The following is a 72,089-nucleotide window of genomic DNA, read 5'->3' as shown; positions in this document are numbered from 1 at the left end:
AATAGTGTAAATAGCCTCAAACAAATGTGTTTTTTAATATAAGCTTTTTCTTTCAAGAACGTCATGAACTTTAATATTACTACGAAGACAATTGGCTCAAAATTAAGTAGAAAATGTGTTACGAGACGGTAACAGTACCTGTCCTATCTCTTGGGAAAGCGTTTAGAACTATGGGTCATTTTGTGTTTCTGAGATGACATTTTTTTTTTGTTTTAGCAACTGTTGTATGCAATTTTAGCGCTGTCTTGAAATCATATTTTAAACTAAAGAATATAACAATAATTTGAATTTCGACGTCTTTACTTGTATCATTTTGTTTCTCGCCATCACGAGGTGCGATAGGACCCTACTCGTTGGGTTTCTTGACTCCTTTTTAGTAATGGCTCTTGTCCCCCGAATCGACTTTTTTTACACCCGACCTTCTTGACTTTATACAATCCTCTTCAGACAATATCATCCACCACACCACTAACTTCTACGAGCCTCCTCTTGGGCAATGGCGTGTATGTGTGTGTATGAGTTTAAGGTTGTGTGTGTATGTGTAGACAAGTGTGTAGGATATGACTCTGGAAGGACCGGAGGTGTCGGGTGGACAGTGCTGCTGCCGGAGGTTCAGGACCAGAGGAATGTTCCCTTACAGCGCCGGTGGACAACTTGCTAGCGGAGGACCCGGTTCAAAAATCAAAGGAGCATCAGCTGCGTTGGAGTGAGAGTAATTAGGAATTCGTCGATAGCTAAACAAAGATCTAAACTTAATTATTGCAAATCAGAGTATGAGCATTCAGGTTCATTTATGTCGAAGTTTAAATTGTTTTATTGAATTAAAAGTTCTTTATTTCTGAATGTTAGCCTTAAGGTAGATAATAGGACACCTGGTAACAGAAGACTTGGGGTACAGGTGATCAGTTCCCATTTCCGCTCACAGGGCCGACGAGAGGCTATGCCAGCCTAGTTGAAAAGTAGAGGTTCGTCCCTTCAGAAGGCCTAGCTAGAAATCAGAGTAGTACAAAATTTACAAGTTTCAAACAGAGGGGGGGGGGGTGATCAAGCTTTCAAGAGCGCTTCCTCGGCTCTCGGCGGTTCTTCCTCTGCATAATGTGAATATTAATGTGGGATATTATAACTTTAGAAAAATGTATGAACAATTGCAATTATTATTTTCTATAGTCAATTTATCAATTTATTTTTAGTTTCTTTTTTAATTAATTAATTATTATTATTATTATTATTATTATAAGCACTGATTTACCATGTATATTATTTCTCAAAGGTGTGCCCCCCTTCAAGGGAACACCATAAAACACCTTTTAACACACGCACACCAAAGTAAACGCCACAAAAGCTTTAAAATTCCAATAGTCAGAGGTGGATTAATCAATTTAATGTCCAGTCCCTGACTGAAAGTATACTGCGAAGTAAGAGTCGGAAGCGGAATGATTTTAGGGCAAAGGCGTCAAACTCAAAGTTTCTAAAATTTCAGGAGTCAGTCATCTTCCCACCAACTCCGCAGCCCTTTTTTTTTAAATTTTAATGAGGCCACCTATCGAGCTTTAGTTTAATTAATTTGAAAGAAAACTTCAATAGTTATTGATTGAAACCTTTGATGTTTCTTCCAACATGCAAAATAGTTGGGTAATTTGGAGTGTTTGATTTTTTCCTTGAACTTTGCTCAGGAATCATATGACCAGGCAAATAAATGAAATATAAGGCAAATAAATGAATTTAGTAAAATAAAATCAAAACAACAAACTCTTATCACGTAGTCATCAAATATACGCTATATAGAACTTTATAAAAGCCTTGTAAAGTGGTATTTCAAGAATAAATCAGGAAATGGAAATGTAGTTTAAATTTAACTGTGACCGAACTCGCACAATTTACTCCTCCAGCAAAGTGGAATAATGCAGCTTCCAATCTTCTGCTGCATTACTCTAACAATGACAAAGCATACATCCTATGAGATCATGATTTTGTTCTTTTATTTCTTTTGAGGTTTTTTTTCAAAAGAAAATACGACTTTCTAATGTTTGTTTTCTTAGGAGATAACAATTTCAAACCATTGCGTAAGGGAGATCCAACGTTTTTTAAGAAAAGGGAATTCCATTCTTGGTTTATCTATATTTGTTGTAGAGACCGCTCTTAGAGACAATCTTGTAAAATATATTTTGACAAATTATGAATGTTTCTGGAATAAGCATTTATTTTACCGTATCTGGAACCATCTTTATAACATATTTATGTTACGAAAATAAATAGAGAAAGTAATATTTTTTTAAGTCAAATGAAAACTTTTGACTAGTTTAGACTAGTTAAAGATTAAATTTTACTATTTCTTTCAGTTCTTTTAAAACTACTGTAGTAAATTTTGCGGTGAAATTTGCTGCTTTTATTAGAGTTTTAATGGTGAAGCAAAATGTTTTTTTTATTTTTATGGAAGTTAAGTGAGAATAAAACGTGAGTAAGTGAAAGAAAGATTCTGTTTGAAACGAGTGCAAACTTTGATAAAACATAGGGGTTATAGTTTAGTAATATATCTCTAAAAAAAGCAAGATAACAGGGCTTTCAAACATTGATTTGTGTGTGTTTTGTTCCAACTATTACTTAATTTTTATTATTTTTGCTTGCAGTTCTATCTAATTTCTATTACTTTCAGCTTTATTATCAGGCTTTGATAAGGTAGTTTTCTATGGACTCCAGATTAAACGTTTCCACGTGCATCCCTTTGTATAGACATCCGGTTTGCTTCGCCAACAGGCTACGCGATAGTTATTGGTCTTGTGTCAATTGTAGAATTCTTTCCTTTCATTTACAGGTAGAAATAAATGCATTGAAGACCACACAGCCTATTAGCAGAGCTATTTCATAGATCTCATTACTTCTGTGCGCTTAAAAGGAGTTACTAACTACACTGCCGTGGACAGTAACTTTAAATTTTTCATTTATTTTTTTGCATTTTTGTCATCTATTGTACGTTAGCTGTATTGTACAAGCTTGCTTATTTGGTCTTCGCTGAAAAAAACGGCGCGAATAAAAGTCTCACTCCAACATTTTCCTAATACTAGTATTGAATCCAACACACATTCCTACAAATATCTCGAAAATTCATTTCTGCACCTTTTTACCTGTCCACGGCAGTATAAGTCATATGGTCTATATTTTCATCGTTGTTTTTTGGAAGCACATACTCTAATCATTTATGGAGAGAAAGGTGCCACTCATGTTAAGCAGAACTAATCAGAGATCGAATGTGTTACTAAGCATAGTTCCTAAATAAAATGTTTTCACCTGTACACTACTTTTGTATTCTTCTGACGATTCGTACAGTACAACATCAAAAATCCAAACGTCAAAAGTTCAAATTCAGACTTTTAAAGTTTTATTACATCATCACAAATAAGAGTTCATTTTTAGTAATTTCTGTTAAAAAATTAACTACATGCTGTAGCATTATGTACCGCATTGTATGACATGTATATTGTATAGCCATTTTGTTTTATTAATTGGCATACTATTTTGCTGAACGGTATTTGGTTAATTTCGAAAATCTGAACAATTTTAAAATCCGAACTACCGATGGCCCCAATTAGTTCAGATTTTTGAGGTTCTACTCTATTAAGTCTATCGAAATAAGGAAAAACATTCACCCTAAATTTTAAAACATGGAGTTCAATCACACAGTCTTAATATACACTGCAAATAATCAAACACTTTTTGAACACTATTTGCACACGTACACTTGTCCCCTTTTTTCGAACACTTTTTCCGGTCAGTTTTTAAAACACTTTTAGAAACACTGTTCGGAACATGTACATCCTTTTTAGCGCACTTTTTAGAAATTTCATGGATAGTGTAAAAGAATGGTTTTTGAACACTTGCGCTAAACATTTTGTGGTACACGTTTTAGTAGTTTTTAGGGTATGTTTCGGAACAATTACCGATCACTAATATCCTCCGGAATGTGTGCTACCCAAGTATAAAAGAAGCTTATAAAAAGAAAAAAACGCTCACTAAATTCATTTTTGTTGAGACTGCAGGCTTGATGATGGGTTTAGGCTTTTAGTGAATATGTTAATTAATCTGCATTATTAGTATGAACATTTGAAATCTAATGCCATCTCAAAACCAATTGAATAGTTTACAGCAACATGACAAACGAGCAAAAAAAGTAGCAGGAAATTGTAGTACAAAATCATATTTACTACAGAAACGACAACTAAATTTGAAATATAAATTTCCATAAGTAAGTTTTCAAAGCCAATCAATAATGTAAAAAGTAATAAAAAATGTGTCAAAAGTAAATGGTTATATAAATTAATTAAAAAAAATAATTCCTCAAGAACAAAAACTTTTTATTACTGTCTATAAATCTAATTTGTTTACGTTCCTATTACTTAGCTACTCAGTGGTCTACTGCTCGGTTTATGATCTTTGACCATTAAATGAGTGTTCTTTTCTACCATGAAAATGCAATGAAATTCTTTAATAACTAATCATTTCTGTGAAACTTCACCGCAAAGATGGAATTACCAATTAGTTAGTATTTAGTTTTTCTTCCTTGTGCAAAGTACAGGAGTAAATGCATTGAATTAAAAAAGAAAAAACAATTTCATTTGCGTTAGGCCAAAAAATTCCATTTAACTCATTCCCAGATGTATGTTTAGTGTTTTCGACCCGTCTGCAAGTGCATATGAATGTACGGGCAATCAAAATGCCCATTTTTGATAATTACTGAATTCACTATCACGAGTTTTCTCGTGACGTTAGTAAGTACGTATGTATCAGAGGTGAACTCGTAAATGTTCCAGTACCAGAAACGCTAATGATAAATGATTGAATAACGATTTTTGGCCAGTTTTATGTGGAAGCAGAATTATTTTTCTTGAAAAGTAACGGCGTTCCAGTAAGACCAAGCACGAATTCACCCCTGGTTTTAATGTATCTCGCATAACTGAGAAACTGTATGCCGTAATAAGTTAAAATTTTATATGTAGACTGATTGGAGTCTGGTTGTGCATCTCCGTTTTTGGTGTGTACAGAGATTCCAAAAGAAGCGTTTACCCTTTTTCTTTTTTTGAGCCAAATCGGTGTAGTTTTCAATGAAGACTAAGAAGCATATTTTTCTCGATTATGTTCGATTCAATAGAATTTTATCTACCAGTCACGTAGCGAGACATTTTCTTTTACGTGGAGTAAAGGAAATTTCTGGCTTCACTTTTGGTTAATAGAATTCGTTCGAATCGAATGATCAATTATGTTAGGTTGAATGTGCCCCTGAATCGATGTTATGAATGGACGCCCACTTGGTGAACACTTGAGGGACAAATATTTCACTAGGTACTGTTTCAAAATTGTTATTTCAGTATGATTTTTTTTGGAAAAATTACTTCTGGAATAAAATTTTGATAAAATCCGATTATTAGGTTGATCAAAAGTTATTAAACGTAACTTGCTTTTTTTTTAATGGCACATTCAACTCGATTGTGTTCAATTCGATGGAATGCTATCTATCAGCAGCATAGTGAGAAATTTCAACTGGATGAGGCAACGCAAATTTTTGGCTGTGCTATTGGTAGATACAATCTTATTCTATTGGATCGAATTATGTTTGAGTTGAATGGGTCACTTCAACTTAAAAAATTTCAATTGTACTTGAATTTTTTCAATAGTGCGATTTTCTTTAAACAAAAACACGAGTTCGCAGAAATTCCCGGTCAAACTCACTTAGTTATACTTTGAAATAAAGAGCGCTGTTTAAAAAGTTAAATTGTCTCAAGGAAGAAATAAGTTCCCTAATGCAGCTAAAAATTGAAACACGTATTTAATTTACATTTTAAACTGATGCACTTAGAACCTCTGAACTCCTATTTTGCAGTTTACTATACACATCTTGTCGTAAAACAAAATATTTTTAAAATTAACCTAATTGACATAAATACACATTTTAAAATTTACATCACATTGCTGAAAGTAGTATTGCGGAATCCTCATCGTCTTTGGGCAAAAGTTTAATTAATTGAGTGTTGGTCAACTTTGACTTATTTTGTTTCAGTCGAACGTTTAATTAAATTTAGTGTGGTAGGTTCATTGCTTCAAAGCTTTTCAAAATATGAAAAAAATGAATTTCAGTTTCAAATGTCTGGAAATTTAAATACAAACGACGTCAAGAAAAAGTCTTACATAACTCGAGCTTGAACAGAAGTATGTTCATTTCTTTTCAATAAAAGGAAATCTTAAAACGCATCTGCAGAAATCGTTTACAGTTTCACTACTTAACAGTCATTTAACTCAATATTTTTTAATTAATTTATTTGACACATGTACAGATTTTAAAATTTACATCACATTGCTCGACAGTTGTATTGCAAAGTCCTCGTTTTTACATGCAAGTCGATTCTATTTTATAAATTGAATTTTTATGGAATTTTACAAGATATTTTTTACATTTATAAACTTTATCAGTTGAACACAAATAATATATGTTCCCTCTAACGCTAAATTCTCTTGGATAATATTTTTTCTAGAATTAGACCTCTCCCCCCCTCTTCCCTTCCCTTTTATCATGAAATATAGCTGAAATGTTTTTAAGATATCAGTTTTTTTTTTTTTTTAATTTACGGTGAGATTCTCCGAGTCTCCTCCCTCTAACGTTTTCAAGATCAGCTTAAAAACTATACTTTTAAAATTTAATTTTGAAACATTGAGGTTGGATATCCCCTTAAGTCCTTAAAAATGTTCTTAATTCTTCACCTCTGAATCGTTTTCGGAGAGGATCATTCATGGAAACTCTTACCCTTATAGTTTACTAAAGACCAATCTAAAATTGCAATTTTAAAACTCCAGTTTAATTCATTTTTCTAGACCCCCCCCCCCCCTTCGTTTTCTCACCTTTACATCACCCAAAGACAGCTTAAAAGTTATTTTCAAAACATCAGCTTCAACAAATATCTCGGGAAGGTATCCCTACACTAGGGTGTCCCAAAAAAATGAAAGTCGTTTTTTTAAACGCATACCCACTTATTCTTTTCCTTTTATATCAAAACCGTTGTAAAAAAAGTTTCATGCAATTTGAAGCACGGTAACCCGTGCCGACTTGCGCCTAAAGACCTAAACGTGTAAATAGCAAGTGTATTCATAAGCAAGCGAACGCTGGCGACGTGATACTTTGCAAAGCTCAAAACGGCTGTAAATAGTGCACAGAAAACAAATGAAAACAGAAAAACATATGTTGGGGGGGGGGGGGGGGCTTATCCGTAGCAATTTGCAAATCGTCAAACATGTCATTAGGAATACATTTCGGTCAGCGAGCGCAGTATAGTCCTTCCATAGGGAACGAAACATGGCAGTGGAATTGCAAAGTTTGAAAAAAAAAAAACATATTCTTAATAGGAGTCGTAAAACAGCAAACTACGGGCTTGAAACCTCCCTCTAACGGACAAGTTCTGTCGGTTTTGTTTTATAACATTCGAGAAGTAAATTTAACCATCAGTGAAAGTGCAAATCTCGCTATTCAGGAATGCATCATCTTTTGGGAAAAGGCACGCATTTCCACCAAATCGTTGCCAAATTGTGTGAATAAACTTAAAAACCTGTATCAAATTCGGAGAGACTTACAAAAAAATTCAGTGAAACTGCAAGCAGTATTCAGGCAGCGCCAACAAGAATTTTAGAGTAATTTAAACAATTTATTCAATATTGCACATGCTGATGCACTTCGGTTAATCAAAATAGAGGAAGATGGGATTTTCTTCCAACTCCAAAGAGAGCCCGGCCGACGTGGTCACTTCAAGTGGAGTGGATAAAAAAACTGGCCGAGAAAGAGGAAATGGCTTGACTTTGAGCTGTCAAAGAAGAAAACAGGCGCATTAAATATGATTCCACTTCAACATCCTCGGAATTGTATGAACCTGAACAAGAAGATTCCTCTTCGAGCTTTAATGAAAATATTAATTCAGAAAATTTCCCTGAAACATATAAATCAGTACCTGGAACAAGTATATTGGAACCCGGAACTAGTATTTTATAAGCTGTAACAAGTATATTAGAACCTGAAACAAGTATTCCAGAACCTGGAACAAGTATTCCAGAACCTGTAACAAATATTATCAGAACCTAGAACAAGTAAATATGTAACTAGGAGCGATTTTATTATTCCAAAGTCAGTTGCTGCATTGGACAGGTGTCCAAGTATACGAGATTATGTGTTTATTCTTGAAGCTACTATTGACGCATTTGGTTGTAACATTGATGAATTTCCCATAGGTAAATCTTTAATTCAAAAAATTCGAACCCAAAAGCGGAAGGAGCACGAGGAAACTATAAAAATTGGTTTTCAGTATGAGGTACCATCTGTAGTGAATTTACCTTGGGATATAAAACTGTTGCCTGCTTTGAGTGCTCAAAAATCAAAAGAAGATCGCTCATATATAGTTATTTTATATGGATGTGACGGAACAACTCATTGCTGAGTCTAAACTGGATAATTCTACAGGAGAAGAACAAACTCAGGCTGTTTGAAAGGCAGTTTTAGATTGGAATCTCGAAGACAAAGATAAAACTCTCTGTTGTGATACTACACCTTCCAGAACAGGTCCTTTAAGTGGTTCTTGCGCTATTCTTGAGCAAAAATTTGATAGAGAAATGCTTTCCTTTGCTTGCCACCATCATATATATAAACTGATCTATCCCACTAAAATACAGTACTATGGAGGAGCTGCGGAGTTGTTCCGAACTGTACCTTAACTTGGAAATTTACTTGACTTTTACCGTGCTGAACTTACTAATATTACGATCAGGGATAACTATCAAGAATTGATAGAACTGCCTATAATATTTTTAGGTGCTGATACAGAAAACGAATTTAAAATAAGACCATCGGGAGCCATGCACAAAGCTCGATGGATGGCTCAAGCGATTTACTCCCTAAAACTATTATATTTAGTTCACAACTTAATCTAGATACGAAGGAAAATGAAGTATTGTTTGATGTCTGCTTGTTTGTAGTGACAATATACGTGAAACCATGGCTTCAATGCATTTTAGCAGTCAATGCACCCAACAAAGATTTGTGCTTTTTGATAAAAGTGTACGAAAATGTAGACCCAATTATCTCAAAAGCTGCTTTACAAAAATTCATCCAGTTTTTATGGTATGGTCAATAATATTTCATTCCTTGATGAGAAAAAGACTGTCTCAATGCTTAGTGCAGTAAACGATGCAGCTGAAAGAGCGGTAAAAATGATGCAGGACTTTCATGGTTTGCTAACAGCTAATGAGGAACAAAAACAATATGTGTTACGTTGCGTTCAAGAGCAACGGAATCTCTATCCTGACTGCAAAAAGCAAACATTGAATTAAAAAAATGTGCAGTAATGTTTCTTTTAGTTTAATATTGTTGTAAATATCTGCTTTAAATAAATTGATGCCGCGTGTATAAGGAATTATGCAGTTAGCAATTTTTCCACTGTAGTCGCCGTACAGGATTTCAGGTTCAACTTTGACCTCAAGTCGGCACGGGTTCCCGTTATTTTATTGCAATGAAACTTTTTTCTCATGTTTCTGAGGTGAAATGGAAAAAATTTGGAGGGTATGCGTATTCGATTTCACAATTTTTTTTTCGCCATTATATCTTGGGACACCCTACTCTACACCTTTGACCGAAAATTAAATATATGGCCTAAAATTGCGTTATTAAAGCTAAATTTAGAACTTTTTAATTTATAGCCCTGAAAATTCCGAGCATTCCAGTCTGTGGCTCCCTGAATCTCTCTTTTATAGTGTTAAATAGTTTGCATGAAATATATGTATAATATTGAACTATTTCTTTAATATCTGCAACAGAACTTTTACTTATCCAATAACTACACGTTTTTTGTCAAAATTTTCATCATATGTTATTTAATTTTAGTTCATCAAGTTGTACATTTTTCTTTAATAGGACACGGTCATTTTTTCAAAATATAACAATTTTTATTAACGTGTCAAACAGCAAAGTGAAAAATTGATTTAAATAAGGCTAAAAAAGGTAACTTCATCAGAATTATCTTCTAAACCAGTGGTTTTAAACCTTTTGTTTCCCAGTCCTATTTTTGAACAATTCCAGGCCCGATATATGTACTGAGATACACATACATTTATACAAGCCTATATAAGCTTTAGTAGTTTCAAAAATCAGATCAACATAGCTGATATAACGTTTTGCATACACGAGTATTTCGAGCTCAGAGTAGAAATTCAAACATCATTTTTTTTTTGCTTTACTATGCATTTGTGTTAAATTTAAATTATGAGACTCCAATTTCATAAATTTACAAAGTGTAATAAATAACAATAAAGGTTAGGGATCCTTGTTCTAAGTTCTAAGCATAATCGATGGTCAAACATCTGGATTACAATTGTGAGATTTTTAAATTTAGTTAGTTACATTCTTCTACAACTTAAACAGTATGATGAATAAAAGTTTATTTAAAACAAAATGGGAATGCTCAGAGATGAACAAGTGCTTAATGTACAAATGCTAACGCATAATGTACACAAAATATGGAGCTCAACGATATGCAAGTGCTAAGTCAATTTTCAAATGTTTAAGCATAATGTAATGAATAGTAATAGAAATAAGTAACTTGCATTAAATTATTCCAAACCAGATCGAAACAGTTACAGATGAAAATTCTGAAATCGACAACAATGTTTACTAATACTTTCTGCGTAGCTTCGCAGAATTTGGCACACGTGATGAAATATGTCACAATTTCGTAGCACAAAGTTCTTTCAATTAAGTTTATGAGCGAGGGTATTGAAAAAATGTAACAAAATTTACAGTAAAAATAACGTCATTTAATTTAATAGTGTATACATACAGTATATAGTACAACCAACCAATCTCCATCTAGCCATTCTCATTGCAGCAAAGAAAGCGGAGCTTATTCAAAACACTTCATAACGCACATTCACATATCAGGATCACTTTTTCTGAAACAAAATGTCCCAAATTGTGCAGGTATATTTGCAGTGTACTTAACTACTATTATCAGTCGCACCTACTTAGTTATAAATTTTGCTAAGAAAAAAGTTATTGCTATACAGTGAAATTTCTGTATAACGATACTGTCTATAACAATAAACCTGTCTAAAACGATATTTTCCATGGTCCCAAGCAAAATGTCAGCATGAATAATCAAACTGTCTATAACGATAACCTGTCTATAACAATATTTTTTCAAGTCCCAACAGTATCGTTGTAGACAGGTTTTACTGTATATGTAATCCAACGGACACAGTTATCGTTTCTGTTTCTCGTCATTACGCAATCAGCAGATTTTTGTCAGTTACAAACTGATTTTAAATTTCAGGCTAAACGTCATCCAAAGGAGTGATTTATTTAAAAACAAGTACGAATGCAGAAGAGTAATTCCATCCATGCAAACGTTGTAAAAAATTAATGTAGATCTTAGCAGTTGTCGATTTGTAGTTCAATAATTTCAGATAAATCGGAAGTAATTGGAAATTGATACAATACATATGCCACTTCATCCTTCATTAGTCGATTGAGCTAAAGCCTCATACGCTAATGGTCTGGTTAAAGTACGGGAAAAGATTTTAACATTTTTTTAAAACTTCAATTTAAAAATTAAGACTTATAAACGTGATTTTAAAAAAGAGCATTACTTCTCTAAATGTTTCTGAAGGGAAAAAAACTGTCTTTTATTTTTAACTAGTGGTAACCGCCCGGTTTTGCCCGTAATAGAAAATTAAAAGGTCTTTTAGCTCGCCTGTATATTTACAAAAAAATGTATTAGAAACATTAACTGATGATAAAGTGTTATCAACAAGCAGTTTCTAATTACCAAGCAACAGAAACAAACAGAAACCATATAACAAAAGTTATCACAGAAAAATTTCTGTGATAACTTTTGTTGATGTCAAAACTACCTTACCTTACCTTATTTTACAGTAAGTTTCGTTTCTACAAGGATCTCTGTAGGAAGTTATTTATTGTTCTTAAAACCTAATTTATGTTCATAACAAGACTATACTGTCTTTCTTTGTTAAAACTGCTGAAAAACATAGTTAAGACTTGAATTTTCACTTGTTCATTTTTTTTCTTAGTTTTTATGAATCATCTGGAGAACCATACAAAGTCTGGAGCCAATTCAATCATAAATGAGCAAGATTCTAGGTTAGGAACCTCAGGGTGGTCTTATTTAGTGCACTTACCTTAGATAATAGAGATGGACTGGGGTGCCGTGAGAATGTTCTAATTTTTCAAAGGGTGCCGCGAGTCGAAAAAGTTTGAGAACCCCCCCTTCTCCTGTTTTAGCTAAATAAAAGAAAAAGGAGAATAAAACTTACGTCAACTTTTACTACTTGAAACCTATAAGTATATATTAAAATAACAACAATAGTATAGATACTATTGTTCATTGTAGTAGTTTCTCTAAACATGTTCTAGTAATTCAAATTTTAATTTAAGGTACATGTCTCTCAACGATCTAGAAGACACTATTGAATATCGAAACATTGACAGCAGAAATAACACAATTAAAAGAAAACGGCATAAGAGAAAATCAAGGTTTTACGCAATATAACTTTTGACTGATTTACTTTTAAATATTAATAATGCGCAGAAAATTTAGGATTATGTGTATTTAATGATATGGTTTTGTAGCCTAAATTGATAAAACACAACTTGAAGTTAGAAATTTGTTTTTCTAAATTAAGACATTTTAGTGATAAGCCAATATTGATTACATTGTTTATACTATACACCTTCTCGCACCCTTTATGTAAGTTAACCTTTCTAGTTTAGCGGCAATAAAGAACATGTAATTTATGTTTTAAATCAATAAACTGTAAATTGTTTCGAAACTTTTGTTATGTGTATATTTTGTTTCCTGGGTGCGATATGTTCGTGTTCGTCCTGCTAAAGTAGACATAAGAGTAAACAATCAGTTATTCAGGTTGCAATAGAAGTGTAGCACTAATTCGTTTATAGGGGCTAACTGGGACCAAAGACAATTCGTAGAATTAAAAATCTGAGATGTATGGATAATAGGAGAACTAAATCTTTAAATTAGCCAACTTATTAGTCATTACGATAAAAAAATATGTTTTCTTTCAAAGTCACATTTGCTTACAAAGCATTAAACAAATGTTGAAATAATTTTTCACATACGCTCTTGACAAATAATTGGTTCTCTTTTGTTTCAAACACCTGTGGAGTTTAAAAATGAAATAAGGTCACACATATGTTTTATCGTTCGTAAGTTCAGCTGGAAGGGGCCGGGGCAGACGCTCTAAGTATGCCATGATATTTCTTAGATTACCACAATTACCAGATTGTACTTTACTTTTGCGAAGAGGTTGAAGAATTTATTTTTTAATGGGTTTGAACAAATTTGAGTCAAGTATTTCCTAAATTTAAATTGCAGTAATTAAATCCAATAACATTTTTCCTACTCAGCTCAAAATAGTTTTTATTGTGTATACTCACTACATAGATTTCATTCAAGTTTAACAGACAAATTTACCAAATAAAATTCTTCAATTGTGCCAAGGAAAAAAAAATCATTGCAATTACACTTTAAAATTTATTTTGAAAGACATTGCTTAATTACTTGAGCTCTAAATGAATCTTTTGTCCATTTATAATCATTTTGATCTGAGTCTTCTGTAATAAGGCAAAAGTTTCATATTTGACTATACCGGTAGTAATATAACAAAAAAAGAAAAGAAAAAAGACGGCAAGAAAACATTTTGAATTTAGAAAGTCTTTAACAGCTCCATCTTCCAGACTACTGGAAAAAGTGATTGTCAAAATAAAGTAAAAGTAATTACTTGTATGACAATATTAACATTTTTGAGCCTTCAACTAACCGAAAATGCACATTAGAAATGGTTAGAAAATTAGGTTTTAAAGATTTTTATGCGGAACGTGAAAATACACTTTTAACTTTATTATGTTGCCTTAGTCTCGGGAAAAAGGATAAAATAAAATAAAACATTCGTGGCAAAAAGGCATTTATTTTTGCGAGGAATGAATAAAAAATAATTCCCTCATGATTTTGCAAAGGTGAAACAGAAAACTTTTCGAATATTTCAGACCGTCTTGACACAGGATTAAATTACTTCTCAGTTTTCTAAAAAGAATTTCTTTAAAAAAGCTTTTCGTACTGAATTAATTTATGGGAGCTTTACTTACAAACAAAATTACAAATAAGCGTACATAAAAAAGGCATCTATCTGTCTAGGTATGTATCTATTTCTCTTTCTCCGCACACATGCACGCCCGCAAACACACACACACACACACACACACACACACATATATATATATATATACAGTGAAATCCCGTTAAAACGAACTTCAAAGAACTTCAAATTGTGTTCGTTCAAACGGATACTTCGTTGTATTGGTATTCGTTGTAACGGAATTTCACTGTATATAATAGAAACATGTCAAGTTTTATAAATAGTACTGGTGCTCATTATCCTTACAGGTTTTCTCTATGTGAATCCATGGTCACACCCGATTCATCAATAACTCAGTTGCTGCCTCACTCAACTCAACATGGTATAAGATAAATAAATACCTTTGTGCTGAATAGTAAAGTCAAAACAAACAACGTAAGTAGAAGCACAAATTTGTAAATTACAGCAGACACGTGTTTCGGCGTTACAGGGAACGCCTTTTTCAATGCAAAAAATAATGAGCTTATGGATGAAAAGACATCCGACAAAAGCCAAGAACAGATAAGCATGCAGCTTAAAAGATAAAAACAGCGGATTAGCCAAACACCAATGACAAAGTTATAAACCGATCAGGAACCAATAGGAATGCAAGTAAAGGCCAGGAGCTTTCTCTTAGGTACGAACCCAGAAAGAAAGAATTCAATTGGACAAGGATTAAGCCGAAGCTTAAACAAAAAGAAAAGAAATTGTCAGTAACCGTGAACCGCAAGAAAGGAAAAGCAGAATGGAAAACCATGAAATAAAATAAACAGAAACAAAAAATATTCGAAAAAAGGAAAAATAAAGATAAATAGAAGAAAATTGGGGGGGGGGTTGTCAATCAAGACAAAAAGGTAAAAGTAAACAAAGGAAGATAGATAAAAATGAGTGGGAAAAAAGGGGAGTATTAAAGATATGGGAGCCAAATGTTAGAAAAATATGGAACTGAACTAAGATCGTTAACTAAGTTAGAACTGTTCCTCAAAATATGAAAGGATTCCCAAAAGTCAAGATCTGATGAATTGGGGCATTATCCAAAAATGCCCCAATTCATCAGATCTTGACTTTTGGGAATCCTTTCATATTTTGAGGAACAGTTCTAACTTAGTTAACGATCTTAGTTCAGTTCCATATTTTTCTAACATTTGGCTCCCATATCTTTAATACTCCCCTTTTTTCCCACTCATTTTTATCTATCTTCCTTTGTTTATTTTTACCTTTTTGTCTTGATTGACAACCCCCCCCCCCAATTTTCTTCTATTTATCTTTATTTTTCCTTTTTTCGAATATTTTTTGTTTCTGTTTATTTTATTTCATGGTTTTCCATTCTGCTTTTCCTTTCTTGCGGTTCACGGTTACTGACAATTTCTTTTCTTTTTGTTTAAGCTTCGACTTAATCCTTGTCCAATTGAATTCTTTCTTTCTGGGTTCGTACCTAAGAGAAAGCTCCTGGCCTTTACTTGCATTCCTATTGGATCCTGATCGGTTTATAACTTTCATTGGTGTTTGGCTAATCCGCTGTTTTTATCTTTTAAGCTGCATGCTTATCTGTTCTTGGCTTTTGTCGGATGTCTTTTCATCCATAAGCTCATTATTTTTTGCATTGAAAAAGGCGTTCCCTGTAACGCCGAAACACGTGTCTGCTGTAATTTACAAATTTGTGCTTCTACTTACGTTGTTTGTTTTGACTCAACATGGTATAGTCCGACAGCGAACAAATGACCTCTGTCAATTATTTGAGCACACGAGTCCATTCCTTATAAGAGGTAGAGAAGGAAAAGAGAACGCGTGGCATATTTTGTAGTTGCGAAAATATTTTGGCGAAATGAAAAAAAAAAAAAAAAAAACTTCTAGAATAGTTTTGTTACGTGATTTTTTTAGACCTGAAAAGTTTAAGTTGCAGCACTTACTGCATTGAGTTGGCGAAAAAGTAAAAATGACAAGCTTTGTATTCTTTATTGCAACTCTACTCTCACTACTTTTCAATTGAAATTAATTATAGGAGGTGTTGTTATCTATGGCTAATGGCTGCTGAAAGAAGGGGAAACCAAAACCCATCCACTAACGTAGGATGTGGCTTGTCCAATGAGACATCTGCCTTGACCACGCAAAATTAAAATGTTTTACCTCTTTGGCGAATTTCTTAAATTCTAAGGTGACGTATTCAATTTCTAGAACCAATGGCGCACTTGCGAATTTCGTTTCAACTTTTCTCTCCATATCTCCTCTACACGAAAATGCACAATTCTGAGAGAAAAAAAAAAAGACGGAGCCGATGGTCAACTCTTCGCGGTCACACTTTATTATCAATGTTCTTAATTGTGCAAAAAATGCATTTAGTCAGTTTCGCTAAATAAGCAGGTGAAGAGGCGCAAGAATTTAAATACAATTACAGACTAACCTTTTACATACTAAAACAAAAAAAAGTACACAAGAATCACAAGTGCTGTTATTAACGTGACAGTATTATGTTGAACTCACCGTAGAATGTACTGTACAGTAGTAGTAATGTACACTGTGTAATCAGCAGTTAACGGAAGACTAGACCTTTACTAATAATAAAGCTCAATATCCAGATGTCTGGGTGTATGTAACGCGCATAGTGCTTAGACCGTTCTGCCGATTTTCATGAAATTCGGCACAAAATTAGTTTGTAGCATGGGGATATGCTCCTCGAAGCGATTTTTCGAAAATTTGGAGGAAATTACCATAACGAGGATTAGGAAATTACCATAACAAGGGCGAGCAAATGAACAGAGCAAATTTTGCGGGAAACTCATTATTCATTATTTGTAAATATACAGACGAACCAAATGATCTTTTAAATTTCTACTACGGGCAAAGCCGTGCGGGTACCACTATTAGTTAAATAAAATTAAAATTTGTTCTGTGTTCATTAAATGTTGTGTTTAGTGGCGAAGTTTTAGTTCTTTATTATCACACTTTTAAATCCCGGAAGGAATTATGAATTAGTTACTATGTATATAAATATACATATACGTAGGCTGTTCAATAAGTAATAAGATTAATTTTACTGCCTCGACACCACTCATCGGAATGTTGTATTCTGTGGCATGAAAAATGTCTGTACTAACAAAAGCCACCGATAGTTGGCTTGTACAGACTCATGTTCCTGAGTATCACGTGACTGAATTGAAGCATGTTGGCTGGCGTCTACAAGAAAAAAGACTAATTTTACTGCCGCGAAACTACTTATCGGTACATTAATTTCTGTGGCATGAAAAATATTTGTTGTGTGTATTAACAAAAGCCAACGATAGTTGGCACGTACAGACTCATGTTATTGAGTATCACGTGATTGAATTGAAACCTGTTGATGGGCGTCTACGAGACGCAGCCAGTTGTCAAAACAGAAGCGTCGTTGGAACAAAGTTATGCGATTGAAGTTTGTTTTCGTCTGCAAAAATCAGCATCGGAGATCTTTGATATGATACGTGAAGATTTCGACGATGAAACAATGATTGGAGTCAGTACTTTTTGATGGCATAAAGCTTTTAAGGAAGGCAGGCAAAATGTGGAAGATATTGAACGTGAGGGAAAACTGTCAACGTTCATATCAGAGACAATGATTAACACTGCTGCTATTATCATGAAGGGGAATCACAGAATTATTTTACATCAGTCATTTCTTGCTGTTTCCTTAACATAAAAAACAGTTACGAGGCAAACATTTTGAAAGCAACAAAGCATATCTTAATTCTGCGAAGGCGGCTTAGACTAAGCTCTCACAAACTTAACGTTGACAAGTTTTTAAGAAGTAAACGGAACGTTGAGATAAATGCGTTTAGTCCCGCAGAAGTTATTCTTAAAAAAACCATGTAAATTATGACGATTAAAGTTGTTCTGTATTTTTTATAAATTTAGTCTTTTTACTTATTGAACAGCCCTCATGCATATATACTTATATATATAAATAGAAATTTCATGTATACAATTTTACATATAAAACTATTATATATGAAACGATATATTTAACGATATAGATTAAATTTTGATACCAATTTAGATAATAACAAATAAATTGGGACTTAACTTAGCTGTGACTAAACTTACGATATTTATTCTTCTTCAAACAAAGTTGAATAATACTGCCCCAATCTTCTGCCACATTGCATCTATCTTTTATAGCACGATTTTGTTTCTTTCATTTACTTTGAGGGCTTTTGTTAGCAAAAGTGGTTTCCCAAAGTTTATTTTCTTGGAGAAAAACAATTTAAAGCCGTCGAGAAAAATAGACCAGCCAACTTTAAAGATTTTTTTTTTTTGGTTCATATGAGAAATGTATATTTGTTATTGCAAATGATTGTTTTAAGGGAAAAAAACGGAATCTTCAGGGATGAATTTCTTACAATCGCTCTATGATCTGTAGGTATTTGTTATTACGATACGTTAGAAAACTTTGTGGGAACTAAATGTTCTTTAAGAGCTCAAGAGTTAAACTAATCAGGATTATTCTTTCCATGTACGTATAGGTGAAACAAATTAAAAAGAAATGTACACATTATAGAATTATTCCCACTGAAATGCTGATTTGGCGTCTTGCTTTCTATAATCAGTAAAGTTGTTGATACATTTAAAGCACTTCTCAACAAAAAGGTCCAACCAAAAAAGCGTAAACGACATATAAGCCAGTGAGAAGCAAAGGGATGCAAGTGGACATTTTCAAGTTTTGAGTAAAACGCGTATAAATATTACGTCCTAGGTAGACTTTCAATGATTTTTTTTTCTAAATCATGCTGTACCGTAGCACCTACCATGGCTACTAGTACTACCTTTTGCCCCAAGACAGAGGAGGGTTTCACCTACCATTTGCACTGGTTATCTCCAAATTTTTAATTTTGCCACTTGCATCCCTTTGCTTTTCACTACCTCATGTGGTAGCATGATGGTTAAACAGTGCATTAAAAAATCCCCATTTTTTTTTGTAGAAAAAAATTTTCAAACGGTAAATTAAAAAGAAAAGAATACTCTTTGGTGCTTGAAATTGGGGTAATGTAACACAATTTGATATAGTTTGACTGTCTTGAGTTAGCACTTACCCACGTTTTGTTTAAAAAGTGTCCAATTCTTGAAAGTGCTTTAGGTGGAGACAATTTATGATATTGTTTCAGTCTACATTGTAATTAGCATCAATTTGCAACAAAAATCGTCTGATGATCCCTTTTTGGACACTAATGGGACCAGAAAAGGGTCTCCCACAAAGTCCCTACATACAGAATTTCAACCTTCTGCGACATACCGTCTTTCAGTTATGTTAGATACAATACGTACTTACAAAGACACAGACGTCACGAAGAAACGCGTGATAATTAACTCGGAAATGGTCAAAATGCATAATTATGGGTGGCCAAACGCTCTTAGGCACAAATGCACGTGCAGACGGTCCATACAAAACTAGGTAACTCTCATTCGGGGGTGAATGAATTAGAATTAGCCCAAGATATCAGTGAACAATTTTCCGCGATTTCGGTACTTTTTTCTGACTACTGGTACTTTCTTTCTTCCGAAAATCATACGCAAAATCAATCTTAAAAGTAACCCTAAAATTAAAAATTTAACAAAACCCCGACTGAGAAACACCACACCAGAAACAGTCTCTAGTTTGGTGTTGGACTGAGTCGCAAATGTAGAATCAAGAGGGAAAATTGAAAACCATTTCAAAAGCCTTATACTATTAAAAATCAATTACAAGTAATTTATTTGTTAACAAATAGAAGTTGGCAACAGATAAAATTTTAAATCATTGCTTTTTCTTCCCTTGTTGGCCAACAATGAATTCGGTTACCAATCGCGTGAATGAAAATTTAGTTGTATTTAAAATCTGCTCTAAAGAAACGGGACAATTCAAGTTCTATGTATCATGGAAGTTCCAAACGTATTCTATCAGACGCAGAAAAAAATTACTCTTTATTTTGTACTAAATTTCTAAATTAAATTTGTTTTCGCTGCAAAAGTCGGAAAAAAAAACTTTTAGAGGTTTTTAATAATTATCTTCGTTAATTAATGTCATCCGAAGACGCAACCTAGCTAAGAACGCTCTCGATCAACTCTCCTTTCGAACATTTTATTTTTTTCAAAATCGGTCCATCCGTTCAGGCGCTAAAGTGTCACAGACAGATACACAGATACACAAACACAAAGACACACAGACGTCAAACTTATAATCCCCTTCCTTTGTGTGTCAAGGGTTAGAAAAATATGAAAGAAAAATATGGTAGGTTTCACAAAAACCTAATATTAAAATGAATATTTCGGCTGGTTTTTAGCTGAATTAAAGCCATTGTGTGTCAGTTTTGCGCCTTTGCTTGTGTGTATTTTATCGTGTTGTATGTGCTTATATATTTGAGAATGCTTGTCCTGTGCTACTTTGCCTGAGTTCAGCGTGTATTTGTTTGAGTGTATGTGTGTTTGTTTATAGTGTTTTTGTCTATTTGTGAGGGAGTGTAGTTGAAATTTCCGTGAAATGCAGATAAATTCTTGAAGACATAAACCCTTTTTTAGTTTAAATTTCCTTCCGAGAGCTTTAAAATCAAAGAGTTGATTCAATTACTCTTATGTAAACATTTGTTTTGGCGTACTATTCTGCAAATTCGTTCTAATTTAAGAGAACATTGATAAAATCAAAACCAAAGACTGGTATAATAAATTTTCTAAAATTTCCTAACTGAAAACTTTACTTTTTATCGATGACCTACCCGATTTTAATTTCCAAGCAACTGAATGAGACAGTAAACACTATTTTATTACGTCGTTACGTTTTTTTAGCTCAAAAATACCTTCAACAGCTCGCACTTTTTATTTGAAATTTTAGGGTTCATTTTTAATAAAAACGCACGAAAATGTCCAGTTTTCGTTTTGTCACTTTTATTTTAGTTATGATTAACAGAAAATATTTTGAACCTTCTAATATGTTCATTCATGGCTTTTGAATGCAATACATATTTTCTTACTGTGATTCCTTAATCATTAAACGTATGTGGCAATTTAGAACAAATCAATATAATTTCCACATCAACACAAAATTACAAACATTTTTTGTTTATTTTTAATTGGTTTGATTCCGGAATTTTAAAAGTATTTTTCTCTGAAATAGCATTCTTAAAAACCTACGATTTAATCATTTGTTAAATAATTTGACAAAGATTAATATTTTTTAACATGTACTTTAATCGGTGCGTAGATTGAAATTCATTTTTTACGCTTCTGCACATGACATCACAAGTGATGAAATGCCTTTCACTGATACCATTAGCGCACAGCGAAATTATCATGTCCTAGCAACGCGGTTGACAACAAAGCGTAAAAATTTATTGCGCCATTGGAGTAGCGCGCCAAATTACATCACTTGTGACGTCAGAAAGACCACGCCTATTTCCAAAATAGGACACTTAAAAAAAAAAATAAATAATAACTCTTGGGGAAATAATTTTTTTTTCTGGCTCCATACAATTTTATTTATTTATTTATTTGCTTATTCTATCAACTTCAGTGACTAAAAGCAGTAATATTGACTAAAAGAAACAACCCCATTACAATATTTTTCCTTTTTGCACAAAATATAGTCCAGTGGTTGACGTTAAAATGATAACTTAAAATCATTTTTCATGGTTTAAGTCGAACTTGTTCTCCGAAGAGATTATATAGATTAATTCAATACCGCTAATCCCAGAATAGCACACATGATGTACGCGGTTAAGAAAAGACAGATAACAATTTTCCTTAGCCAAAACCATTCAAACTGACCACGTAGGTTAAAGATTTTAACAATGAAAGTTTTCTTATTTTTTTTCAATTCTATGTTCCCAACTCTGATGAATGATCCTTTTAAAGAATCTAGCGAAAAATAAATCTTTGTAGATGAATGGTATCAAGGTGTAAGAGGAAAAAATATATTATTTGAGTTTGTAGAAATTTCCACTAGTGGAGATTGTTAACAGCTTTTCCGTTTCCTGGGAAATATTTTGTTGTTAATTTCTTCTGGTATTATTCTTTGGCGTTACTTTGATCGTAACTTCGCGGTTTAGAGCCAAAAATAAAAATTTAGTGATTGATTAAAGGATCAGAGTTCTAGTCATTTGTAGACGCTTCTTATATTAAAAAGTGATGATGGAGGGAAAAAATGGACTTGATGGATGCGAAAAGGAAGATACCATTAATATACTAAAAATAAAGTTCTTAAATATGTATTCTTAAAAGTTTAAAAGTTTGTCAAAAGTGAAACGGAGGTCAGAAATTGTTTTCATGAAAAACTTTTGAAAATAGGCGATTATGAACTGGGGCGTAAAGCTTGAAGAAAAAAAAAACCGGAAGGAAAAAAAAATCAAAAACACAAAAATACTGTAAAAAGTGCAGAAGAACATTAAGAACTTTTTTTTTAATCATACATTGACCAGTATGTATCTATACGAAAAAATATATTTAAAAAAATAATTAAAGGGTAAATAAAACTCCATACTTAATGCGATATAGCAGCTTTATTTTTTTGGGAAATTAGTAACTGGGAGACTAATTTCATAATGCATGATGCATTCAGCAATTTTTTTCCCCTCTTTCAGATATATTATACTTCAGTGTGTAGTTCATATAAAATTTCACATAAGCCAAACTTCTTCAATATAACAGGTATAGTTGCTCGGATAAGAGTAGAGATTTCAGAAAGAGTGGAAAAAAGAGAACGAAAGGAAAATAAAAAGGAGCGCGTAGGCAGTGTTTCATCTTAATGTTGTTAGAAGCTAGAGGGTTTTTTTACAAAGCTCATATTACATTAAGATAAGTAAAGTCACTGAAAATTTAATTTTGAATCAAGAACTTAAATCTAGCTTAAGGTTACAAAATAAGCATCGGTTTTGAACTTGACTCCTACGCATTATAAAATATGAATAAACATTCGGTTAGATTGCCATAAAATGAAACATTCGGTGTCTCCAGAGAAATCTATTGGCGATGATGAGAAGGAAAAAGCTGATAACCGGATTCAGCTTATTTTTTTCATCTTGCTTGATTCACTTTTGAGTATGAAAGTTTATGTTAGAGTACATGGAGCAAATTCAGACCCAAAATACAGATATCTTGAACTAGATCCTCAACATTAATAGTTAAAGTGGAAATGCGGAGATATATCTTTCACAAAGTTAAAAAAAAAAAAAATACTTTTGAAGTGCATGAAGCGGTTTATCTCACTTTTCGTACAATAATATCATGCTGATAAGTTGATGCACTTCGAGAGAAAAAAAAGCAACATCTGCTAATTTTACTTCTAGACGCAAAGTTTGATGCATTCTTCCGAAGACAGTTGCTTTGTCTTTAATCCTAACACTACGGAAATGTTAATGATTTTTATAATACAAGGTATGATTCAAAAATTACAAGACTGATCTTCGAAGTAGAAATTTACTGCGCATTTAAGTACGGGACTAAACTTCTTTAAAATATGATCCTTCAGCATCATCACAGCGCTGACAGTGCGTCTTCCATTGTTCGTTGCCTTTCTGGAAGCCCTCGGGCGACATGCTGTCAACGGCTTTCGTCAAAGTCAGCTGGACTGTTTTTTTTTTTCCGTCGATGAAGTCAAATCGCTTCCTTTTTGGCCTGTCTTGATTCGGGGGAAGAGGAAAAAGTCACTTGGAACCACGTCGAAGCTGTAGGAAGGCTGCTGTGTTGTCACGTTGAACTTGATCAAAACTTGGCTGCCGGTGTGCGACGTGTGGAGCGGGCGCATTGTCGTGGAGAAGAATCCAATCGCCCTTGAACGTCAGGCAGACGCAACAAAATCGATCCCTCAAGCACCGGAGCACTCAAGCGTGAAAGTCATTTTCGTCTCTCACTTTTCGACCGTGGTCAATGACACGCACTCACGCAGCTAGTGATGCGCACTCTCCAGTGTTCCGAAGCCAACTGCCGTAGCTCCATTTGTTCACTGACACCCCTACTACTTCCCCAGCTCGTCTGCACCAGAAAAAAATCATTCTTGAAACTTTTGAATCATACCCTGTATGTTATGAAACCGAATGATGATCAATAGGTCGCTTATTTTTAATGGAATTAGATGTTCCATGGCTCTACTCATGCCGATGCAAGGGCTGGATTTTGAAAAGGGGGGGGGAGGGGTTGTTGTTACAAGTTGTATATCATTTATGAAATTGTCCGATAAGGATTTTCCTGATTTGTTTTCATATTCAATATGCAACGCAATGCTGTTACCTTTAGAAATTCATGCAAAAGTAAAAATTTCCCCTAGGTTGTTCTGCACCAAAGCAAGCTAATTCTTTTGCAACATAGCTCATTCAAAATTATAAATAATAAGGCCAAACCAACTATTTTTTTTAGCCCTATCAGCTAGATCGTGGGCATTTACATGTCAGGATATTAAACTTGGGATCGGGGGAATCTCGGGTTGATGCTCAAAGCCATAAAGACCCACGCATTACATGCGGGATACGTGCACATTCCATCTATGGGGCTGAATGTCTTGTATATATGTGTCGTTCAACTAAGAATAATGACAGCAGGTTAAAAAAATCCTTCCCCTTTAACCTTCCCTTTTCCGCGTCAAAATTGTAGACGTGAAGATGGAATACGACGCTATCTCTCTGGATGGTTATGCCAGTTACCGTCCAACCTTAGAAGCTCAATTGCTGGGGTACTCTGTCTTCCCATGTATCTATGGGAAGCTCCCTATCCGTGGGTACTCCGTCCTCCCATGGATCTTTGGAATATCCATGGGCACGGCAACAACACAACATCATAGAGAGAAATATAACTTTCAAACGGCGAAATTTAAAAATAAGCAGAATACAAATAGAGATTGAAACCACAAGAACAGAGTATTTCTACAAAGTACTATAAGTTTTTCCCCTCTTTTGGCGATTTATTATTAGACACGTAACCAATCAATTCGAAAACGGTCGCAAAGTTTTATGAATACCTAAATGTTCACACAACATTATTGATAAAGGAAGAATGCCTTTTTTTTCCTTGAAAAATGCAAGCAAAATTGTTTTCATTTCGACTACAATATGGTTTCCTAAAATGTGAAGGTTAAAAAATGAACTTTTAAAGCAAAGAGATTGAAATTAGCCAAGAGCAAGCTTTTATCAAGAAATGTTCATTTCTTAGACAAGGATTTTTTTATGTATAAATCCTTGAGAGTCTCTTATGTTTCGATGCGAAAATCAAGTTAGTGAGACTTTTTTTGCGTCAAATGAATAAGTCACATTTGTTGAAAGAAAAATAATTATGACAGTAACTGACATAAAACGAACTTCAAACCGGTTTGGACATAAAAAGAAAAGTTTCGGAAATGGAAAATTTAATTAAGTGTCAGTGCATTTTTTTCGGGGAGTTTCAAGCAAGCTGGGAGCATAACATTGGTGGCTGAAGGGTAAAACTTTATATTTTTCTTTCATGTACGTAAATGAGTTTGCCTTTTGAGTAGAAGGAAAATCATTCTGTTTTTTAAGCAGATTCAACTAGAAACCGAAAAATACTGCATCAGCGTTTGTTGTTTTGCAAAAATGATTTTAAATTTTTATTTGAGCTTTTGTTTTCGTAATTATTTTATTAGATGTTAATATGAAATAGATATAGTCTTTAGTTGATCATTATTTTTTTTGAAAGATACTCCAAAAAAGGATTAATTTTTCAAAACAGAGTAGTCATTTTTCGGTGAAACATGGAACTTTGTTTAAGGACGCAAAAATAGTGCTACGTATATTTTTGTCACGCAGTTTCTTTCCTATGTTCTGAAAAAATGTCTCTTGTCAAGTCAAAGCAAGTGTGCTTGTTTTGAGTCAAACGTTTTCCTTACTGAATATTTTTTTTTATGTTTCAAAATTCCTAATGTATTCATTTTCCGTTAACTTTGTGTGGCATGGTCGGATTAATAATTTCCAGTCATGTTTATGGACGGTAATGTATGGTCAAACATTTTTATATCCATCTCAAAATATAATAATAGCTGCATGCACATAGGGTCACGTTTAGTCTTATTGGTGTAAAGCTGATGGAAGTAGCTTTACATTGATAAACCAGCTGATAATTGTGGCTGAATCAGCAGAAATTGTTATAAAAGTGTCAGCATATGTTGGCGAATTTTTAAAATATTATGCACTGTTTCGTCATATAAGTCAGTGAAAAAAAATAATAAAATCGGATGTAAGTGGGTTTCTTAAAGTATTTAGTAAAGCTTGTGAAAAATTCAAATCGACGGTAGTCTTTCGTTGAAAGGCTTATGGTCTCGAGGAGTTAAGCGGGAACAGCAGTATTAAGCTTCACAAAATACTTAATCTTTGTAATAATTACTGTCTGCTCACGTTAGGTGAGGAAATGGGCCAGCCAAGTTAGGACGATGCCAATTTAATGAAATTAGGATAGGAGAAAGGAAAAGAACTATGGAATTTTTATGCACATGTTTTATAAGGCCACTAAAGCTATATTATTTTATGGTCTTCAGTGACTTCGAAATGAGTGCAAACACAAAAAGATTCAAAGCAAACAACAAAAATGAAAGAAAATACTTAATTTCATGAGAAGATGTAAACGAAACAAGCGTAACCTGCCTTCCCTGACAACTAATAGATACGTCCATTCCCGCTTATAAACCGGATGTCCGGATGTTCACATTTCCACTTCATCGGTGGTGAGATATTATAATGCTTCAAATTCCTCAAGAAAGTATCTTTTATTGTTGTAAAAAAAAAAAAAAAAATCAATACCTTATCTCAAACGAACGATTTGAAATGGCGGAAGAAAGATGAAAAAAAAAAAAGAATTATAATATTAATTCTCTCCCTTCAGATATGAATGACAGACGCAGCTCAGATGTACAAATATTGATTTTAATAAACACACGACTCTTAAAATCCTGATGCAAAATGGGGGGTGGAGCAAAACGACTGCGTTGACAGCATCAGAACTTTGCAATCAGAAAATAAAGGTCTGTAGCTTGGGGCCTTTCCGCGCATAAAAAGGGTATTTACTGTGACGGCAGCTGGTTTGTTAGGAAAATGATGCTGAAATAAGCAGTTCCTTTCATTGGAATAGGAGAAATGAGATTGAGCTGTCTCTTTTCCGCCTTTTGTCATTCTATTTTTATATACTTTGCTTTGATTAGTTTATGAAGTGAAATTTCGTATGTGTTCAGATTTTTAATGCAAGTGATAAAAAGCGTCGGAACGTATGCTTTGTATTGATTTTTTTTTGAGGGGAAAATTTGCCTCTGAGTCAGTTGAATGGATTTTAATTTAAACTCATATTTTCTATTTCAAAATATTTCTACGTCCTTTTACAACGAGCTGATGTGTGCATCACATGACTTCTTTTTACTCCAATTTATTGTGATGTTCTCATTATTGACAGTTTTAATATGATTCAATAGATTATTCTCTAAATATCACCAACAATGTCCAAATTGAAACCAAATTAAAAAAAAAAAAAAATCGCCAAATTTGTCGCCAAGTTGGCGACAAAGCTTGGCGGTCAAAAGACTGGCGATATATCGCCAAGTGTTCGCCAAATTATAACACCACTTGAGTTTACATCGAAATTAACAATGATTTCCCCCAAAAAGGGTCGAAAGACCCCTTTAGAAACACCCGAACACAACCAAAAGGATAGGTGCACAACTAGCCCCACTAGGAGTCTACGTACCAAATTTCAACTTTCTAAGACATTCCGTTCTTGAGTTATGCGACATACATACACACATACGCACATACATACGTACATACAGACGTCACGAGAAAACTCGTTGTAATTAACTCGGGGATTGTCAAAATGGATATTTCGGGTGTTTGTACGTTCCTAGGCACATATCCACTTGCGGTCGGGTTGAAAAAAAAAAAAAAACTCAACATTCATTCGGGGGTGAAGAAAATGGAGATTAAGGCCGATTTTTGGGTGAAATTTTTTTCGCGAATACAATACTTCCTTTTTTGTAAAAGGAAGTAAAAAAGGAAGTATTGTATTCGCGACCAAAAAAAAAAAAAAAACTCAAAAATTGACCTTAATTTCCATTTTACTCACCCCCGAATGAATGTTGCGTTTTTTTTCGACTCGACCACACGTGGATAGGTGCCTAAGAATGTATAGGGACGCGAAATATCCATTTTGCCGATTCCCGAGTTAATTACAACGAGTTTTCTCACGACGCCTGTATTTGCGTATGTGCGTACGTATGTTCCATAAATCAAGAGCGGTATGTTCTAGAAAGTTGAAATTTCGTACGTAGACTCCCAGTGGGGTCTAGTTGTGCACCTCTCCTTTTGGTGCATTCGGGTGTTTCTAAAGGGGTCTTTTGCCCCTTTTTGGGAGAAAATCCTTGTTAATTTCGATGTAAACTCAAGTGGTGTTATCATTTGTCGGACACTTGTCGATATATCGCTAGTATTCTAGTCGCCAAGCTTTGTTGCCGACTTGGCGACAAATTTGGTGATTTTTTAAAAAAAAAAAAATTGGTTTCATTTTGGCCACTGTTGGTGATATTTAGAGAGTAAACTATTGACTCACATTAAAAATGCCAATAATGGGGAAACGACATTAAATTGGAGTAAAAGGAAATCATGTGATGCACACATCAGCTCGTTTGAATCAGGAAAGCTGCTTTTGATATTTGCATAATCCTTCACTTAAAACACATAAATTTTTGATCCACACAAGTCTTAGAGCAATCAATTTTCTCCCCATATAATATACATTGAAAAAACTGTAGTACTACTAGAAAGAGGACTCACTGTAGGAAACTGAAGTTGCATAAAGGTTCATAGTAGCGATGTAACTTCTTAAATACATCGTACAATATTATTTAAGGAGTAGCTGTATCGTTACTAGAAACCTTTATGATAGCGCAGATTTCCAGAGATTTTGCAGTAATACGGCTGTTTTATCTTTTTTGTGTATACGGTGTACGTAATGAGTTGACGCTTTAAAATTTTTCGACCCTCTTAAAAATGTTTTATGTATTTTCATCAGTTAATTTTCGTTACATAAGTATTTGAAAAAAAAAAAAGAAACCTTGTCAAAAAATACATTTTACTATTTCATTTAACATTTTACGCTTAAAAAGGATTGTGTTAAGAATTACAAGGAATGCTTTGTTTTACTCTAAATCCAAGAAATAAAATATGATTTTACTTTAATTGAATCTTCTAATGCATGTCTTCAACATACGGGTTATATCTATCTCATGAGGCTACGATTTTACTTCTTTTATTCATGTAGAACGTTTTTCTTAGTAAGGAAGATCCTATAATATATGTTTTCTTGGAAGATAGCAATTTCAATCCAGTGAGCTCAAAATATCCTCCGTACTTTACAGAAATAGAATTTCTTTTTTATTCTAGTAGTATGTTTTTTTTTTTTCAGTTATCTGTGTTGAAATTGGGATTTTCATATCAGTACTCCTCTGACAGAATAGTTTTTTACTACTACGAGCAAATGCCCAGCTTATATTTTTGCTCTCTAAATTAAAAATTTCAGGTAGCAAAACAAGTATTTAACATTATAAGTAACTGATAATGGTGTTACAGGCTACTAGCAGCGTTGCACAGTCTACTTAAAAAACAAAAATCGTGTCAAATGACGCAAGTTCAACGATCATGCTTTTAAATGAAAACGAATGTTTCATTTCGCATGAACGTGTAGAAAAAGCAATTTTATGACTTAGAATTTTAATTTAGACCACTTAGGATTTCATTAAAACACTAAAAATTAAGTCATTGTTATTAATAGGCGTAAACATGTTCTGGTGAACCTCCATGGAGAGCTTGCCAACATAAACAGAGCACATGGAAAGCTTGCCTTACCCCCCTGTGAACTTCTGAGCATCGAAGATCCCTGTGTCAAATTTGGCAAATATCCGACGTAAACTGGATTTGCATAAGCAACTTACGAACGCGCGCACAAACACACCCAACACATACAGCTATTTTTATACATTTGATTTCATTGATTCATTATTTGTTAAGTTAAAACATTAGTAATAATTAAAAATCTTTTTTACTTCCTTTTACAAAAAAGGAAGTATTGTATTCGAGAAAAAAAATTTCACTCAAAAATCGTCCTTAATTTCCATTTTGTTCAGCCCCGAATGAATGTTAAGTTTTTGTCTTCGACCAGACCACATGTGCATATATATCTAAGAACGTATAGAAGGCCGAAATATCCATTTTGACGATTCCCGAGTTAATTACAACGATTTTTCTTGTGACGTCTGCATGTGCGTATGTATGTCGCATAACTCACAAGAACGGTATGTCCTAGAAAGTTGAAATTTGGTAAGTAGACTCCTAATGGGGTCTAGCTGTGCACCTTCCCTTTTGGTTGCATTGGGGGGTTTCTTAAGGGGTCTTTTGCACCTTTTTGGGGTTGAAATCATTGTTAATTTCGATGCAAACTCAAACGGTGTTTTGGTAATATATCGTCAGTCTTTTGGTCGCCAAATTTTGTCGCCAACTTGGCGAAACATTTGGCGATTTTTTTTGTTTTTATTTGGTTTCAATTTGGCCACGGTGATTTTTTTTTATGAGTTAACAATTGAATAACATTAAAATTGTCAATAATGGGAAAATAACATTAAATTGATGTAAAAGGAAGTCATGTGATGCACACAACAGCTCGTTTCCTTTGAAGATTTAATGCATTTTATACGTGACTTGCAGGTACTTTAGCAAACTATAAAGCAAGTTCAAAACTTCTCTTATGCCAAATGTAGTATCTTAATTTAACATTTTTTGATATTTGAGAAAGGAACAATTCCAAAATTGTTCCTCTCTTTGGAAAAGCTAAGGTTTGCAAACACTGAGAAGCCTTTTAAGATATTAAAACAGTGATTATTATTCTTTTTGTGTATGAGTTCAAGCTTTTAATTTGAAATACCTTGTCTAGTCATACGAGATGGTACGTAAAGTTATTGGAATATCATTTCCTTGGGCGGTGTTTGTGTAGTACGAATTTCTGCTGCTAAGCGTATATAGCGTGCATCAGGGATTTCTAAATTGTTCCGAATCGCGGAACTCTTTGAAGAACTATAATGTTCTCACGGCACCCTTGTAAATCTCTATTATATTATTTGGACACTTTGCGGCACCCCTCGCATCGTACTACTGCACCCAGTTTGGGTGTAACTCATGGTCAATTCAGTGTCGTCTGTGTTGTCGAATTGGTTTGTTTTCTTCACCTGCAGTGATTGTTTATGCTAGAGCTGTTTTGTACTTGTTTCGTTTTTATGATGAACAGTTTAAGTAAAGAACATACAGCTGTGAAATTTTACTTTGTTCTTGAAAAAATGGTTACCTTGCAGCTTGTTTCAGTGAATTGTAACTCAAGATTTAGGAATGTACAGTTGCTGCTTAATTTGTTCCTTGTGTTCTGACTGGCAATCGAAAAGAGCTATTAGTTCAAACATGTCGTACTTCGTACAATGTACAGTGCAAGCTCTTTACTCACTTGACGTGACTCCATGCAACTTTTTCTTGTTTTCATGAACGAAAAAGGACATGAAAAGACTCAGATTTGAAACCTTAAAAACGGTAGAAAAAAAAAAAAGCGCGGAAGGAGCTATCAACCATTTTCAAAGGATACTCCGAAACTTGTTTCAAATAGTGTAAGCACCGGCGGGCGGGACAAATGTATGTTGGGTGTAAAAAAAATAAACGGAATGAATGGAAAGAAATATAAAAAAGAGTATATTTCTACTTTAAAGCAGACAATTTCAGATGAACAATGTAAGCATGCGTGGTTTTCTGTTCTCGCCTCCCCCTCCTCCAGCCCCCATTGATGAATAAACAGTCTTTCCAAACAATTATGAACTTGAATTAAGGGCAAATGAAACTATAAAAGTCCACAGTCTGGTTAATGTCAACATTAGCTAGGGAATATTAACATTGACTTATAAAAGAAATCAACGAAATAGCGAATAATATTGGTGAGTCACCGGTGAAAATCGATTTTCTCCAATTTCGGATTTTCACAAAAACGTACACTATATGCAACGAACAACCAACACACGATTTTGATGATAAATGTTTGATTATAAATTTTAGAAGACAACAAACAAAAATTTTTGTAACTCTAGTTATAAAAAGGGCATGCTTGAGTTCACACTTTGCGGCATAAAAATCAGGCACACGTGCACAAACGAGTTCAACAACAAAACGACGAATGAACGAAAAATTTGTGAAAAATTTGTAACCTCACCTGTATCGTTAAAAAGCTAAAAATATACTTTGAAATTGATATAAAACTTGACTCATTAAGCACAATTACTTCGTTCATGTTCGGAAAAAAAAAAACCAAGAGGTTTACTGCCTATGAGCAACTTTAACAAAAAAAAAAAAAAAAAAAAAAAAAACTGTCCTGCCAACGTATATTATATTTTTATTTATACTTTTGTAAATAGGTTGTAAAAGTGTGGGAGAAATTCTGCCTCAATACAATTGTATTTGTTTATCGCAAAGCCTCAATACCTCTTAGGAATACTATATTTAAGTTGAAACTTTTATTCTTCGAGCTAAAGAATTCTCCGGATTTTCGTAAAGATGAAAAAGTAGTTCTGATACGTGAAGAATCTCAAACAAGAGACCAAGAATTTGGCTCATCAGAGCAAGAAAAAAGAACGAAAAACTACGTTACATAAAGGTAAATGGTGTCCTTAAAATAAAAGCGAATAGCTTCTTCAATTTGAGAAAAAGTTCTTCCAAACTGAATGCGACTTCGTGACTCCGCTTTTGTGGAGCAACTATTACTAAGTGGTCACGTACCACTGAATGTTTAGAAGGAATGTTACAGAACAGTCGAGTTCATGTCTCCGGTTCTCTTCTTCTTGGCATCAGTTTTTAAGAAAAAGAAAAAAACTCTTCATTTAGGACCAGACTATTAGTTTTGAACTGAGGAGCTTGCATAAATTAAATGCAAGGAAATGATAAAAAATATATTGCTTCGGCAGATACTTTAAATTCAGAAAGGATTTCATTTTGCTTGAGTTTTTTGTGTATTTGAGAAGAAACGTAATTAAAATAATTAAAGTTTTGAAGTTGAATAATAAATAGACCATTTTGAACTCCTTGGAAGGAAGTTAAAATTTAATAAATGTTATATTAAAGAATTGTTTTTAAAAAATCTCCTAACTTTTTAATGATATTTGTCTGTTTTGTGGTAATACCAGTAGAAACGTGTTACAGTAGGTTTTGAGCGTAATACAGTAGAGTCGTTAAAAACTCGACACCCAATAATGCAGGTGAATCCACAAAACTCGCCCACACTCTGGCAGGACGAAAAAGCACTGCGCAAAAACCTGTTGCACAGCATTTTTACAAACTCGAAAACTTTTTTTACAGTAAGCCAAAAATTATCTGTTGCGGATTATTCACGGTCTTTCTCATTTATTTTCTGGCTATGATTTACTAAATGTAGTTAGGTAGAAAAATGCACCCAATTCATAATTATTGCAAAATTTATTTGCAGGCCATCTCTACTCCTTTTTAACCGACTTCAAAAAGGAGGCGGTTATCAGTTCGTACCGTATGTATGTTTTTTTTTTTGTTTGTCCACTCATAGCGTCTCACCTAGTGAACCGATTTTGATGATTCTTTTTTTAATGGATAGAGGATGGCTCAACTTAGGTCCCATTACTTTGTTTGACCATATTTGTTCTTTAGAAAAAAAGTTATGGGCAAAAAACAGTAAATTTCCCTATTAAATGATTAAAATGATATTGTAGCGAAGTTCGCACTTTTCATCCGTGGATAACGGTGGCTCAGTGGTAGAATTCTCGTCTCCCACACGAGCAACCCGGGTTCAAATCCCGACTAGGACAAAGTGAATTTTACTAAAATTTCGTTTCTACTGTTTTCCGTATTTTCTCGAATGTTCTATTAATTTCTGTATCTTTTCAAGTCTGGAAAGTTCCAGTACTTTTTCAAGTTGTATATAAGGAGATATAACGTTCATTCGTGGTTCTGAATAAAGATCTCGAGTTGAGACTAACGAGTATTCGCTTCATTTGGCTTTCACATTGTCTTCGCTATCTTCATCTACGCGACAATATGAAACTCATTGTTATAAAAGTTTGGTGCCATATAACTGTAACATTAATAGTAATTGTAATGATAATTTTGAATAAAGGCTTTTCTAAAGCAATACAGTGATATAGAGCCGCACTTCTTACTAGGCAACTTCTTACTTTTACTGAAATATCTACATTTACACTAAAAAGAATGAAATAAAAAAATTTTGAAAAAAAAATAGAACCGACTTCAAAATTGCTCTAAAAAGTGAAAAATAATTTTATTCTTTAAACACCATCGATAATACTTTTAAACATAATTTTTGAAGTTGGCGCAAAAACAAAAAGTAAAATCCATTGTAACCATGCTTCGTTCATATTTTTATCAAAAAATCATCCAAACTTAGGAACGAAACATTTATATCGTTACTCAAATATGCTGTCATCAATGCGTAATGCATGTGGTAGTGAAGAAACTAGACGTGGTTAAATTTATACTTGTAGTTGAGTTATGGCTGTGAATGATTTTATCGATCTTTTTTGCGCCAACTTCAAAAATTATGTTTAAAAGTATTATCGATGGTGTTTAAAGAATAAAATTATTTTTCACTTTTTAGAGCAATTTTGAAGTCGGTTCTATTTTTTTTTCAAAATTTTTTTATTCCATGTCTCTTCGAATGACATCAAACCTTCCAAGGTCACCAATCCCAGATTTAAATTCTACCATACTCACATATGTATACGAGTGACTGGTCCAGTTGCGCTCGAAAGAAGTACCCTCTCCTTAATGTTTGTGGAGAGAACTAACTTGATCTGTTCCAGTGTATCTGTTTGCCAGATTTTTTATATACGTGTGTTATCCGTTTGCAGTAAATGGCGTTTCTTTTTTTGCTTTTTTGCCTATGTTTTTTATATATACGAGTGTCGCTTTAGCTAATGTCTAAATGTATGGGAATGCTATCAATTTCCTTAGCGATTGTATACCCTAGTACTGTTTTTTACATATTTTGCAGAAAATTTACGAAAATCGCTTACTTACGGCATGCCGAGTCCCCCTACTTGCGCGGGAAGTCGACATTTTACTGTAAGGGAAAAAAAAAAACATACCAAACAACAAAAATGAATAATACATAATCGCATGAATAATAAATAAAATGAAGCATATACATTAGATATCTCTCATTTAACCGATATTTATGCGACTGATTTGCTGAAAATATCGAATAGATCATACACATGGAACTCGCAACCAATAGTAAGTATTTATCATGTTTGATTAAAATAAAACAGATTAAAGGATTTATCGTAGAATCATCTACGATAAATCCTGTGCTTTTTCAATTACCTTGTTCAAAATTCACTCGTTAATAAAGCACTTTTTATTCATCTTCCCCAGTTCAAGTACGTATTTTTTTTCAACTTGTATGGATGACTCGTGATGTTAATACAGTTGTTTCAAACATTAATTCATTTATTAATTAATGTAAGAACACATTAAAATTGAATCGTTGCTAATTAAAGATAGTTTAAAGTAGGAATTGACTTTATTATATTATTATTTTTTTTCATTATTTGCTTTTCTTTGTATCTTCTAAATTAACTCTTTTATTTGAATTTTAAATAAATATATAAAAAGGAAAATATAATGAGATATTTTAAACAACTCATTTTATATTTTCGAGGGATATAGTATTTTATTCCAGAATGCTGAGTATATTTCGCTAATTTCAATAATGTTAACCAAAAAAAATGTTAAATTTAAATTTTTTAATGTGTAAAGTATAATATTTGCTTTTAAAATCATATTTCAGAGCTTACGCATAAAATCTTTTGTTTTTTTTTTATTTGTTTCTAAAAAAAAAAAAAAAAAACTTTCCAAGCACTGAACAAGTTTTACTCATAAGAGTAATGTATTAGAAATCACAAAAATGTATCTATTGCAAGTTTTTAGTTTATTTATACAGTTCAAATATTTCCTTACTTGTACATACTTTAAATGAGTTGATACTAATATTGTTAGTTTTATGAACTTCAATTAGTCAAACATTTAATTTTGGACATAAGCATTTGCATGCAATATAGTGAAGCTCGGTTATCATATCCAGAGACTGCAGTTTCGACCTTGTTTTGGACTCATTAATCTGGAATAGTGAAACCGGGCTGTCAGAAGCAGCCTGCATTTAGCTCCGACCTAGTCCTGTTTTATGGGCGGTAACTTAATTCTTAATAAAATATTTCCTTTATGCAGACTGCAGTTTTAATGAATAATGTTGAAAAGTACAAAATGCTTTTAAGAGAAATTCTAGCGTAATGTGCCCAGCTTGATTTATATTTGAGTCAAAGAGTAAAACTACCAAAAATAATTTTTAGTGCAAATAATCGGCATATTTTTACATTAACATATGACTCAGTTGCAGTGCACTTCGGTACTTTAATTTAAATATATTTAAAATTACCACGTCTAAAAAAAAATACTTAATGCTTTTTACAAAATCTAAATTAAAGATATTGGTTGCGTGAAAATTGCAAATGTGGGTAAAATTTTAACTGTGCAGATGTTTTCATTGAAATATTGCACTTCACCAAATCGATATAATTATTTCTATTTTTGTGAAAACTTGTCGCTGTTGTTGCTGTAGGATGTTATCAATGATGTTATCCTGATACACTTGCCTCGAGATTCTGGACCAACCTAACAAGATTTCCTAATATTGCCGATATTTTGCTTTACTTTTTATCGAGAAATGGTGCCATTGTAGTCATCTCCCCTGCTACAGTTTTGAAACGAACTGCAGGGAAAGTAAAGTTGGTCCAGTCTCTTGAACACTTAGTAACTGCTCAGCTACCGACGCAAATGACTTTCGAGCAAATATTTGATTATCATGTAAGGAATGGAGACCAAACCCTATGAAACCGAGACCTTCTACCTACCCACTTGGCTTCTCACGTGCATGACAGTAACCAAATTTTCCATGCATGAAAAAGCGTAGGATGGTCAAAGAAAAAAAAAATCCAAAATATCATTGACAAAATAAGTAAAATGATTTCGCATTAGTTCATGTTTTCGGTTGCAAAATATGTCCTATCGTCATTAACTGAGTCATCTGCTCATATTTCAACAAGAGGAACGTATGATTGATTTATGTCATTGGATTCTATTACAAAAATTAAGAGACCAATCAATGAACAGACGTCCTAAACTCCCATGAAATAAAAAATGGATCAAAACTCCCATAACTTTGGGAGCTATTTGAGCCACATGCCCATTTCCTCACAAATCCGTAATGTTTAAGTACTAAAAAGTAATTTAGTTTATGTCTTCTGATAATATCATGTTTCTTTCTGTAACGGAAAAGTTGTGAAGTAAATTACAGTTATGTTCTGGAGTGAGACGTTGTTATTAAATCTATGAGTTTCTTTTGCTGATTTTTATCAAAAAAGATATTAAAAAAAAAAAAAAACTATTGTTGCTGAAATCTCAGCAGAAAGAATTTTTGAGGCATAAATAACAAAAGTTGAGTTACGGTTTGCTAAAGTTCGCAAATTGTGTGAGTTTTATTGAGCATACAAAGTAATGATTTGCGGTAAGTACTCGATATACCGTAACGCTGTGGAACGCACAGACTTTAATCTAAGATCACTTTGGATTTTTTTTGTCCCCGTCTGCTTTTTAAACAAAACAAAATTTTTATGCATATAGGAATATTTTTTGTCGACTTATCAACCGAAATATCGCCAAAAGAAGCAGATATTGCGCTGCTATCTTGGATTCTAGGTGCGTTCTTTTTTCAGTTTTCGTTTTAAATCTCAAAAATTATTTACTGGAGATTAAAATCATTATGATAAATTAAAGAGGATAAAATTACCTTCAAAAAGATGTTTTTATTTTTATTGTAACTGTAGAAGGTGCGGAGATATCAAGTTTGTGAATTTTTGAGCAACTGACTATTTTCCCCCTTCTTTTATTTTTGGTACACTGCGAGAAACCTATTTCTTCTTTTTATTTTGAACTCTGGAATATTTAGTAAAGTTCGTAAACTTTGACCCACAGTCCGAACTTAAAAGGAGGTCTTTTTTTATATGAATTTCACACAAACATAAAAAAAACAAAAACAAAATAAGGGGAACCAGGGGGGGCGGAGAGTAATCACTCTTTCAAAAGTTCACAACCCCAACTATCAAAAACGTTAGAAAAACTCAATAATAGAATCCAACGGCCAGAAAAGCCAAAGTGATAATGTCTCAGGAAATAACCAGACCACGCTGGACGCTACCAAGACGTACCACACATAAAAATAAACACTTTTCTTATTTTGTCACCATTTAAAAAAATTCTACTCTCGTATTACAATCTGGTTAGCACAATTCTGAGTTTTGTTGAGTTTGTGGTTATTCTTGTGCCCACCGCATATTCAGACGACAATTTGTTGTTTTTCTGTAATTTTTTATAAATGAGTCAAAGACTTTTCGGACACTATATTTTTTGTACTATATATTTATTATTTATATATATTTATATTTTTTATACTATTATGTAAGATGAAACATGTAATAGGGTGGGTCGACAAAATCTATTTCTTTATTTCAGAATCGCGTTACCTCTCAAAAGTTGCAGTTTGGTATTCTCAATTGGGGAAAAATAATAAAAAAATTCTAAGTTGACATCTTCAATTCGCGCATAAGGACGAAAATTTGAAAAAAAAAAAAAAATTAAAAATTGAAATTTTCAAAAAATACTAAAATAATTTTTTGATATATTTATAACGCAATAGCCTTAAATTGTAAGTATAAAGCGTAGTTTGAACCTAAAAAATATTTTATAGCTTTTACATAAGATCTTAAGTTCGCGCATATACTTTAGATTGAGTAGGAGCTTTTAGCCCAATTTAAGGCGTTTGCGGGAACGAAAGATCTTGCGTAAAAGCTATATATATATATATATATATATATATATATATATATATATATATATATATATATATATATATATATATATATATATATATATATATATATATATTTAGGTTCAAACTACGCTATATCCTGACAATTTATCGCTATTGCATTATGAAAAAATACAAAAAACTAATTTTATTATTTTTTGAAAAATTCGTCTTTTAGCATATTTTTTTGAAACTTTTACCTCATGCGCGAACTGAAGTGTCAACTTAGATTTTTTTAATTATTTTTCCCCAATTGAGGATACCAAACTACAACTTTTGACAGGTAACACGATGAAATCGATTTTTCGAACCACCCTAATATGTAAGTCATTTAATAAAAACGCCCTCTGGGGGCAAAATTTGGAACTTTTCCTTTATTTTTTCAAACAAATTTCCATCTGCTTCATCATGTTCAGCAAAAACAAATTGTCCATTTCTGAACACTAGTTTTGACTCTAAACAATTTTAAAGTAAGATCAGTTAATCTAATTGGTAATTGTATTTCTCACTCAGATTAACTTACGAGAATGATTCAGCCTAAATTCTAAATAAATTTGCTGAGAAAAGTTTTGTTACATCAGTTTGTTCTTGTATCTTTCAACCAGTACAAATATGTAAAAATATATCGACAGTTTAATTCAAACGCAAAACCTTCGTCACGTGACAGAGATCATCAGACGGAAAAAATAACATTTACAAATAAAATATGTCTGTGTTCAAAAATTCCGAGGCATTTGTCTAATGGTTTCGAAACTTTCATCCCATCTAAAAGCGAACATTGGGGAATCGTTTCCACCAAAATGTCTGTAAAATTCTCTTTCGGGAATAAAGAAAAGGACGAGAAACGCGGTTTTAGAATCTCTTGACATTTCTCTGTGTTAGGATAATGTGGCAGAAGATTGGAATATGCATTATTTATTCGGTTTTTAGTTAGAGTAAGTATGGGTTAAGTCGTGGCCTCACATTTAATGTCTTCCGACATTAGTTTCTTATCCAAATGAAAAGAGACTCCGGAAATTTCTCTGACGGTCTGTTTATCAACCTCTCATACACAGTGACATGTGGAAAAATACATTGATGGGTGACTAACTTCGCCTGAAACTTTTAGATCTGTCATATGCTTTCTGGAAATTTCAATGGGGTTGTTTCTATTAGTCAAAAGTACTACTTTTAGTCACTGAAGTTGATAGAATTAGCTAAAAAAATAAAACGTAGGGAAACAATTCTTTTGTTTCCCAAACGCTTAATTTTTAATTATTTTTTTAAAATATCCGATTTTTTAAATAAGGCTTAGTTTATGACGTCACAAGTGATGAACTTTGGTGCGCTGAATGTTTACGCTTTGCTCTCTACCGCGTTTCCAGGTTATGATAATTCAGAAGCGAACTAAATATTACGCTCTACGCGTGCTTTCAACCATATTGTTGCCAATACATGTGAGTAAAGAAGCGAATTAAATATTTCGCTCTGCGTTAATGGTATCAATGAATGGCATTTCATCACTTGTGATGTCATATGTTGAAGCGTAAGAAAGGAAATTGAATCTGCGCACAGAATAAAATATTTCTTTAAAAATATTAAAACTTTGTCAAACTATTAAAAAATGGTCAAATCCTATGTTTTTAAGCATGATCTTTCAGAAAATAATACTTTTAAAATTTCGGAAACGACCCTCATTGAGACAGTAAGAAACAAAGGGTTGTAAGTGCCAAAATTTAAACTTTGGAAATTACCAGTACAAATGGTAGGTGAACCTCTTCTCTGTCTTAGGGCAAGAGATAGTGCACGCAGCCCTGGTAGGTGCTGCTACACAGCGTGGTTTTTCTTTGAAAAACTTTTCAATAAAAGCCTACCTATGACCGGAAACTTAAACGCGTTTTGCTTAGAAACTGGAAATCTTCACTTACATCTCTTTGCTTCTCACTGAGTAAGATTATTGTTAATTTTTTTTTTAAATAAGAAAATGGCTTTAGAAAAGTATTGATCTATCATTTTTTGCCTGAAAGACAACATATACAGGATAAGTAATTCCACGAGTCGCATTGTCTTATGATTAAATGTTTTTGTGTTTCTACACACACATATTTTGTATACTACCTCATAAAAGTAGTTATAAGTTAAAAACTATTTTTATAAGGTAGTATACAAAACTCTCAAATTCTTTTATGCGTTGAAGATTATGCCTCATTTGCCTGAAAACTCATAAGAGAGTTAAAATTTCAAAAATAAAATATAACTTTCAAAGAGAGTACATGAGTAGTTCGTACGAATTAAGAAAATGTTTTTCATATATTGTCCTTTTTCTGATGTTATGTTGACGTTAGGTAGGAATTGCTGTACTCATTTTGATGGAGATTTTAGACCTTTTAGGAAAATCTAATAATGTTTTTAAAGGATGTTGATTTTGTTCTACTGGCGAATTTTGGCTAGTTTTGATCCTTTCGATAGATTTTCTGGTACTGATGCGTTTAATTCAATTTAAAATTTTACACGCTACTATTTCGTCAAGGATTTTCAGGGATTTTTATCCTTATTCTAAAGTGAATGGTTAGGAATTGTTGTAGGGAAAAACTCTAGTGTTACTATTTCTACTCATACAAATTAGGAAAAGCTCAAATATTTCCAAAAAATCTTAAGGTGTGAAGATTTCTAATGGTTCGGATTGATTTTCGAGAAGACTAATAGCTTTGAAAAACTGGCAGAATAAAGTATGTAATTTATCAGAACATATTAACTGATTTGAGTTTTTCTGTTAAGAGTTAATAAATTGTGCTTTTTTTTTCTTTTAGAATATTTGGAACAATTTTAACATCTTTTTGTCAAGAAGCTGCGTTTAATTCATTTAATTATTTGCTTTTGCATAGGATATTCATTTGGCATCTTACTGAAAATTTTTTTATTTTTTTTTTAAATCTGACAATACGTTTGTTTTGCTGGAGCATATCAAATGTTTTTCTTTCTTTCTTTTTTTTTTTTTTGCAGCAAACATTCTCTGTTTACTCGTGTTTTGCTTGAGCTTACGGAAATGTTTCGCGAGTGTTTTAATTCAACATATATTCTTTTCAAAATCGTAATTTTTTATAGAATATTTAGGTACTCGTTTTTGCTGGATTTCTTTAACGTAGGGTAGACCGGGGCACGTTTTTGCCGATTTTTTTAAATGCATTTTCTAATTTTTATGTTTTAACCCAGGAACTCTGTGGTCTTGTAAAGCAGTTACTGAAGTCAAAATTTTTATATTCAGTTGCTGCTCAGATTGTGTTTTTAACTGTAAAAAAAAAAAAAAAAAAAAAAAAAAAAAACTGTTTTTTGAGATAATAAGATTTGACCGTTTTTTGAGCAATCACGATTGCTTATTGTTCTCATTTGACCGTTTTCGGTGTCCGTGCCTTTTTCAACTTGGACCAGAAGCCGCTGCAGACCACCGCCCACCGTCCTCTGCTGGCGGCGCGGCGCGGCTGCTCCGGTTTTGAGCTATCCGATCTCCTAGTCGGAGGCGTCCATGTCCTACACACATGCACGTTCACACACATATACACACACGATTTCATACACATACACTCACACACGCCTACGTGCATACACACAGGTCTACGCACACACACAACTATGCACACGTAACCGCCCAGGAGGACAGGCAGACTTGGGGGGGACAGGAGCCGTTTCTAGAAACTAACTCCAATGAGTAGGGTCCTGTCTCAGTTCGTGATTGCGAAAAACATAATTTGGATTCAAAATTTCAGAATTCAAATTAATTTTCTTTTTTTATTATTTTTTTTTGTCCAAATGTAAATATGATTCGGAAAATTTGTTTCAGACAGTCAAATTGGATATTCTGACCATCATGTTTATTTTTTTTCTGTATAATTATTCCTTGCCACCCAACAAGTATTGAGATCCTTTATTTTCCCCTATGCTTTGTTTTTGAGACAGAAGCAACTGCTACTTTAACTGGTGCGATGTTGAATATTTTGGTCTGAATTTATTTTCATCCATCTCGTTGTAAGCGTTTTATGTATCAAAACCTTCAACCAACTTCATATTATGGAGCATTAGCTGCATTGCCTGGCTTTGCCCGGTCTAATTTGAAAACAAAAATTGTGTCAAGTGACGTATATTCAACAATCAGGCATAAATAAAAGAAAAAAAAATCATCATGCTAAATTTCAACTCCAAACAATGACGACAGATATTAAAATACTTTTAAGAAATTAAAATAAAATGAGAAAGATGGATTTAAAAAGCGTAACTATGGAAACACAAAATAAAATAAGTTTCAGAATTGAAAATGAGAAAGATAGAAACAATGGATTCAAAAAGCGTTACCGTGGAAACGCAAAATAAAATGGTTAAAAACTTGAATAGAGAACAGATTTTTGAACTTCATTTAATTCGCTTGTAACTTTTTTTCTAATGGAGATAGAGAATTAAACTTCCGACCATAGATCGAGTTAGATCTGAAGTAAAAAAGGTAGCTCTTTTCAATGGTGTCAAAACGAAAACTGTAGGACAATTCCTTCACTTTTTATTGATGGATTTAATGAAGAAAGTATTGCCTAAATTTCAGCTAAGCCTAAACAAACTCGAGCTAAAAACGTGAATAACTCCCGCCGCAATTAAGTTAGAGCGTTGGAACAAATTGCGTAGAACGCGGAAAATTCTACCCTTTCCAACGATATGTAATATTACTAATTGCGAGTAATATTTTACCCCCACATTCGGGAATTTATGTGAAAATTGGGCCTAAATTGGAATAAAAAAAAGAACTATTCATCGAATTTTTTTCGAACTGGTCTGCAAACCTTCTCAGGACTTAAAGGAACAAATTGTGAAAATTTCAGCGAAATCGGCCGGGTAATTCTCGAGTTTTGCGAGTTCAAACAAACAGACGCTTTTTGGACACTTCATTTTATACTATGTAGAGATGAAATAATTTTTCAATCTACATTTCGGAAACTCTGAAGCTATTTTCATTACCACAAATACACAAATAACAGCTTAAAAGGAAAAAAAAAGGAATTTGCATATCCTTATCTAATGGTAAAATTAAAGCTGAAAAATGCTTATACGTCGAACTATTAATATAAGAAATGCTGTTTTCGGTTTAGTAAAAAATATGGTTAGTATAGAAATGCAAAAATCCTGCTCACAAACAATCTTAGTAATGAGCATTTAGATCGATAGCAAATCTAAGTGATTAATTAACGTCTGCATGATCATAAACTACGAATTGGTCCAAAACACTTTAAATATATTGCACGAGTAATATTTGAATAACTCAAAGAATATATAAAATTAAATCAACAATTGATTCACGACCACCAGGCGTTGCATGGACATATTCAAGAGATATTATTCCATTAACAGGTGCAATTCAATCAATCGGGGAGGACGAGCGTGACTTGGAGAAACACAGCCTCACGTGGGCATCCCTTTTACTCTAGAAATATCTTCTGTGCTATGATCAAACGAAACCGTTTGATTAAAAGCATCTTGGATAAATATTTAGCTTCCATAAATTTATCTAATAGAGTTATTGCAATGTAACTATTTAGAGTAAGTTATCATATCAACTTCTCAAGTTCATTTTTACTTTAATTGCCATTTTTCTCTTGGAGGCTTCGTTTTTTGGCAATATAATTTTAAAAAATGTGTTGATATAGAGTAAGTCGGGATTCATACCGCACCTAAACTTAAAAAAAATTACTGTTAACGAAACATAAAAGATTAGTGGTACCCGCATGGCTTTGCCCGTTATAGAAAAATAAAAAGGTATTTTGGTTCGCCTGTATATTTACAAATAATGTATGGTGTATTTTCTCGCCAATTGGCTTGTACCCATGTTACGGTTCCACGTTATGATAATTTCGTATCTCGCCAATTCGCTTGTGTCCATGTCACGGTTCCACGTTATGATAATTTTGTAATTTACTCGTCCGTCTTATGATAATTTTGTTCTTAAAATTTTAATAGAAAAAGAATCACATCGAATTTTTGAAACATCGCTTCGAGGTGCACACCCCCATGCTACAAACTAACTTTGTGCCAAATTTCATGAAAATCAGCCGAACGGTCTAGGTGCTATGCGCGTTACAGAGATCCTGACAGACAGAGATCCGGACAGAGAGATTTTCAGCTTTATTATTAGTAAAGATAATTCTTTCTGCCTCTCTTAATACAGGTCCAGATGCTGTGTAGAATCAACCGTGACTAAAAATGACGAATTCAATTTTTTATTGAAAAATAAATAAATAAATAAAATTTCAGCTTTTTGACATATCTGCCGTGGGCAGGTACAGGGCAGTAACCGCAAATTTTTCATATTTCATTTATTTTGCACTTTTGTCATTTGTTGCACGTAAGATTTATTAAATTAGCTCGCTTATTTGGTTTTCGCTGGGGGGGGGGGGGGAAACAGCGCGAAAAAAACATCTAATTCCTATTTTTCCATATCGCTAGTATAGTGTAACATCTATTTTTCCACATATCTCGGAAACTCCTGTCTGCAGATATTGTCGTTTATCTGCCTACGGCAGATATTACCTTGGCAATCGGGCATTTCTCCCCCAGATCATCAGTTTAAATGCCCCACTTGAGGTAAAATCACCAAACTTATTATAATAAGCAAAAAGTGTTTTAAATTGACTAAATTAATGCAAATCAATGTACTGTCCGACCTCGAAAGCCGCGACTAGTACCGTTAAACGGTTCTGTTTTAAAAAGGTGTGATAGCTTGATTAAGAAAATGCACCATGGCAGCATTGCTGCTTTACCGATAAGGAAGGGGAACAAAAAAAAAAAAAAAAAAGCCTCATCTCAAACCAACACCTCTAATAAACGAATCTAACGGAAAACAACCCCCCCCCCCCCACATTCGTTATTTCTCTTGTCAATATCTCCCCTATTTTGATAAAATCAGAAGCAACCTGCCGCATGCGCAAATTCGAGAAACGTCGCGGTTTAAAACATCAAACAGTAAATCATAATACGAGCTTCGAAATGAAATATCAAAATCAATCTCTTTTTAGCAAAAAGAAAATGTTGTAAGACAAAAATGCAAAAGGCTTTAAACTGCGTTGAAAAGTGTTCGCTGAAAAATTCGCTGAAAATGGCTGTAGTGCATGCGCAAAACATCTTTATGCACAAACACTCCTGAAAAAGTCGACACAGGCAAACTTTGTTGCTGAAATCGAGAAATACAGTTAGTGGGGCTCTTTACCTGATGCAATGGAGTACCCTAACATACTTTATGTAGACAAATATCAGGCATTCTGCTTTAAAACTTCCTTACCTTGTTAAATTTTGAAGAGAGGTACATTTTTTTGCTTGCATCAAACATTTTTTCAAGCATAATCCCTTGTAAACCAGACTCATTCTCCGTCAAATCACTATTTAGAGAATAACAATTAGTAAAATGTCATTATACATGCTAATGAATATAAAATAAGTTTCAACTAATAAACAACTCATTTACTAGGTCAGCGAAGCTTTTTAATCTCAATTCATAAATGCTATAGTCTAATCATCCGTAAATACATAAATTTCCGAAAGTAGTTCAAAGACAACATACGGATTCCCTAAAGACAAACAAATCAAAGCTAATTGCCTAGGATCAAATGAATTATTGCGGGACAGTACCCCCAAAGATTTGAATAAATCTTTGAAATGACGAGAAACCCTGACATGACATATTTTAGTAACTGATGTGGCAATTAGGAGCACATAATGAAAATCCACAGCCAACTCCGAGGCAATAAAACATTAATATCCGAGTAATTATGTGAGTACTCTTAACACAACTATAGAGGTATTTATATATATATATCTTGAGCTTTAACTAACTCTTATGAACAGTTGCTAGAAGATAAAATGAGGGTGCATATTTCGAGTTATTTGAATGAGTAAATATTAGTACGGTATTTCGCGGGTTCCAGGGTGCAGGAAATATTCACTAAGGGTCGTCAAACTATCTAGGGTGTGTACTAAGTCCTCAACTGATAAACACAAGTTCACTTTTAAACCGTGAAAAAGTTTTTTTTCACAGTTCATTTTTTTTGAAGGTGATTTAAACAAAACACCTTCATTTATTTTGTGAACCTTATATTCTCTTTTTTTTCTCTTTTTTTTCTCTCGCAAAGCTAGTGCTTGAAGTGCACTTACTACGCTCTTTTCGTATTTCTGAGAAGATTTCAACAATTTTAAACTTTACGCAAGACACTTGATAAGCCACAGGTTTCCTTCTGGGGGAGGGGATGTCATAACCGTAATTGGATAGATATTAACTGTCATATAAGCACCGGCAATATGGCAATATGTGTTACAACCAAAGGTTTTTTTGAGCGGAGGGGTGGCTATCAAGAGCCTTCTAGTTGTACAATGGAATGGCGAATTAGTTCATAGACTTCTTTAGCATTCGAAGTTAGCGTAATATTGTGCGAATAGGAAAAAAGAACTGGATGAGAAAAGGATAAAATTAAAAATAATGCATATATCTTCAATAGTTTTTTTCCTTCATTTTCTTTATGATTGCAAGACATGATAAACATTTAAAATTAACAAATCAGTAAAATGGCACGAAATTTTACTTCACCTTCATTCGTTAGAAACCAAAAACGTAATAGGACATTGCAGTTTAAAAATATTTGTGTTTTCGTGACTTTAAACTACCAACAGCGCAAGATAAAGGAAACGTAAGCAAGTATACGGATGAAAAAAAAAGCTTTTAAAGAGCTGTTGAATTAATGACTAAAAACAAGGAAACTCTTGAGAGCCCATGATTTTTTTGAGAATTTTCAAAACCTCAAAAGGCACAATTTTATGTTCGCTAAAAGTGAACTAAATTTTTTAATTTTATTAAAAAACTGAATGGATAATTACAGTTATTCATCTGTGTTTTTTTCAACAATGGGATCGTTTCCAAAATTTTAAAAGTATTTATTCCTGAAAGAGCATGCTTAAAAACATAGGATCTGACCACTTTTTATGTAATTTGTTTAAGTTTGACATTTTTACAAAATTACTTTAATCGGAGCGCTTTTATTGTTTACGCTTCTGCCGATGACATCACAAATGATAAAATGCCATTCACTGTTGCCATTCACAGAGCAAAATATTTAATTCGCATCTTTACTCACGTGTATTGGCAACGATATGGTTGATGGCAAGCGTAGATCACAATATTTAATTCGCTTCTTGATTATCATAACATGGAAATGCGATAGAAAGATGCGCCTAACTGCATCATTTGTTACGTTATAATGACCACACCTTGTTTGAAAAATCAGCTAGTTTAAAAAAATTAATTAAAAAATAACTGTTGAGAAAATGAAAGTACAGTAAAATCCCCCTAATGCGGACACTAACGGGGCAAATTTTTTTGTCCGCAATAGAGGGGCGTCCGCAGGACAGGGATTTAATAATGTTATTTTCCTCGGAATCAGGGAATTAAAAATTGTCCGCATAAAAAGGGCGTCCGCTTTTGAGGGATGTCCGTTAGGATGGGTTTTACTGTATGTTCAGGGTCCATGATTTTTTTTTGCTTATTCTATCAATTTCATTGACTAAAAGAAGTGCTTTTAACTGATGGAAACAACCCCATTAAAAAGCTTCTCCCACTGTCAAAAGGCAGAAAAAATATATTTCAAACTAATAAAAAACATTTTTCTCAAAAGGAAAGTTGTGCAACTTTTTTTTAATCTTGAAATCTATATAAATAAAACAAAGAATAAAAGTATATATACACTGGTAGACAATTGCTAAGGCGGGATTCCAATGGGCTATGTAACACGTAAGAAAGTAAGTCAAATTCGATGCCAAGTGAAATAAATTAATGCCAGAACTCTAGAACATTGCAATGACGATAATGTATTGAGGTCTGAAATTTTGAAGACGTTAAAAAGTATTTAAAGGACAAAACGGTTATTTTGAGCTGAACACGTAAAAGTGAATAAATGTAATCACCACCCCCAGGAGTTCCGCTGTAATATGTCAATATGAGATATGGCTACCATGGAGAGCGATGTAAGGCTTTCATACGTTATGTGATGCTTTACACAACATTATCCAGCAGCTGTTGGGGTAATTTACCCCATTTTTCTGCCTGTCACGGATAAGGGTGTCCTTGGTTATTGGAGGGAATTGTCTACCAGCAAGACTGCTCCCCAAAGCATCCCAAACATTTTCAATATGATTCCGATCTATAGAACTTGCTGGCCATCCGATGGGTTGAATATTTTGAGTGAACTAGACACTTCTGGACGGCGATTGTTAATGACACGTTACGTTGCCATCCATAAAAACGAATTTACCGCAAACAGCACCACAGAACATGTGAACATGAGGCAGTAGAGAAACATTGATGCATCACTAGCCGTCATAGTCTTGTTTTGAAGAACACAAGCGACGTACGGCCACTGATCATAATCCTACCCATACCATGACGCAACTTGTACGACACTAGTCCTTTTCTTTCCTGTTTGTCGGCTTGTATTCTGTGCCACTCTCATGCCAGGTTAGTTGTCGTCCACAATTAGACGACAGACTGAACCTGCTTTCATCTGAGAATAGTCCACAAGCCCAGTCGACTTATCTCCAAATGCGATGCTGAAGACATCATTACAAACGAGCAAAACACTGACTTGCAAACAATAGGATGTACAAAACAAGCTGATGGGCGTATAGTCTTATTGCATTCAAACTTCTGGCTACAGTTTTTCGGAAAATTTGCTTGCTAGTAGCAGCACGAAACTGCTTTGCTACCTCAGTAGCTGTGTTGCGCTGGTTCCTTTTCGTTGCTAGCACTAAGTATCAATCTTCTGCTGACGTCGTATTGCGTATACGACCTCCCTTGTGACATTTGCTACACATTCCATTTGCTTGCAATGATTTCCAAACTCTAGAAACAGCTCTGTGTCTGACGTCGAAAACCCTGGCAACGTCTACATTTTCTGTCTTTCTTCGATGTGTCCAAACACAACTCTACCCATAAAATTATCTTTGGGATGTCGGGAAGACGTACCGAAAAAAGCTCGTCAATTTATTCTTTCCCGTTAAACTTTGCTTTTGAACAACAATGGCCATCACGAGCTCCATCATTCATATCACTTATTAGCGCTATCACGTGATCAGCAATGTCGCAAGTCTAATATTTGCATACTCACAACACGTCTTACTGTCCCTCTAACTTATGCTAATTTCCATATTTCCTTGCCTTCCATTTTGTGGTTGCTAACGCTGTTATTGCCATCCGTCCTTAGCAATTGCCTAACAGTACATCTATCTATCTATCTATCTATCAATTTTTTTTATATTTTCAATTTACAAAGTTTGAACAGAACAACGTCTGTCGGATCCTCTACTTATATATATATATATATATATATATATATATATATATATATATATATATATATATATATATATATATATATATATATATATATATATACATATATATATATATCTATATACATATATATATATCTATATGCATATACATATATATACATATACATATATATATATACATATATACATATATATATATATATATATATATATATATATATATATATATATATATATATATATATATATATATATATATATATATACATATATATATATACATATATATATATACATATATATATACATGTATACATATATACATATATACATACATATATATACATATATACATACATATATATACATATATATACATACAAATATATAAGTAGAGGATCCGACAGACGTTGTTCTGTTCAAACTTTGTAAATTGAAAATATAAAAAAAATTGAATAAACTATCAAGTGTTTGAAACTTTTGTTGAAATAAATCAGTAAAAAGAAAATGTTTAAAACTGCTTGGTGTCAGAATGCGTACATTTATAACAACTTGATTTATTGTTCCTTCATCCATACCTAAAGGATAAAATTCTTCCTCAGATATTAAGTGTAAAAAACTAACTACCCCCCCCCCCCCCCCATCTAAAACAAACGACAAATCTCGCTGCAACGTCTCCCATATGAAAAAGAATAAAGCAGTCGAAAGAATATCGTTTAAAAAATGATAAAGGTAAAAAACAGTTTCATGAATAAGCGAAAACTACTCACCCCTCCTCCCCTTAATGTAAAACAAACATTCTTCAACTAACATGACTAAACACTCTTTAAAAATCAAAAACAATTTTTTGCATTTTAAATGCAATCAAATAGTCCCGCATCTCTATTGTTGATGACCAAAGTCGCCAAGCCACCACGTTACGTAATCCAGCCGATCAGTGAGCAAAGCAAACTCCGACCGATTAGCGGTCTGATTTTTTGAACGAAAACGTTTAAATGCCGCTCTCTCGCTGAGCATTTCTCTCACTAGCTATCTTGCTCTGCGTACTTGAATGATCTTCATACATTGTCTAATTTGTTTTTTTTTTTAAACCAAAATCGGGAAGCAGTTAGCGTAATCCCGCAGCAAGACTTACTTATGTTACCTGTGCAAATTTAGCCCAAATAAGCGTATTGATTGGGTTTATAAACACCGACATATCATTTTGAAACAATAAAAAAAAAGAACTTTGGAATCACATGAAATTAAATTATTTACGTGTAGGTAAAATTCTTCTTAGATATTCATATCGAAAAGTTTTCTAATTTTCGTTGAAGAAATAGGGCTTTGATTTTAAATTAAGAGCTATCCATTTCAAATATAATTGAGGACATATCATTTCGAAACGCACTCCATATAATATGAGACTGGCATGGGGCGACCTTATTATAATAATTTATCATGATATTTTTATCATTATCGCTCATTTTAAATATCAGTGAAGGCCTAGCCTTTTGAAACGAACACCGTATGATATGAAACAAGCTATGGTGCGACTTCATTGTTATACTTCATCGTGACATTGGTATCACCAATTTCAAATATGAGTAAGGACCCTTCATTTTGAAACGCAAACCGTATGACATGAAACTACTGCAACGCAAATTCATATTTATACTTTACTAGCACTTTATTATGACATTTGTATTCCTTAATGTATCCCTATAATAAAAAAGTGAAATAGAATGACAGTAGTCATACACAGCAACATTTACTGTGCAAAAAGGGACAATGTATGAATTCAAATACTTTCCACTGAGCCATGCCACTTTATAATTAAAGTGGACAAACATCAGCACATTTGTATCCCCGTACTTTGAAATCAACTTTAAATGCTAGTTATGGCTCTGGAAGTAAAAAAGCAAGAAATCCACAAAACGCAAACTTTTGATATTTCATTTCTGAAATGCAACGTAAAATAATCCTTTTGCGAAAAATATTTTGAAGTGATTTTTGAAAGCACTTCGAAAGACTCATAAAAATTTTGAAGTATTTCATGAATTTTGTATTTTCCCCCACAAAACGGAAAAATAAGAGCTGTTCTTGATTTCAAATGTAGCATAATCTCCTTAGAAGCAGAAGACACTGGAGCCCCAGAGATCTTCCCATTCTTTTGAACCATCAGGCTGATGAACTTTTCTTCTTGTAATTCAGTTTCATGAGAGAGTGGAACAATATTTATTCTTTAAAAAACTGCACTTGCACAGGGAAAATGTTTCGTTCATTCAAAAGCTTGCATTTGTGATGCAAATAGAAAGAGTAGAGCAGAGTTAAATGGCTAATTTTCTGAATAAGCAAAATACGCAGCATTTTAAAATAATTTCAAAATGGTCTTCTTGGTTTTTTTTTATAATTTTTTGTAGTTTGTTTCTGATTAAAGAGAATGCGCTGACATGTTTTGAGACATCAATTTCTTTGTGAGGTTATATACAATTAATAACACTGATCAAATTTATCTATTAATTAATTTATGTTTTGAGAAAACTTTTTTTCAAATCATTCGATATCTCCTTTTAGGATTGTCGATTTTTTGTTACAGAGTGCATTTGAAATATATATCACAAACAGTATGGTCGTAAGACACATTAAAGTAATTATGATTGGTTAAGTGTTTAGTTAAATTTTTTTACAAAAACTATACTAGTTATTTGGGATCGATTCGGCGTCTCTCTATTTGCTTTTACTAGATAAAAGAAATTTAATCACTATTTTTCAAACTAATCTACCTTTAGAGGACGGTCAAATTGTTATACTGAAACAAACTGTTCTGAATTTTTATTGTTTTTTAACTTTATCTGGAATTTCTTTTTGTTTAAGCACATTTGACTGTTTATTTAAACATTTTAAAGTTGATTCGGAAAACACTTTATGTTTTGTTTTTAGTACTTAAAATGTGATAGACGGTGTCAGCGACCGTTAAAATTTCGAGCTACAAACTTCTTCTTGTGAGTCTGATTTTTGGAAAAAAAAACTTGTTTTATACAAAAATACTAAGCAACTTAAGTAGCCGGATCATTCATTGAAACCATGCCACGGCGGTTACCAAGGCGGAGTTACTAAATATTAAATTTTTTTAAAAACCAGTTTAAAGTACCGATAATATGGTAATTTTCGTTGTTTAATTCATATTGTAAATAAACTTTAAAATGTATTTAAATAATAAAACTATAACAACAATAAAAAACAATAAAAATACAGAAAAGTTTGTTTGAGTATATTAATTTGGCCACCCTCTGTAAAATGATTACTAACTATCCAAAAGACGTTTTCAAGTATGTGTGACGTAGTGAGTCACAGAAGTAGCGTTGAAAGAATTCAGCTTTCAATTTAACACCAGTCACAACACGAACAAAAAAAAAGGACTAAACCCCTTTTAAAATGTAACAAAAATAAATTTATTTAGAAGGAAAAAAAAAAAACGATTAATCATGACATAGATGGGGTTACACTTTACTCTGGCAAACACAGTTGCCTCGTGGTGATCACAAAAAATCACGGTTTCACATACGAAACCGGAGAATGCCTATGGGCACCTATTTCAGTGAAGTCCAAGAGCAATCTGCCCTCCCAAAGTTCAGACCAAAATCTTCGTGAAGGCAAGGGGCTTGTCAGCTAAGCCCCCTTAAAATTTCCCATTGGTGGGAACATGTTGACGAGCACCGCGACGTAGTGGTTCCGTCGAGAACTCGCAGCCCGGATTCGCTGGTTGATCCGGCGCCTCATTAACATGAGGATACACCTCCACGTCTGCAGGTTTGCGGCAAGTCAAAACGGATCACCGGCCAGGCCTGACAGCAAACTCGACACACTCAATTTCTAAACTGTTCAAAATGTCGCCAGCTAGTCGTGTCCATTCTTCAGGTGCGGGAATCCAACCCAGACACAAAGGGTAGTAGAAGAATAGCTGTCCGTCGGTTCCGCACAGTTCGGTCGGGCATCCCCGTCGCACCGTGGACGCGCGGCATCAAAAAGGGCACAGAACTGAAGATGCCACAGCTCCTCCCCCCTTGAGAGAAAAATTTGCATGTGCAACCACATCAAATTTAGGAAGACGCGGGTGTCCATTGGTCAGAGAACTCGACTCCCGAAAAGACAGCTACAAATTCGAAAAACAAACCCAATTAAAGAGTACAGGCATCCGACGCGTGAACCAACCTTAGGTTTTCAAGTCTGCCAACTCTTTCAAATTAAGTTCGTCAAAGACAAAATTTTACAAACATAACCTGCGTCACTTAATCCAGTTTGGAAGTGCATCATATTCCTTAATGATTTTTCTGACGTCCAAAACTTTAAAATTTCAGTAGCTTACAGAAAAATTAAGTAATCTAAAAGTTTTCACATATGTTACCCAGAAAACAAAAAATTAAACCCAAAATAAATTTCAATTTTATTCGACGACCAAAAAATTTAAAAAAAAAAACGATAAAAATACCAATTGCAAAAAAAAAAAAAAAAAATGCGATGTATGGCAATTAAAAACCCACATAGTCTGTTAATTACCGCGATTATTTACAAATAGCCTCGGGGATTGTTATGGGTCCCGTCTACTAAGGCCGTGCGCGTTTCCGTTTAATTTTCCCGGCTTATGCTCGATTTCAAAATTGTACTGCTGCAAACACCATGCCCAACGAGTAAGCCTAGCATTAGTTCCCATCCTTTCCCTCAAAAAAGTGAGGGGGTTATGATTGGTTTGGATTTTAAATTTTTGGCCATTTAAATAGTGATCAAGTTTTTTCAATCCAAAAATTACAGCGGCTAACTCCTTTTCAACAACGCTATAGTTTTTTTCGGCTCTAGAAAACTTTTTACTGAGGTAAACAACAGGGTGTTCTTCCCCGTCAGAGATCTGAGCTAAAACTATCCCCATCCCATTGTCACTTGCGTCAGTTTGAAGGACGAATTCTTTAGAGAAATCAGGTGCAAACAGAACGGGGCTTTTCAACAAACTTCCCTTTAGAATTTGGAACGCCTCCTCACATTCCTCTGTCCAAACTACCTTTTCTTTCCTAATCCGCCCTTTCAACGCACTCGTTAGGGGGGCTGCTATCTTGGAGTAGTTAGGGATATACCTGCTGTAATATCCTACCAGTCCGAGGAACGATCGCACCTGTGTTTTGTTAGTGGGGGTGCGAAAATCTTGCACGGCTTTCACCTTCGCTTCGCTAGGAGATCTTTTCCCCGAACCGACGTCGTGACCCAAAAATTTTATCCAATCTTTCGCGAACCGACACTTAGATGGCTTAACCGTTAGCTCAGCCCTGCCTAACCGTTCCAACACCGTGCTTATATCCGTCATATGCTGCTCCCACGTCGGTGAATAGATGGCTACGTCATCAATGTACGCTGCTGTGCAATACTCTAGACCAGTGATTCCCAACCTGGGAGCGATCGCCCCCAAAGGGGCGATCGAACTCTTCTAGGGGGCGATAAATTTCTGGGGGGCGATAGGGGGGCGACCGGTATTCGGATACCTGGTAATGGGAAATTTTTGACCTTTTAAAAACTATATTTATTAAAACAAATCGGTACACAATTCAGAATCATCTTTCAGAATACCTATGTTGTGTAATACCGAACCAAGCATTGGCACTTCAAATCAAAGAAAGTCGTTCCCAGAAAATAAGGCATGTATGATTTACAGCTCAATCAAATCTGTTCGGATAAAAAAAAATCCCAAAAGCGAAAAATAATATCTTTTATTTTATTGCCGTTTTCACAAGGAAGAAAAGAAATCTTGTAAGTGTTGTCTGACCGTTGGCGCCAGCATATATTTAACGCCTGAAAAGTGGATGGATATGTGCAGGAATGGATTTTTGCATTTACTTATCAGTTGTCATTCAGAATCTTGCAATCAGCGCATAAACCTCCTTACTTAGTTTCTATTGTTTGATTTAATTTAGTGAATTTCTGTTTAAATGTACATGTTTCGTAATGTGGAAGTTCGATATGAATTCGAAAAAGAAGTGCTGGCAGTATTCAGCAGAGTATTTGAAATTTGGTTTTGTCACGTCACAGCAAAACCTGCAGTTTTCGCATTGTCTTTTGTGCGATAAAACATTTTCTAGCAATGAAGCGATGAAGCCCTCGCGAATGAAAGAGCATTTGTCAAGAGTACATGGTGACAAAGTAAATAAACCTCTTAGTTATTTTCAAGACCTCAAAAGAAAAGCAGATAAACGGCCAAAGGTGGGTGAATTACTTAGAAGACAAGCAACAGATCTTGACAAAGGGCTTCTTGCTTCTTACGAAGTGTCTCTTTTGATGGCAAAATGTGGTAAGCCTCATACGATTGGCGAATCTCTTATTCTACCGGCTGCCAAAAAAATAGTTGAAATTTTGCTTGGTGAGGGCTCCAGTAAAAAGATAAGACAATCTCTGCTCCTGAGTAACAACACAGTTTCCAGGAGAATAGATGAAATGGCTGCTGACGTTGAGTGCAAACTCATAAATGTTTTGAAACAAAGTGAATTTGCACCACAGATTGATGAATCAACTGTGACAGATAACAGAACTATTTTATTGCCTTACGTGAGGTTTATTAATGAGCTGAAAGAGATAACTGAGGAAATGTTCGCCAGAACTTTGATTACTGATACAAAGGGATCGTCGATTTTTAAAGTGGTGAAGGATTATTTTGAAGAAAAAGAAATTCCATTGACAAATGCAGCAGATGGTGCCCATGCCATGGCGGGTCGTCATATTAGGTTTCTTGCACACCTTAAAAAAGAAGTGCCAGAAGTGATTACCATACATTGTGTCATTCGTCTCAACACTTGGCTGCAAAAAAATTGAATGGTGTTTTACATGAAACCTTACAATTAGTTCATTACTGGTATTAACAATATCAAAGCTAATTCTCTCAATGGTAGCCTGTTTCGAGAGTTTTGCCATGAAAATGATGAAAAATTCGAACGCTTGCTTTTACATACGTCTGAGAGATGGCTTTCCAAAGGAAATGGTTTGCGCCGTTTCTCTTTGAATTATTCGACTCTGTAGCTGAGTTTCTCGACGTTTAATGGTGGATGATGAACTTCCTGAAGAAAAATTTTTAAATTTTTTTGATCACCTTGATCAGTTAAAAAAGAACATGGAATCAAGGTTTGCAGATTTGATCAACTTACAAATTCCTGACTGGATTTTAGACCCATTTAGTTTTGAAGATGTGGATGAACTGGAAAACTCTCTGCAGACAGAGTTTATGGATTTGAAATTTGATTGTGAATCAAAAATTACTTTCAAGCAATACGGTTACGAACTTGTCTGGGTGAAGCTTATGGGTACTTACCCACAACTTGAAGTTGAACAGCTCCTGATCTCATTCCCCTCAACATATTTAGTTGAAAGAGGATTTAGCTCTGTAGTGCAGCTTCTCACGAAGCAAAGAAATAGATTGGACATCTGCCTCAAAGGGGACCTTAGATTAAATCTCACTAATATAAAGCCAGACATCAAAACTTTAACGGAGTTCCATCAAGCACAAGGCAGTCATTAAAAAGGTAAAAAAGAACAAATCTTAACAGTTAAAATTTCCATTTTTTTCCGCATTTGAATTTAAAAAAAAGCATGTTACTGAAAAATGTAGTATTCTTATTTTTGCTAAGTATGTAAATGACGTTGGTTAATTAAAGCCCTTCAAATTACGTTTTTTCTTTTTTTTGGGGGGGGGAGGGGGGGCAGGGGAAGGGGTTAAGAATAAAAAATTCAGTTTCAAAGCTAATTATTGCTTTATCATGCACTTTTTGAAGCTTTAATCTAAAATTAGGCGTTCAGTAATATTTATCTTCACTAAAATCAGCGCCGTCTAATTTGTGTTTTTAAGGGAAGAACAGGGGGGGGGGGATGATAGGTGTAATTTAACTTCCCAAAGGGGCGATGCGCCAAAAAAGGTTGGGAACCACTGCTCTAGACCGTCCAACACTTGAGATAAAAGCTTGACAAAATAAAATGGTTCATTCAAAAGCCCGAACATCATTTTTTTCGGCCGGTATGTACCGAAAGGAGTGACAAAAGCAGCGTACCTACTTGCCCTTTCTGTCAGCGGAATTTGAAAATACCCCTTGGTCAAATCCATTAGCGTGATGTATGGAGCAGCACTCACGCGCTCAACCACCTCCTCAATATTTGGTAATGGGAAAAATTCTGTGCGAGTAATCTTGTTCAATTTTCGATAGTCAACACAAGGTCGGGGATCTTTCCCAGGTACTACCTCCACCGAAATTAGGGGACTGGTATAATCTGACTGCCCGATTTCCACAATTCCCAGATCTAGAAGTCTTTTTATTTCCTCGCGCAATATTTCCGTTTGCCGCGGATACATTCTATAAGCTCGCGATCTCACGGGGTCGGCGCTGGTCAGCTCAATGTCCATAGTGACCAATTTAGTACTCCCAGGCTCCGATGAAAACACCCTTCTATGTTTCTGAAGCACTTTTCCTAGTTGGTCTATTTGTTCTTCGGTTCCTCGCTTCTCTAAATTGCTCGCCCGAAGCATCTCTTGGAGATCAAAATGGGTAGGGTCTGGCAAGGGATAAGGGATTTCCTCCTCTTGTTCCACATCTTCTACTTCCTCCTCCATTATTAAATTTACTCGCTCTGGGCGCTTATGATATGGTTTTAGTAAATTCACATGATAAATGGTGCCTTTGTCCCTTCTCTCAGGGACGTCGACAACATAGTTAGTTTCCGATATTTTGCTCGTAACTACTCCTGGACCTATCCAGTTCACTGCCATTTTATTCGCTTTATTTGTCGCCAGTACTAATACCTGATCGCCCACCTTAAATTGCCTATTCACAGCATTATTGTCATACCAAGCCTTTCTTCGTACCTGCATTTCCCTCATCTTTTCTACCGCCAAATCCTGACATCTTTTCAAACGGTTGGTCAAATTTAGAATGTACTCTACTACATTTGGGTCAGATTCTTCTGGCACCATCCAATTCTCATAGAGCAAAGTTTGCGGAGTCCTCAAATTTTTCCCATGAACGAGCTCGGCTGGGCTAAATCCCGTACTCTCATGATTTACTGAACGGAGGGCAAATAAAGCCAACGGTAAAATTTTTTCCCAGTCTTCTCCCGATTCCACGCATAATGCTTTTAATACACGTTTGATGGAAGAATGCATCCTTTCAACCGGATTTGATGACGGGTGGCAAACAGAACTGTGTCTAACCTTTATTCCAAACCTGTCAAAGAATTCTGTCGTTAATAAACTGGTGAAGGAGCGCCCTAGATCGCTTTGCACTTCCCGAGGGAACCCAGTCCTGGAGAACGTTTTTAACAAGGCATCAATTACATTCGGGGACTTAATATCGGCCACAGGTATAGCGTCAGGGTATTTTGAGGCCATACATATGGACGTTATTAGATATTTGTTCCCATTTTTTGATAAGGGCAAAACTCCCACAGCATCTATATTTATGACTGCAAACGGTTCTCAAATGATAGGCACAATTTTTAAAGGCGCTTTCTTTCGATCACCTTTCTTTCCTACGCGTTGACAAGCATCACACGCCCTCACATACGACTCAATTTCAGCATAACAATTCGGCCAAAAAAAATGACGCAACACTTTATCCTTCATATAGCACCTAAATGGCCTGACGCGCCATCATGACAAAATTTCATAATTTTTTCTGTCAACCTCGAGGGTATACAAAGCTGCACCCTTTCTTCTCCCAGCTTAGATCTACTCAGACGGACCAGTTTTCCTTTCATGCATTTAAAATCCTTTCCCTCCCCTTTCGAAACCTCTTCCCACAAGGGCTTTACAACAGAACACAATTTCTGCTCTTTCTCGAATGATTGGGAATCTATTTCAGGTAACGCTAATCCCTCAAAAGGCTCTATGGGGGGTAGTGAGCAAGTGTCCAACTCTTCCACTCCGGGAGGGGGAAAAACGTTTGCGTTCAAAGTTTCCTGTGTTGTGGAATTCACTTCCGTTCCTCCCTGTTTTCGACGTAAACTTCCCCTCGTTTCGACTGCGTTTAAGACCTCTGGTTTTGTTTTTGACCGAGAAAATAATTCCGCTGTCCTATTCCCCAAAAGATAGAATCTCGCGTCGCTGTCCGTGTTTTTTACCGCTGCTTTAGAATACACACAACCTTCGTCGGTCTCTATGTATATTTTTGCCAAAGGCAAGCATTTACACTCTTCATCTAAAGGTTGCTTCACGTAAACATATTCTCCCGTAAAATCTTCTGTTTTGATCCAACTGCGGGGGCAGACATCGATGGAGGCCCCGCTGTCCGGAAGGATTTTCCGAACCTCCCCATTTATTTTCCCAGAACTTATATAAGAAGCAAAACACTCGCTTAGTTCTTTCGTGTCTCCAATATGATTGATTTGTTCCCCTTGCGCTCTCTTAAATTCAGGGCAATTGGGTTTTATATGTCCCTTTTGTGAACAAAAATAACAAACAATTTCCTTTCTTTTTTCGAAATTACTGTTTTTTTCCCATTTGGGGGGCTCTTTCTTATTAGCACTTTCCGATTTAGTATTGCTAGTTTTTGCCGGATCATTTCCTCCTTTCACCCATTTTTCTTTTTTGTGCGTTTTGGCGTCGTTTTGTTTTCCCTCCGATTTTTTGAAAGTACGCCGAAGGCTCTCGTAGTGATCTAACTTTTCAGCGAGGTCTGACGCCTTACGGAATTCTTCCCAGGAGTCCAAAAAGTGTTCCCTCACCTCAGCAGGGGTTCTCTTTTTTAACTGCTCCGTGAGCAATAACTCCTTTAACTCCTCGAATGTATTTACCTCCGCGGTTTCTAGCCAATTGTCTAGATAGCTTCTTAATTCGAAGGTGAGATCTGCCCAGGAGGAACCAAACTTCCGATTATGTTCTTCAAACCTAATCCGCAATTCCACAGAATTCAGTTTGAACCTCTTCATTAACACGCGTTTCATGTGAGGAAAATCGTTGCTTTTCTCAAGGGGTTCCTTCACAATTAGCTCTGCTACTTCCGGGGGCAACAAAGGAATAAGCTGGGAAACCCACCTCTCTTCCTCTATCTCCTCTTTCTTAGCCTGTCTCTCAAAAATTTCAAAAAATAACGAGACATCTAATTGCTTCGGGTCAAATTTTGGGACCAGATGCTTTAAATTTGATCTCCTAGAAGTAATATCTGTACTCGCTGACCCATTTGAACTCAAGCTAACCGTTTCTGCTGCGGTAGTTAGTTTCAGTTTATCTAGTTCAAATTGTCTTTCTTTGTCTCTTTAACGACATTCTCTCTCTAGTTTTTCTCTTTTCCGCTCTCTCTCCCTTTCTATCTCTTCTTTCAAAAGTCTCCAAGTAGATTTTGCAAATTCTTCATCATAATCTGTAGCCCCTACAATCGCTTTAACTATGTACCGACGTGTATCTGAGTCAGACGTTTCCACGCCAAACTCCGAGGCTATCTTTCTCAGATTATCTTTTTCGATTTCAAAAAGAAAAGAACCCATTTTGCTCAAATAGATTTTTAGAGCGTTCCCCTTTTATTTTTATGCAAAACCCTAATTATTACATGCAAAATCCAACAATTCACAATAACAGCATGCACATAAATATCATTCTACAGCTCAATTTCACTAGATTTAATTAACCTGAAATCTATATCATCAAAATAAATCATTAATTTATATGACTTTCCTTTCCAAACTGAATATCAAGATCTGCAAAACATTTTTTTTGCAGTCACTCACAGAATAATTCTCACAAGAAACCTTTAGTCAAATTCTATTTTCGAAAACATTGAAAATTTTTACAAACATTAAAACCTCAATTTTTCCACCTTTTACACAGTTTAAATTCTCTCTCTCTCAAAAAAAAAAAAAAAAAAAAAAAAAAAAAAAAAAAAAACCACAAAAGCTGCCTTATCGGTAACCAAGAAACAAAGACCGGACTCACCCTTTTCTGCGTCCTTTTCTATCATCAGTAATCCAATAGGGGGAAAGGCACACACAAAATAACTTAGTTTCGATAAGCTCTTGGACTACTTTAGGTAAAAATAACCTTACGTTTTGAAGTGAATTATATTTCAAAAATACATAAAAAAAATAGAAAGACCAAAGTAACATGGGTCTGTTTCAATCTCTCTGAAACATGATCAAACCGCTGCCACCAAATTAGTTCTTTAGCTGTGACGTAGTGAGTCACAGAAGTAGCGTTGAAAGAATTCAGCTTTCAATTTAACAGCAGTCACAACACGAACAAAAAAAAAAAGGACTAAACCCCTTTTAAAATGTAACAAAAAAAAATTTATTTACAGAGGGAAAAAAAATAAAAAACGATTAATCATGACATAGATGGGGTTACACTTTACTCTGGCAAACACAGTTGCCTCACATACGAAACCGGAGAATGCCTATGGGCACCTATTTCAGTCAAGTCCAAGAGCAATCTGCCCTCCCAAAGTTCAGACCAAAATCTTCGTGAAGGCAAGGGGCTTGTCAGCTAAGCCCCCTTAAAATTTCCCATTGGTGGGAACATGTTGACGAGCACCGCGACGTAGCGGTTCCGTCGAGAACTCACAGCCCGGATTGGCTGGTTGATCCGGCGCCTCATTAACATGAGGATACACCTCCACGTCTGCAGGTTTGCGGCAAGTCAAAACGGATCACCGGCCAGGCCTGACAGCAAACTCGACACACTCAATTTCTAAACTGTCCAAAATGTCGCCGAATAGCTGTCCGTCGGTTCCGCAGAGTTCGGTCAGGCATCCCCGTCGCACCGTGGACGCGCGGCATCAAAAAGGGCACAGGACCGAAGATGCCACATATGATTGACACCACCATAAGTTGAACTATCATCTTAACTGTGCTTTTATAAGCATAATTATCGCATGTCTTTTTCTTTTTTTGAAAAAGGTGATGTAATACCTTTCCTTCCCCACAGCAGAAATTTGAATGCAACGCGTCCACACTAATTCTTTTATGGCAAGAGTATAAATGGCAAACGAAAACAGTTTATGATTGAAACACATCGACATCAGTGCTTCATCTCTATCGTAAATGATGTTGAAAAATAGAAAGATCTTGACTTTCTGTAACAATAATTTTTACTTCCTTTTACAAAAAAGGAAGTATTGTATTCGCGGAAAAATTTCACACAAAAATCGACCTTAATTGTCATTTTGCTCACCCCCGAATGAATGTTAACTTTTTTTCTCGACTCGATCACAAGTGGATAAGTGCCTAAGAACGTATAGACACGCAAAATAACCATTTTGACATTTCCGAGTTAATGACAACGAGTTTCCTCGTGACGTCTGTATGTACATATGTATGTGCGTACTTGCGTATGTAGTTCGCATAACTCAAGAACGAAATGTCCTAGAAAGTTGAAATTTGGTACGTAGACTCCTAGTGTGGTCTAGTTGTGCACTTTCTTTTTTGGTTGCATTTGGATGCTCCAAAGGGGGTCTTTTGCCCCTTTGTGTTGGGGAGGGGGGAATCACTGTTAATTTTGATGTAAACTCAACTGGTGTTATAATTTGGCGGACACTTGGCGATAGATCGCCAGTCCTTTGGTCAACAAGTTTTGTCGCCAACTTGGCGACAAATTTGTCGTTTTTTTTTAAATTTTTAATTTATTTATTTATTCATTTTTTTAAAAAAAACCTCGACTCGACCACACATGGATAGTGCCTAAGAACGTATAGGAACGCGAAATATCCATTTTGACGATTCCCGAGTTAATAACAACGTGTTTTCACGTGACGTCTGTATGTGCGCATGTACGTACGTATGTTCCATAACTCAAGAGCGGTATGTCCTAGAAAGTTGAAATTTCGTACGTAGACTCCTAGTGAGGTCTAGTTGTGCACCTCTCCTTTTGGTGCATTCGGGTGTTTCTAAAGGGATCCTTTGCCCCTTTTTGGATGGAAATCATTTTCAATTTCGATGTAAACTCAAGTGGTGTTATCATTTGCCGGACACTTGGCGATATATCGCCAGTATTCTAGTCGCCAAGTTTTGTCGCCAACTTGGCGACAAATTTGGTGATTTTTTTTTTAAATTCTGAATTCAATTTGGCCACCGTTAGTGATATTTAGAGAGTAAACTATTGAATCACATTAAAACTGCCAACAATGAGAAAATGACATTAAATTGGAGTAAAAGGAAGTCATGTGATGCACACATCAGCTCGTTTACATAATATTAGTGTATAACAGTATTCAAAATTTCTGAAATAGTGTTTAATTTTGTTGAGAGTATTTTGAATTGTTAATGCACACACGCAAAAATATATTTTGGGATGCCACTTGCAGTGGCACTCCAGCGCTACTCCATCTAAGCGCAACTACAGTTTCTTATCAATAACTTTTGTTCGAAAAGTGTTGCAGTAGATCAGAGAGAATGGTGTGTGTAAGGCGTCACACTTAAGACGAGCGTGTGTGTGGAGAAGCATGTATGTGATCGCCCCAGCACACACATAAACAGGGGGATTTGCTTTTTTTTAAACTAATAATAAAGCTCAAAGTTTGTCTGGATATCGGTCAGGATATCTGTCCGGACCTTTGTCGGGATGTATTTCTGTGACGCGCATAGCGCCTAAACCGTTCCGCCGATTTTCACAAAACTTAACACAGAATTAGTTAGTAAGATGGTGCACCTCGAAGCGATTTTTCGAAATTCGATTTTGTTCTTTTTTCTATTTCAATTTTAAGAACCTTTTACTCAGCAAAATTATCTTAACGTGGACAAGTAAATTACCAAGTTATCATAACGCGGAACCGCTCCATGGACGAACAAATGAACATAGCAAATTGGCGAGAAATTTATCATCCATTATTTGTAAATATACAAACGAATCAAATGACTTTTTAATTTTCTACTACGGGCAAAGTCGTGCGGGTACCACTAGTAATTAAATAAAAACATTGCACTGTGGCATAGCAAGGTGAAGATAATATGCATTATTGGGAAAGAAATATTTTCGTTCTAACGTATTTTACAACTTGAGTATAAAGTTTTTGAACCAATTTTAAGTGTGGTTACTTTTTAATATATCCTCATATATATAATAACCAATGATCGAGAAACGCTCCTGACGTAATTAAAAATTAAAACTCGCGCCACGGTATGATAATTTGATAATATCTTTTGATAGTGTTTAAAATGCAGGGTAAAGCTTTCTTGTGACAAGGCTGAACTGGATCCGGTAACTTAACAGTTCTACTGGTAAGACTGTGTCTTTTGAAGGGAACGAAAATGGGATTAACAATGAATACTATCTACTGGAGTTTAGGGTTAATCCACTGGAGTTAGGGTTAAAACTTTGACTGTCAAACTATCACCAAACAGGAAATGGCTTCGTTCAAATGTAGAAGCAATTTTTACCCGTCATACCTTGACGAGCTATTTTCTAATATTTAAATAGAATTGTTAGCATTTTATGATTGAATTTTGCTGCTTGTTATGTTTCGGTTACTTGAATATGGGAAAAATGTAACACCAAAACAGAAACCTAACACAAAAAAGTAAAAACAAAAAGAAAGAAAACACATATGTCCCTCTTAAATGATATTACCTAAAAGGTGTATTTTTCCTCAAATGCTTTAGAAAAGAGAGATTCATTACATTTTACATCTACAGCATCGGAGTAATAAAATACAAATTAAATGGCAAAAAGAAAAAATTGAAATTGTGTAATTATTCCTTTATATATATTCAACAAATTTTATAATTATCTCATCAGATAGTTTTTTCCTGACAATGAATGCATCCGTACAACTCAAATATTTTTATTTTCAGTGCTTTAAAATTCATTCTCTTTCTTATCCTTTTTTCTTATCCTCTTACACGCCTGTGACTATCTTAAAATTGTAACTAATTAATTAACTTCAGGCAAATAATTTAAGCTACTGACATGAGTTCAATCCTTTAATTAATAAGGCATTTAAATGGAAGAGGTAATTAGGGTAACTTAGTCTAAAATGCTATTCCAATTAGCCCAGATTGTTTTGGAGCTTAACTGATTGCAAAGCTCATTATTTAAAGCAGAAAAAAATGAAATTGTTAATACTGTCTTTTCGCTACTAACGCATCAATATTTCGACTTTGCAATAGCATTTAGTTGAGGACTAGTTGAGAGTACTTAGTTGAGTCAAAATAACTTAACTTCACTTGCAAAAAAAAATATTTTATAGATTTATTAAGATGTATAAGCTTGTTAAAATTATTATTATTTTTTTCATTATTTGAATTAACTTTCCATGTTCAACGCACATGTTTATAAATTCACATTAGTATTAAGTTGTGAAGCATACAAGTTTATTAACAAAGAAAACAGTCTTCATCGATTGAATATCGGTAGTGTCTATTAATCTTGACGTCACATCTGACTGATTTTTTCAGGGTCAGCTGACCTCTATCCAAAGACCTCGAGCTTTTTCACTAATCCATAAAAAATATACACATATCTATACATATAATAAAATAAGACTAGGGGGCTATCGCCCCCTGCTCGCTATCGCTCGCCAACCCCCGGAACTGCTTACGCAGTTCCCTGTGGATCGCTTCGCGATCCATGCTCGCTTCGCTCGCTCGCTGTATGCCAATACATTAGCCTAGCTAAAATTTTCGGTAAAAATTAAAGTTGGTAATTGCATTTAGGTCACCATCCATTTAACCAATATGAAAATTACGTTCATAATGTTAATTTGTCTGCTTTAGCCAGATTTTCGACAGTTTAACTTTGCTGTATGTAAGATGACTGCCTTGGCAATGTGCACAACTTTACCATTATAGATACAAAAGTGTCTGTCATTGCTTTGGAGAGATTGCACTTCTACCTGTTGGTCCGCGGAAGGTATTTTATTTCCCTTCTACCACCCATTGGAAAACCAATGAAGGCACTCCCCTATCCGCCACCTGGGGACGCGCCCTCTAGGGGTTACAGGCTCCCCCGAGGGATGTATTTACATTATTTACACTCTTATATATTTACATATTTACACTCTTATATATTCTAATCTGAGAAAACTTCCTCATATACACAATTAAAAATGTCCCGTTTGGGAGCCACAACTGACACTGCTTCAAAAGATCTTGTTCTTGATAATGCCACATAGAGCTGGCCATGACTAAAAACAGGCTCAGAGAGCACCAAACATATTTTCTCAAACGTTTGTCCTTCTTGTTGTTATTCTGAATCCTTGCCACGTCACGAACAAAAAATGGTTTAACTAAAAACGCGAAAACTCGCCAAGGCTACTTTGCTTGCACAATACTAAAACTACTATAACCCTAAACAAATTTGGCGAAACCTTTCAGCTGAGAATAAAAGGAATAAAGTAAATTCTTTCTCGGTTATTCATTTTGAACTGAACTGTCGTACTGAAGCAGAGAATAGACGACGCTCAAAGCGCCTACGCGTTCAAAACAACATTGCCGATGAACATGATTGTGGAGCAATGTGTGAAGAATGCGAATTTTGTGGTGCTCTTTATTGGCAGAAAGAGCGTAATACTGCAAATAAATATACTAAATGTTGCCATGACGGAAAGGTGCGGTTACCGGCATTGTGTGACGCACCTGATCTGTTGAAGGAACTGCTGACTGAAAATTCCCCAGCCGCTAAAAATTATCGGCAGCGAATCAGAGAATACAACTCTGGAAATGGCTCGTCTTAAATTGGATTCAAGAACGGTTTCCTGCCTTCTTTGAGCTTTTCTTTGCTGATTAAGGTTGAAATGGGCCACAGCCCGACTCAAACTCATCTCAAAAAAAAAAAAAGTTCGTTGAGTATTCTGTGATTCAAGATTTCAAAACAACGTAGAAGTTTGTTTACATGATTTATCGGCGAAGTGTTGCCAACAGAGGTTTAGAAATTCACCCCTTCATTTGCCGGCACGTAAGAGAATTATATATATAGATGTTTGTGTGTGTGTGTGTGGCGCGCTTCCCGGGAAAACGGTAAGGCCTAGAAAGATGAAATTTGGTATACAAGTGCAGTTTCTGCCGAAGATGTGCACCTCGGGCTTCGATTTTTGAATTTTGAATTAGAAAAAAAGTTATTTAATGTTTTATGTGTTTTTTTGCACTTTTTAGTGCTTTTTAACTCACAGACCCCGAACCAATTGCACCACACAAATATTTTTTGTACTGTAGTGTTGGAAATTTAATTTTAAATATGATGAATGAAAAAATTTTGAAGATTGAGCAATTTTTGTATTTTTTATGAATTTTTGAAAAAACCTTCAATTTGCATTTTTTCCTGGGTTTTATATTTTTCTAATATCATCCTGCGAGAAGTATCAAAGCCTCATTTCTAAAATTTAAGTTGGTAATAGTAAAAACATTTCGCCCTCTTCAGAAGAAAAAAGTTCTTTAAAATACGCAATAGTTTTTTTTTTTTTATAATTTTTTTAATGCTGAACACATCATGTCTTTCCACGCATCGGTCGAAAAAAGCGTTCTTCAATCTTTTATACAATGCTTTTATACCTCACGTCACTTCTTGGATTTCGATTCGATATTTACGACGGAATCTTAATCGCAAAGAATGTTAATCTTTTTTTTTTTACTATATAGCTTACTTCTGCATTTTATAACGTGATGGTTACGTGTTTTTCCGGCAGCGCTTGCTTTTTTTCTTCCCTTTTTTTGTTTTATTTAATGATTACATTTATTTCTTTTTCCACCCCCCCCCCCCAAGATGGAAGTTTTGCTGTATCTATATTACGTTACATTTCATATTTGTGTGCATTTAATTCAATAAAAGCAGCGAGATTTTTTTTTCTTTGTCACTTGCTTTACTTTGTTACTTTGGCACACTATGGGGAATTTTGGAGACAACTTTTTTTTTGCTCTACTTAAATAAAAAAAAAGCGGTTTTTTTTTGAGTGATCTTTGTTTTTATTAGGAAATGAGCGGGGATGTTGAAATAAATAGAGATGGATAAGAAAATTTAGAGATAGATCGTGAAGGTAGATAGCCGCCGGAGGCGGCAATCTCGGCGTCAAAACGGGAATGGCACAAAAAAAGATAGAAATGGATTGATTAATGCTGCTGCCAAATTTATTTTAACAGTCGCCGAAGGCGTCAAACTTGAAGTAAAAACGTAAATTACAAGTTAGCCAAACAGCCGCCGTAGGTGGCTGCTTGCATAGAAAGGTGAATGGCGTAAGAAGACGAACCAGCTGGTCGCCGCAGGCGGCTAGTAAATAAATAAAAATATACATATATGCATCTGTGTGTGCATAAATATATACGGAGTTCCGACTAGGAGGCCCATGGTGCAAATTGCGGCATTAAAATTTTTGGGAGGAAATTCGAGAAGGATTTTAATCTTATTTTGAGGGGGTTATTATTCTGTGGGGCAGAGCATTTCCTCAGCATTTGAAAGTTGCACCATCGTTATTTTGTGAAAAGGACATTTATATAACAAATAGAGTTTGCTTTCATGTACGCGCGTAAGAGCAATACTTCTTAAATGAATAGTATTATCTTACATATATTGGTAAAAATGAGCAGGCATGGCGGGGATTAAACGATATTTTTTAAAATTTTCCTTAAAATAGGGAAAGTAAAATAAGTCGTCAAGTGACATACCAATAATGGAAAAATACAGAGACTTGCACAGTAAAGCCTGTGAAGTTGACCACCCTTGTAAGATGACCATCTGTCTAAATTGACTGCTTTTTTCAAACACGGAATTAGCCCTTATCATATAAATCAACATTTGTAAGTTGGCCACCTGTTTAAGTTGATCACTAAAGTAATGCATCGCAAGTGGTCAACTTACACAGGTTTCACTGTACTTCGCAATGTATAGAAAAGGGATGTTTTTGTTCTCGTCTGTGATCTAAAATTGTATAAAAACTGGATGGAACGTGCATAAAGAACAAAATTACAATACCACAGTGCCTTAGATGGAGCAAGAAAACACTTTAATTAAACCCCCAGTTTGGCATGGACTGATGCAAAAATGTTTTTCACAGCTATTTCTCCTTCTGTTCAAATTTCATGACGTCACAGAAACATGAATCCGGGACGTTTTCGTGAAATCACGAAAATCCAAATGCACTTTTAGCTGTTCTTCTCTTTGCACTAATGTCAACGCGTTTTTTTTTTTGTACTAAATCTATGATGTGCTACAGCTTTGTAAATCACTAATTTCCCTTATCTTGAACCGTCTTTGAGACATGAATTCTATATCCGCAGTTTTACACCAGGTGGCACCGTAAATTGTTTAACTTAGCAGCGCATGTCTCTTCACTATACCAAGCCGCCACTTATATGAATATAGCAGCAGCCGTTCCGAACTTAAGAAGGTGGGCTAGGGACTTTAAATTGACACCCTGTAATTTGGCACCGCGAAGGTTGATACCGTGGACACCTTTAAGGCACCCTTTCTTCTTGCCGCATCCCAAGGGTTTTGGATCACAGTTCGGAAACCTCTACACCTTTCTTTTAAAGCATTTTATGCATTTTTTTAACGATTGATCGTTTTAAATTTAACTTAGTGTTGTGTTGTCAGTAAGTTTAGCAGATAAACAAAACCTACAGGTAAATATACTAAAAGCTGATGTTAACAAGTGACGATGCCACAGCTTTTATCCAATCTCGCTCTTCTTCTTTGTCGATGAGTGCCAACGATTTGTGGTCGAAGTAACAAGCAATTTTTCTTTCAATTTATCTTAACTTGCAAAATAATGTATACCTTCTATTGCGAAAGCGATCCTCACAGGCAATTGCGCAATCGCGGGGTCAAGGCCAGACGCTGTGACACCAGCAGTGAACTTATGTAATAAGAACTTTCAGAGAATCAAAAGAAACTCTAGTGCAGTAGCAAAAATGTCTTGTTTGTAATAATTGTTCCGTTATGTGTTGTGATTTAATCAGTTGTAGTTATATATTAGTTTGTGTTAACAGAATAAATTGCTTAGTTAATCATAGGCATTAGTGATTTACCGCTATTACATAACTAATATTTGGATTAACAAATGTTGTTACAGAACGGTTTCAAAGGAGTTTCAAACACCCGGGAATAAAAGGAAGTTGGACACAGAAATAAAAAGGTGAGCTTTTGCTTTTCCTTTTGAATTAGAATTTTGTTCAACATCTTCTAAACCTTTTTTTCTGATATTTATACGGTCCCAATTACCTTTTATAAGACCTCGAAATGTAGAATTTCACGTCTATTTGTAAACTTTTTCCTGACGAAGAAACCCTCAGCCCCCTGAAAAAGGGAATATCCATACCCAACACAAAAGTCGTACTGTATCACTCATCTCTCCTACGGACGAAAAAAAAGGGAGTAGAAGAATTTAAAAACGAGAAAAAAAAAAAAAAAAAAAACATGTTTCTATATCACAGAATAAACGAAAAAAAAGAAGTGAAAACAAAAGGCTTGTACTTTCTCTGACTGCAAAAGGGGGTACATACATGAAAAAGCTTAGGGCACCATTAAGTCTAAATCCGGCAGAGTATATGTATTACCGAACAATACATATATGAATTCGGTTTTTAGTACTTCATAAATTGCACTAAATTGTACTGTAATTAGTACTAGAAAAACTAACAAGATT

Source organism: Uloborus diversus, chromosome 5, assembly GCF_026930045.1.
Source record: "Uloborus diversus isolate 005 chromosome 5, Udiv.v.3.1, whole genome shotgun sequence".
NCBI classification, from domain to species: Eukaryota; Metazoa; Arthropoda; class Arachnida; order Araneae; family Uloboridae; genus Uloborus; species Uloborus diversus.
Note: the sequence above shows the minus strand (reverse complement) of the source record.